The sequence below is a fragment of the Balaenoptera ricei genome, chromosome 6 (assembly GCF_028023285.1).
Source record: "Balaenoptera ricei isolate mBalRic1 chromosome 6, mBalRic1.hap2, whole genome shotgun sequence".
Lineage (NCBI taxonomy): Eukaryota > Metazoa > Chordata > Mammalia > Artiodactyla > Balaenopteridae > Balaenoptera > Balaenoptera ricei.
Window position 1 is genome coordinate 33,989,502 of NC_082644.1, and position 72,089 is coordinate 34,061,590.

Genomic DNA, 72,089 nt, shown 5'->3' on the forward strand with positions numbered 1-72,089 from the left:
AGTGTCTTTTTAACAATTCACTTAAACTTTGAAATAATATAACATCAAGGAGCTATCTGGGAAGTGAGTCTTAGGCAGTAAATACAGACATCAAGTAACAAAACTAGAATTTAACATTCACTGAAACATAATCTTTTCTCTCTAAAATTACCCTAATTTCTACCAAATATAGCCAAATTAAGACTAATTTGTTTGCAAAACAATTCTGGTTAATTGACCGCATAGGCTCTTTTAAATTGGTTGTGCTGGAACTTTTCATAAAAAAATCTCAGATTGAACTTTTTAAAAAACCTCTCAAGGCCAGGAAATCCACACCAAGGGCATGCCACAGATTCTGCCTGCCACACCTATATATATGGGTGAATTCCTCTCTTTTTGAGGTCTGTTAAATACCTTGAAATTCCTGCACCTGTTAGGAGGTGAGCTTCTTTATTTACCTGATGACGCTGCTGGGAACATAGGAGGGATCAGGTAGAGGGAAAAGACAAATGTTTCAATTCTACTTGTAAAAGTATAATTTACCAAATTTCTGTAAGTCATAACTAGCTCGAGGGAGAGAATTTCCTTATATCTGGAAAACACTGATTAAAAACCAGTAATATTTCAGACAAAAATAAAAAATTATAACCATACCCATCAGTTCACTCAGTCCTATGTGAGTAATCCTTGGTCTTAATCCTCAGGTAACTGTTTTATGAAGCCATCAAGTTTTTCATTAGAATTCTTTAATTTATTACCCAGTTCAATGGTGTGCTCTGAAAGTTATCAGAAATCTATGCTTGTCAAAAAGTTCTTTCTATGAATCTTTTTAAAGGTGAAGCATTTTTTGCAAAAGCATCAGAGTAAGACAATAACAGTCTATAAATGACTAAAGACATTAAAATGCAATGTTAAAGATCTGATTGCAATGCAACTGACAAAGACACTCGGTTACTGCTGTGACATAAAACAATTTAAGATAATTACTAGAATTATGCCTGAAAACATTGTACTAGGACAATGGATTTTTTGGAATTCCATATAATTTCTAGAATATCTATATTAATAACTTTTACCCATATAATGTAACCAATTTGTCACCACTCATCACCACTCATCACCACTCATCACCACAATGCTTCCCATGTGATTTAACATACCAAATAAACCTAATTAGCTTAATATTTCTCTCTCTCTGAGATGCTTCAGGGGTCCTCTGTGAAGCATCCCAAAGTTAGAGGTCAAAAGAATTTTGATTAGAATTCAATATTGGGAAGTTTGTCAAAAATATCAAAAGGTTTCAAAAGACTTGGTCAAACAGGATCATAGGTCACTGTGGAACAATGCTTATTCATTTAACCAAAGTGACAATAAAAGATTTTGAAGGAAAATACAGAAACTTACAATAGATTACCAGTTAAAGGTAGAGAAATTTACAATCTGTTATCAAAAGCAGATCAGTATTTTAAGAAAACTTTATCCTCTTGAAAGAGAGAAAAACAGATTCAGGTTTTGTATCATTTTACTTTTAATATTAAAATTTATTTACTTAATCAAATTCAGTCTAATATTAGCCAGTATTTACAATGCATAAAATTTTTCCTTCAGGGTTTCCTTTCCCTTAACAAAATGAATTTCCATTTCTCACACCTTGTTTTACTGAAAACATGCCTCCTACTTTCCTTACATTCTGAAATGTTTCCCTTATTATTATAGTAGTTTTTGTTACACATATTTTAATTCTTAGCCTTAAAACCTAGTTTCTACCAAAAACCAACAAGTAGGCAATTATGAACTGTCTTTTTCATTAGCATTAAATAGATTTTAGCCAACTTATAAATATTACTTATGGTTTCTAGAAAATATGTGCTTTTTTAAAAATAGAAAATGTCTTAATGTGACACCAAACATATTTACTAATTGTCCTAAATATCTTTAGTTCCTCTGTAAAAAGAAGTCTATGTTCAGTAATTAATGTTCCAGTATCTTATTTGGAAATGATCTGGGTTTTTAATGGATTCCCATCACTTAAGTTAAACAAAACTCAAGTTACCAAAATCTGGAAAGACTATTTTAAACAGACATTCCCAAAATGTAATTATTCCTGAAGAGTTTACCTGAAAGATTTTATCTTATTTAATTCTATGTTATACTTTAAAATTTCACCATACCAAGTTATTTTTCTTGCTGGCAAACTTTGTAACAGGAGTAATATCTTACTTGATTTCTAATAAACCTAGGTATAATAAAAGTATTATACTTAATGTTGATAACTCTAAAGTCATGTCTTAATAATTAAGCCAACAAGACAATATCTTTAATACCAGATATTAATTCAATACTGAATATTTCCCACAACATGTGAATCTGAAATTCATTCTGACCAGTTTCTTTTCTATTTCTGAGTATTTATATGAGCGCCTAATTTCCTGTAAGGCAATTAAATTGAGCTCTTTTACAAATTAACTTTGGGAATACCAGACATCTAAAACACACATATAAAAAGACACAGACACCCCATAGTTCCCATCCCAAAATTTCATCCATGAATCAGTTATAAAAATATAAAACCCATCAGTTACAAAAAGGGGTGGATTCAAATTGGGTTTCTGGCAGATGGAATAAAGGTCACCAGTCCAAATGCCTAAATCCTTTTTACTAATATTTATGGAGAAGACACTTAAGATCTCTATTTGTCCTTGACAAGTCAAGTCCCAAATTACCTATCTTCCTTTGTTTTACCTTTCTGAAATTTTAAAGAGATGGGCAAGATAAGAGTTTCTGGAGAAGACTAGGTAGAACATTGCATGTCAAAGGCACAGGAGGAGAAAGGTAAGCTCCTCCTAGGAAGTCTTAGTTCCCTTAAGGCCAGGACATTTTTTTTCAATTCTTATGAACCTCTTAAGATAAATAGAGGAGGTTTTGGGAGTGGTGAAAGGATTGATGGGCTTTGGATTGTTTCTGGAGACACACACCTCTGGCCCTATAAAGACTAGATTTGCAAAATAAGGACAGTCATTTTTAATTTCTCAAAGAATTGGCTGGCCACCCCAATGATATCAAAAGACTGACATACCCATTCACCTATGTTAGAATGTTTTACTTTCCCTCATTTAGCTTAGGGGTGAAGGCCCCCTCCAAAAATTCCTATCAGGCTCTGAATATTAGCTATAGTCAGTTTAGTCAGACTGGTGGCCTCTCATCTTGGTAATCCATCTACAAACACTTTTGAGGATCCTCCCTGGGTTTAAAAAAATTCTTTAACTATGGCACTTAGCTTGTTTTTGATCTGAAGACGTTCACCTACAGCCTCAGGTGGTCCCATTTCTAAAGGTAAGCATTTAATAGTGTCTTCATTGTGGAAAGTCAATTCAGACAGAGTATTACTAGAATGACTACTCATATAAAGGATAGTTAAAGTTTTAGGTCCTTTTACATGATTAATCTTTAATTAGCCTTCTTAAACAAATCTTTCAGTGAGGTTATTTTGGAATTTTGAAGCCTTTTGAAGATTCTGCATACCAATGAAAAGAGATAGTTTAAGATGCGAGCTCTCTAAAATTTTAACAATTTAGAAGTTTTTCCAAGTCAGAGGATCCAAGGAGCTAGCCCTAAAAATATTTTTCCCTGCTAATCTAATTTTAGAAAGAGAAAAACTCTTACCACTGTTGTTTTCAGTAGACCCTATAGGCAGAGACCCAAGAGACTGCTGGCTTCAACTGTTCACGAAAAATCAGTTTTGGAATGCTTAAAAAGGAAGCCCATCTTGGCCATTTCAGAGTGGGATTTCCTTTATTTCCCAATTACATACTTGCAAGCATACATAAACGCAGCTGGCATTCCCATAGGTGGTTGTCTGCATGGGAGCTGTTTGGCCTTTGAGGCAAAATTTCCCATTATTAATTTGGTAGCCTAATTCACATATGAGATATGATCTGAACAACTTTCTGAGGACACTGTGGTAGACTGAATATGTGCTGCTTCTCAGTCTGGCTCCTCAAGGAGTTACCCTTGAGTCAGTTCGACTCTTTTACATGTCTCAGTTTCTCCTTCCAACAGTTTAAAACCACTCTGAGTGCTTGAAGCACTAGGTAATCAGCTTCTGTCATGCAGTATTTACTTACTGGTTGTACTGGGTCTCCCTTATTTTTTGAAGCTGCATAATTTGGTCTCGCATTTCACTAGCAAAAGTTTTGTTCAGACCATATATCAACTTGTTTTTTTTGTTTGTTTTATTGAAGTATAGTTGATTTACAATGTTGTATTAATTTCTGCTGTACAGCAAAAGTGATTCCAATATATACATATATATTCTTTTTTATATTCTTTTCCATTATGTTTTATCTCAGGATACTGAATATTGTTCCCTGTGCTATACAGTAAGACCTTGTTGTTTATTCATTCTATATGTAATTGTTTGCATCTGCTAACTGCAAACTCCCTGTCCATCCCTCCCCCAACCACAAGTCTGTTCTCTATGTCTGTGAGTCTGTTTCTGTTTTGTAGATAGGTTCATTTGTATATTTTATTGATAGATTCCACATATAAGTGATATCATATGGTATTTGTCTTTCTCTTTTTGACTTACTTCACTTAGTATGATAATCTCTAGCTCCATCCATGTTGCTGTAAATGGCATGACAGCATTCTTTTTTATGGCTGAGTGTTACTCCATTTTATATATGTACCATGTCTTCTTTATCCATTCACCTGTTGATGGACATTTAGGTTTCAACTTGTTTATTGTTTTTTGGTTTTTTTTTTCAATTTAAGCCAAATTTAACAAAAACCCAGCCACCTATGTTTTCCTAAGCCTTCTGCCCAGATCCTCCTAGGACCATGCCTGGGAAATGTACCAGTGCCCCTTAAGACTCCAAGTCTTAAGTAAAAACAGCTTGAATAAAACTCAGGATCATCACTCAAACAATGAAATCTGGATGTCAGAAGAACGCACCAGGACACCTGAGGAGTACTGAGAAGCCAGTGGAGCTCAATGGGTCCATGCTTGGTACCAAGCACCAGTTTGGGGTGGACTCTAGGTGTCCTCTGGTGGGTATCTCTGATATCCTTCTGGCTACACCATGCATGTTTGAAGAAAAAATTAATCAGTTGACCTAAGAAAGAAGTCGAAAATTTTATTTGAACCACCCTAAAGTTTACAACCCAGGAAACAGGCTTTCAGAAAGATCTGAGGACTGTTCCCACCCATTAGAGGTCAAAGCACAGTTAAATAAGTATTTGAGATAAAGGGTTATATGTCAAAACAATATGTATTGTTAACAGTTTACACAATCCAGATGTACACATACAAAGCAAGTACCAATAGTAGGTCATGGGTCATCATAGCCCCTTACAAGATAAAGATGAAAGGTTATCTCCTAAGGAGTTATGATCCTTGATGAGATTAAGAAGGAATGTTATCTCCTAAGAAGGTCTGGTTAATGCAGATGCACAACACACACTAAAGGGGTGGGGGGAGGCCCAAATGGTCAAAGAAAAATTTTATGTTTAAATTTTTCTTATCTTGTCATAAAATATGAATTTTATTTCATCAGGAGGGAGAGACAGAAACTGTCATCGGGTAATCTGTCACCTGCTTGTTATTCAGTTTCACTGTATTTTCTGCGGTTTTAATGAGCTCCTTGGAAACATTTTTTATTAAGTTTTTCTTTCTTTAAATTGTTGCTTTTGTATCGGTGGTACCCTACAAAATAGTTTCAGAATTAACTCCTCTCTCTCCTTATGTAAAAAAGTTTTCACCTGTAAAATTTGGTTCTGCTATTAAAGTAGGCATTCAGTTTAAAGTAAACAGCCTTATTACTTTCGTAGACTCAATATTAAATATTACCACTTCAATAAGATAAAATTTGAACATCAATATTAGACAAAGTTGTCACATGTAACATCAGTTATACATTTTTAACCCACTGAACCAAGTAATGGGCATGCAATTAGTAACATAGTAGAAGGATATGATGAAAACCGGAGCTATTTGTGTTATCAGATGAGTGAGTATTCTAAATGTTTATTTTAAGGACAAAATGTGCTCCTCCAAAATGGGATAAGAGCCACTCTAAAATGAGAAGTCATCTCACTTGGATAGAGTTTATTGGAAAACACTCACCAGGGGTCAATTCCTGCTTCAGCTGGTAGAGAACTAAGCAGACTGTGATATGTCATCACCAGATTCCATTCAAGGATTAATGGCTCCAAAGAACAAGATGCCTCTCTAAGTCTTCCTGTAATGTTACACCCAATAGTGACTTGTCCCTCCATTCTAGTCCCCTTTGCACACCGAGGGGCAGAGGATGGCTTTTCACAAGTCTCAGAGGAACAGGGCACATGGATAATCCAGTACATGTTCTAAATCATCTCTTTTGGTTCAGGCCAAGTCATAGCACTTGTGGGATCTGCCAAAACAGAAGCTCTCCTGCCCTGGGGTGGGTGGGATAGCAAGAGATGGAATTTGTTTAGAGCCATCTCTCACCACAAGGGAAGGCTACAATGTCCCTGGAAAGATAATTGTCTGATTCTGCTACTAATTTGGTTCAAATGACCTTGAAATGCTGCGGGATTTCTGTAACTCCTCCACTCCATATATAAAGGACTGTAACAATGAGATTTCAGGACAGCACCTGTGGTCTCCACAAATCAGAGCTGAGGAACCAGGAGTGGGACTGTGAGACTTGCCCACCTTTGCATCCCAGCAGGATATCAGTTCACCTGTAAATTCATCTTTAAGGTACAGTGTGTTCATCTTTGTGTTGTCAGGTGTGGGAATAGCTTACATCTGGGGCTGGAAGTTGAGTCCTAATTTTTATACATGTGTCCTTTTTGGTCATTTGGACTCATTTTTTCCCCTCACTTTGAACACCCCACCCTGTACCAGTTTAGAAATAGAGTTAGACAGGCCAATAGAATTTTTCCATCTCTTGATTTCTACATGTCAGTTATGCATGAATTTCAAGTTAAAGAGTGTGGAAAATAAAAACAGAAATCAGTTTTTTTATCTCACTGAACAAGGCTCTCTTAAGATTAAATAAAATACAGAATACATCTCATGTTGATTAATGGATAACTTAGTCCCAGGGAAACATTATTATGGGTGCCAGAATCATGGAGCCTTCTCAGAAAGCTGAAGGTCAGGAGACTTAATCTTTAATTTGGTTTTTTTTACTTGACTGAATTACCTGGGACTTGGGAAATTAAACTGTAGAATTTTCTTTTGTTTTAGCTTATATAATTGACCATTACCTAGCCCCTCATTAGATGATATAAGTGCTTGAGCCTCACACAAAATCAAGGTTCAATAAATGTTATTTGATTAAACTGATATTTATTTAAAGGGAGTTCTAGTACTCTTTCACTGTAAGTTAATTTACCAATTACCAAAGGAATTATGATTTTTCCGAGTTGGTAATGAGTTGCTGCAAATAAAACTAATTCTTTTGATAGATATAAACTTTAGTGAAAAGTACTTCACTGTGGAAATGCAGAGAAACAGAACTGCTCCTTTATCAAAGAACAGTCCCCTTTTGCTAAAGTCCACTTTTGTCTAATCATTGATATTTGCCCTTCACATATGTGCAAGGCAACCAGATATCCTCATTTGGAAGATATAAACTGAAATACAAAGCTCCTGTAATGCTGAAGGTACAGATCTTGAACTTGATACTCATGGATTTCCCTGACTATTAGAGCCAGAAGGAACCTTGGTAAACCTCTAAGCCAAACAGCTTAGAGGCCTCACAAATGAGGAGACTGAAGTGAAGTGTCTTTGCCAGAATCTAAAAAGAAACTCTGTAAACAAAGTGAATGAAACTCATAAAATTAAAAACATTTAAACATGTATTTAAGAAATAAATATATTAATCATAATATGGTTGAGATAACTATAGGCCACGTATCATCCAAAGAAAATAGCAGAAATAGAAATTAATAATTGGCCATTTGGAATATCTATCTACTGTGAGAACTTTGAACATTTCTTTTTAATTACCACAAACTATGTATCTTTCATTTTAGCACAGGAATGCAATAAAACTTGTTAAAATTTACATTTATTTGTTTAAATAAGTTTTTTTTTATGTTTGAACACAATTGATTTAAAACACATACTAACTCTATATTGGCACTGCCATGGTTTGTTTATCCATTAATTCAACAAATATTTTTTGAGTGCCAACTACTTTCCAAGGTCTATCTTGGGGTGGCACATTCACATATATTCTCCTGAGTACAAGACTAGAAGCTGTGCTTTTGTCTTTTCACTAAGAGCTGAATACATTGACTGTCTGGTATTTTCTGCCCTAGCGGAGACTAAAAGCACCTCTATAGAAGAGGATTTTCTAAGTCCATAAACATTACAACATTTCCATAACTGCAGAGTGCAATATGGAATTATACATTCAACGTTTAATAATACATAGTCTTTGACCTGCAATTATACTTCTAGGAGTTTATGCTCCATATATACTTGTGAACAAAATGTATGATTCACTCTGTAATTTTTTTGTAATAGATCCAAATAAGAATTAATTTAATGTCCATAATACAAGAATGCTTAAATAAATTACGGCATATCCATTAAAAGTGGCAACCATGAAAAACAATATGGGCTGGTAAGGAGATATTTTTTGAAGTGAAAAAAGAAAAATGCGGAACAGTGTATATAGTATGGTTCTACTTGCAAAAAACATGCACACGTGGTTTCATTAAAATGGAAATATAAATAAGACATCATTAACAGTGGATAACTTTGGGAAGTGTATCTGGCAACAGCAAGAAAAGAGAAGCTTTTGAGTTTTATATCCTTCAGTACTTTTTGAAATGTTTTGCTGTGTACTACTGTACTTTAACATTCTTTAAGGAGCATCTTTGCTAATAGTGTAAAACTTCAAAACTGGTTGACCAAATTATTTGGGGGATTTTCTGACAAGAAAGATTGAATAAATTGTGGCATGTAATAATTTTCATATGTATCCCCAATATATGGGCCATCACAACAAAAGGGGAAATAATTTAAAAGTGACCTACAATACTCAGAGAGAAAAAGGAAGGTGAATGCTGCTCTAAGTCTCCATATTTTGGTCTCAAGTGTCTTATCTCCTTCAATACCACCACCAAGTGTGCCAACTGTGTTTGTCCTCCTTGTCAGCCATGCTCACTGTTTTCTCCTCACACTCCAGTCTTCCAGAATTTGTCTGTTTGGACACAGCTGCCTCTCTCACATCTCTTGATTTTCTAAATAATTATGCTTTATTGATCACAATGATCCAGCTTATTTAGAACCTGCCCTCTGTGGGGCAGAAATGTGAGATAACAACCACCATGATTTTATTCTCACTCAGCCAAGCAATAAAGATGATTAAGGAGGTTTGTTCCATATATTCCACTTTCTAAAAGAAAAGGAAATGTTTCTGGACATGCAACTATTTGGGAAATCAGACTCTGGCTAAAACCCACTTTTTTTTAAAGAAGATACACAGTTCATTTTCTGTCCAGGAAAAAGTAACATTGATTAATGACAGTCAAGTAGCCACTGGGCTGGAATTGGGGATGGGGGGAGAAACAATATTTTAGCCAAATTTTATATCTTAGCCATCTTATCACTTACTTTTAAAGATTTTTTTAATGGGAGTAGAATATAAAATTTGCTAGAGTAGTTATCACTTTTAGCTCAAAATTCTTTGGAGAATTTTGACTTACCAGATGAGTGATGTCATCATGAGGAAATCATAGACATTTTGTCCATTGGACCAGAAAGTTTATGATGCACTGGGTGAAGGGTGCTATATTAAACAAGGTCCTTGGCCCACAGTGTTTAGAGTTTAGTTAATGGGAAAAGGGGATGGAGACCTGGCTCTTGGTCCCAACTCAGCCAGACACAGAGGATCTCTGTGCTTCGATGGAGTTGGGCAAATGCAGACCCAGGGGCTTCTCAGTGATTGGTAGGATGGGCTTTATGGCCTCCCAGTTCACTTCCAACCCCAGTAAGATGGCTAGACATCAAATGGAGCAGCCTAGATGTGACCAGTATAAACCTACAGTGGTTAGCAGTGACCAGGGAGGTGGTGGAGGCTAAACTCTGTTTGCTTTTGCTTTGCAGTGTTTTATTTTAACTCTACACGTGCCCAGTGTATATTTTTCCTGGAGTCTAAGGCATAGCTACATGGTTCACGGAGAACTCCGTGGTTTTTCCCATTAGACCATGTAGGACTCAGAAACTGGTGAGCGAAAGGCCAAATCTAGCCAACAGACATTTTCTGATATTCATACAATGCTTTACAATGTCTTAAATTCATTATCAACATTTTAAAAATAAGAAGATAACACATTTTTAGAAATCAGAATTTTTAGCTTCTGTTGAAAAACTTTTGGCAACTCTGGGACCAAGCTCTGCTGGCAACAGTCAGTTCGAGCTGAGTGACAGTGCCTCCTTTAAATGGGCCATGCATTCCAGAATTTGTTACAGAGCCATCTAAATGCACCTGGACCCTGCAGGCTTCTGAGTCTGTGGCCTGTGACTTGTAGGCAATCAATGTTATGGATATGAATTAGACAACCCAGGATTTTATTAAGCAATTACTCTGTCAGGTGCTAAATACTTATCACAGCAGCTTTTTCAGTTGAAAATTCATTTAATCTTGTGAAAGTATGTATTGTTCCATTTTACAGATGAGAAAACAGACTTGGTTCAAGTAACTTGCCCATGTGGAACGTAGAGGTCTCCAAACTCCTAGTTCAGGGCTGTTTCCATGACTCAGGTAGGGCTGTGCTCCTGGAGGGGTTAATTCTGAGCTCATTGAAAATGTTCCTCTGCTAGAGAATGCTCCATAATTCATAACTGTCAATAGTGTCAGGAAGATGCATGTACTTGATATAAACTTTTTTTAACTTTTTATTTTGAAATCATTTTATATTTAGACAAAGTTGCAAATCTGTCACCCAGTTTTCTCTGATATTAACATCTTACATAACCAGGTACTTTTTTTTTAAAATATCTTCCTTTTTTTTTTCTTTTTGAATTTTAATTTTATTTATTTATTTTATTTTTTGACTGTGTTAAGTCTTCGTTTCTGTGCGAGGGTTTTCTCTAGCTGCGGCAAGCGGGGGCCACTCTTCAGTGCGGTGCACGGGCCCCACACTGTCGCGGCCTCTCTTGTTGCGGAGCACAGGCTCCAGACGCACAGGCTCAGCAGCTGTGGCTCACGGACCTAGTTGCTCCGCGGCATATGGGATCTTCCCAGACCAGGGCTCGAATCCATGTCCCCTGCATTGGCAGGCAGATTGCCAACCACTGCACCACCAGGGAAGCTCTAACCAGGTACATTTATCAAAACTATGAAATAAACATTGGTACAATAAGATTAACTGCAGACTTTGTTCTGATTCCTCCAGTTTTTCCACTGATGTCTTTTTCCCTGTTTCAGGATCCAATCCAGAATACTACATTGTATTTATGGTAACTAGATCAATTCCAGTCTGTGACAGTTTTTCAGTCTTTCCTTGTCTTTTGTGACCTTGACACTTCTAACGAGTAGTGATCAGGTATTTTGTAGAGTGTTCCAGAATTTGATTTTGTCTGCAGTTTTCTCATGAATAGACAGACTTAACTTTCTGGTGTTAAGGAAAGTATACCACAGATGTGATGTGTCCCTCTGTCTTATATCAGAGGACATGTGATATCAATATTGCTTATTACTAAGGATGTGAACCTTGGTCATGTGGTTAAGGGTGCTATTTGTTTCTCTACTGTAAAGTTACTATTTTCCCTTCAGTCACCAAGTCATCCCCAACTCAAGGGGAGGGGAATTCAGCTCCATTCTCAGGATGGGGGGTGGGTAATCAAGAATTTGTGGTCGTATGTTAAAATTGCCACAGTGGTTACTAAATTTTTGGAGAGATTTTTTTGAGGCTATACAAATACCCTGTTTCTCCTTAAAGTTTCATCCACTAATTTTATCATTCATCAAAGGATCCTACCTGCAGCAACTATTGTGGTATTTTCATGATGATATTTCTATTCCCCTCATTCCTTCTACATTTATTCATTGGAATTCTTCTGAAAGGAATAATTGTTCCTTCTCCCCCATTTATTTATTTCACTAATTTATATTGGATCCATTCTTTGGTCATAACTAATATCATATCATTTGTTGCTCAAATTGTTCCCAGTTTTGGATATTGGGTGCTCTTTCAAGTTGGCTTCCCATCTTTCTTCAATGCCCCTCACTTTTTTAAGCCCTTTCTTACTTTTTGGCATTACAAAATGCTCCTCAGTACCAAGGATTTTAAATGGTAATGTGTGTCCAGGGTTTATTCAGTGCTCTGCATAAGAAGTTGGTGGGGGGTGGGAGGGGGCAGTAAATATGAGAGAAAAAGGTAAATAACAATTTGTCTCTTGAAAGAAAAGTAATTTTTATTTTTTTAACTTTTTATTTGGAAAAAAATGTCAAGATTGTGAAATGTTACAAGAATAGTTCTGATCTAGTTACCAAGGCTCCCAGTCTAACCCCACAGAGATACGAAGACTCTCAGGATTGAAAGTGTAGGTTGGACCTGGGTGAGTCCAACAAATGCCCTTGCAGAGAATAATTATATTCTCTGATGACAGAAACTAAGCAGTTTTTATTTTTTCTAGGGTAAGTGAACTTTCCCCTAAATGAGTGGGGAAAGTGGTTCAAACTGTGGAAGGTGATGACAGGACCTTTGGAATCAGACAGCATAGGTTCAGAGCTCAGCACCAGCGTTAACTTGTTCTGTGGGGTGAACAAAAATTTAAACCTTCTAAGCCTGACTTTTTGTCTGGTAACAGGAAATAATAAGACCTACTTCCCAGAGCCATTTATATCATTAAATAAGATAATTTTCAAGATCTCAGTAGCAACTGCAAAGCATGATTCATCACCCACTGTTACTTCTGTGTGATGTCAACACCCGATGAGTGAACAGACCAGGGACCGTGAAATCCACAGGTCTGGGCTAGATTTGTGGATTTCCCCATTATTAGCTCTGTGACTGTGGGTAAGTCTCTAAGCCCCTCAGACTCACTTTTTCATTCACAGATACAGAAATAATAAAACCTACCACAATATTCTGAGAATTAAATGAGATAACATTTAGTACTATACTCGATGCAAGTCGATAATTTGAATATAGAATGACGAGGACGATGATGAGTGTTTTCCCACAGGCCACATATTATGTTAAGTGTTTTAGATGCTAATCTCATTTACTTCTCACAACAATCTTTTTTTTTGTAGAGAAACTTAAGCTTTAGAAAGGTTATTTAAGTTCCCCAAGGTCACATAGACTCAAGGCCACTTCCTTACTTAATTGTTAGCTATTTGCCTAGTAATTATTGGCATCCCTCCTTCATGACTTAGTGTCATTTCAATTAATTCAGATAAATCCCAGAGGAAAAAACAGGGCTGAGTTATTATGGGCACATTCAATATAAGCATTTTTTTCTTATTAGTCTTCTTTTACTTAAAATGCTCAGCTATCTCAGAACTCACTCGTACTGCCACAGGCAGTCTTTTATTTCACCTGAACCTTTTCTTAAGACCCAAATATCATACAGTGGGCAAAAATCTGAGGTGGCTTTGAAGTATATTAATTGCAGGGAAAACTATGGAGAGGGACTCAAGACAAATTTAAATAGCCTTTAAGAGGAGAGGGGAGGTTAAAGAGAAAATGTTTTCTGAAAAAGTGTTAAACTGAGAAGTGCTTTCACATAATCCTCCAACTTCCAACTGCAAAGGAGGAGATGGTAAAAAAACTCACTTTACTATCATCCAGGGGGGCCCAAAGGTGGGATGGGAGGAGAAACCCATCAAAATATCTCAGAGGCACCATCAGTTGCAGTCATCTTAGCAACTGGTACTAGGAACATCACTCCTAAAGTTATTTTCACTATGGGTGAAAAAGACAACCTGAGAGGAGATGAAGTGATAGCTGTGTCCCCTGACACTTGTAGAGGCAGAATTTCCAGGTGATGGGATCAGCATTTGTGTGGAATGGGGGGAGGGTGCCTCTAGTTTGTGTATGTGTGTTTTGGTTCTTATCATGATGCACATAAAACTGATAATGGTGGGCACCTTTCATAAAGGTACTGGAGAGAAGAAGGGAAGTTTGTCTTAATTCAATAATCATAAAATAATCTTGGAAAAAAGTTAATCTAGTTCTGTTTTGAGAAAGAACTAATGATTTGCATATCACTCAGAACAAATTTAACCAGGGCGTATGCTTCTCACATTACCCAGCTCTTCCCATGAGTTGCCATCTTTCTGATGGGCTGACTGGGAAGTGTGACTGTGATGAGCACAGGCTTTGGAGTTGGGTAGGGTTTGAATCCCAGTTCCATCACTATAGATTAGGTGACTTTGGGCAATGGCTTGCCTCTTTGCACGTCTTCTGTCAAATGTGGATAAGAATAGCGTTGTAAGAAATGAATGCAAGATATAAAGCATTTTGAAAAATGAAGGTATTCAGTAAATACTCAATAAAGAGCATAAAAATAAGCCAGAGATCACAGACTAGCAGCTCACCAGTCAGTAGCAGAAGGCATGGCAGCAGGTTTTCTCTGGTCCCTTCATGGGGGCATGAATTCACTTCATACCTGAACTCGCTTATTTCTTATTTCTGTGACTTATTTCTTATTTCTATGACTATAAAAGCACCACTGATCTGTCCCACAGGAGATTACAGTGGTTTTGCCTTCTTCCTGACTCTACTCAGAAAACAACTTGGGAAAGTAATGCCTTTTCACTCTCATTGGAGCCCCTACAGTGGCAGCACCACATACATAGTTGAAGGACAAGGTGAAGATGCAGAGAAAGTAACTATCAGTGCTTAGGTTTCTCATCAGTACCCTTAAGGAAAACTGGACACCTTTTATTTTCTGTTCCCTGTCTCATTTTGATATTTTCCTGAAAAAATACTTTTCTAAAGTTACTGCCAATTCTGTTTCTTAAGGGTACAAAGGAGAGGATACCAGCTCCTACATGCTGCTCACAGCACAGTATACAATGCAACAGATGTAAAACAACTAAAAAAAGAAGTTGGGGTGGCATAGCTCATGCAAAATAAAATGCATTTCCTCTTATAGAAGTTCTTACAACTTGTCATGATCCTAAATGCTGAAGTTCAATTTCCCAGCAGTTTCCAGCAAAACAAGCACTTAGGTTATGAATTAACATGGGAGGATTGAGTCCAAACTTTAGCAGAGTGGCAACTGTCAACTTTAGTAAGGCAATCACTTCTTAAACATATTGGGCATCACTTAGTGAATGTAATTATAAGCTCTGACAACAAAGGTCCCCAAATATAGCATCCTAAGTGATATAAGGGTGAAACATCACCAAGAGCTTTTGCTAAAGTGTTCTCTGTCCACAGTCCAACCCTAGGCCTTGGACAAGAAGGGAAGCCTCTTATCCTTGAGGTGTAAGGGTTTCTAGTTCTGCAATAGAGATAAATAAACCTTAAATATGGTCTGAGTCAAGAAGGAGCAAAGCATTTAATATCATTTATAAAATAGAGACAATGAGAGCTTATTTAGGTGATGGTTCAAATTCAGTTAACATTTTTGATCTCTTATCAGGGATGGGACAATAGACTGTGAGCTCCCTGAGGGCAAGCATGTATTGTATTGGTAGATGAACATTTGGAGAATGAATGGCAGTGTATTAGGTGCTTTCCTCTATATTGCCATGTTTAAACTCTAGTTCATGGATAATGAAACTGGGGTTCAGAGCACCTGAAGGGGTTATTGCCTAAAGTCACAGTAGTGACAACAGTCCTCTGTCCTCCTTCTTAGCTCCCTGGCCATCCTGGCTGTCAGAGCACAGCCTCCAGGTCTGGTGAGTGAGACCAAAACCGAAGTTGTGTTTGGTAGGTAGCTGTGTCCACATGTCCTCTAGTGAGTGAGGTGAGGCTTGGTAGAAAGTTTCAATCCCAGTTGCTGCTGGGATGACAGCAAGAACCAGTCTGGACAGTGAGGATGCTATTTGCACATTCAGGTTTGGAGGCAGGAATGTGTAGGAAGAAGGGAGGCAGAGAGAAAGTGAAATAGTTCAGAATGCCCTTCAGGGAGAGCCAGGGGAGGAGGTTTTGAGAAAAGCTAAGGAAGAAAGACATAAAGCTAAAGCTGCAGATAGAGAATGCATCCCTTACGAGGAGCAACTAGGGAGCCGTCAGACTGCATGTAGCCAAAAACCCTCTTTTCTTCAGCAAGCACAGTGTTCGCCTCCTTGAATGGGATGTCTTGAAGCAGAGCATGTGCTCTGCAGATGACCACAGTGCCCACTGCTCCCTGTTGCTCAGGTCTAGTAGCTTCACTTCCTTATGAGTAAAGGGAGCCTGGCCTGACCCCTGAGAACGTCTGAGTTCAACCCCTCCTCAAGTCCTCCCAAAGGTCACAGCCTCAGAAGTGCTTCCTGACCCAAAGGGAACAGGAAGCAGAGCCAGCATGCATCAGATTCTTCAGAGACTGCTGCCTGATTTCCCAAAGGCTTACGCTGATTTAATTTATTCCTTGGATGTATAGATACCACCCTGCTTTCAGCTGTTTCTCTTAACCTAGCTCAAAATTACACAACTACAATGTTTTTTAGAATAAATCCTCCTTCCATATCTAAACTACACCTTTTATCCAAATGGAATGTGTGTGAAATGACATGATGAAATGATGATGTGAGCAGTCTGTGTTCCTGAATAGACCTCTTTTTAAAAAAATGAAAATCTCTTTAGAAAAAAATATTAATTCAAAATTTCAAGAAAAAAAAATTTAATGAATTCCTATTAGACCAAATTATCCTTTTTTGAATACCAGATACCTAATATAAATTTTAAATTTTTAGGGACATTTTGTAATAAAAGAATGTGTGAATGAATCTTGCATTGCCTTTTGTCTACTTAAATTGCAAGTCTGCATTAACATCTTCCTCCCAGTTCAAAGCAAGTGCTACTTTCTTATCTAGCATTTATAGAGGCAGAGGTCACATCAGGAAAATGAAAGGCTTAGACACTCCTGCAGCTTGAAATTCACAGGAAACCTAATTGCACACATCTTAGACTCTAGTTCTATGAAATAAAATTTAAAATATGATACATACTTTTTAAAGTCTGACATATGCTCTTGTTAACAACTCTTTTTTTTAATTGGAGTATAATTGCATTACAATATTGTGTTAGTTTCTGCTGTACAATGAAGTGAATCAGCTATATGTATACCTATATCCCCTCCCTCTTGAATCTCCCTCCCACCCCACAGCCCATCCCACCCATCTAGGTCATCAGAGAGCACCGAGCTGAGCTTCCTGTGCTTTATAGCATGTTCCCGCTAGCTATCTATTTCACACATGGTAGTGTATATGTCAATCCCAATCTCCCAATTCGTCCCACCCTCCCCTTCCCACCTTTTGTCCACATGTCCATTCTCTATGTCTGCATCTCTATTCCTGCCCTGCAAATAGGTTCATCTGTATCATTTTTCTAGATTCCACATATATGCCTTAATATACGATATTTGTTTTTCTCTTTCTGGCTTACTTCACTCTGTGTGGCAGACTCGAGGTCCATCCACATCTCTACAAATGACCCAAGTTTTTTCCTTTTTATGGCTGAGTTATATTCCATTGTATGTATGTATCACATCTTCTTTATCCATTCATCTGTTGTTGGACATTTAGGTTGTTTACATGTCCTGGCTATTGTAAAGACTGCTGCAGTGAATATTGGGGTACGTGCATCTTTTTGAATTATGGTTTTCTCAGGGTATATGCCCAGTAGTGGGATTGCTGGGTCATATGGTAGTTCTATTTGTAGTTTTTTAAGGAACCTCCAAACTGTTCTCCACAGTGGCTGTATCAATTTACATTCCCACCAACAGTGCAAAAGGGTTCCCTTTTCTCCACAACCTCTCCAGCATTAATTTTTTGTAGATTTTTTGATGATGGCCATTCTGACTGGTGTGAGATGATACCTCATTGTAGTTTTGATTTGCATTTCTCTAATAATTAGTGATGTTGAACATCTTTTCATGTGCCTCTTGGCCATCTGTATGTCTTCTTTGGTGAAATGTCTATTTAGGTCTTCCAGCCATTTTTTATTTGCATTGCTTGTTTTTTTGATATTGAGCACCATGAACTGTTTGTATATTTTGGAGATTAACCCTTTGTCTGTTGCTTCTTTTGCAAATATATTCTCCCATTCTGAAGGTTGCCTTTTCATCTTGTTTATGGTTTCCTTTGCTGTACAAAAGCTTTGAAGTTTCATTAGGTCCCATTTGTTTATTTTTGTTTTTGTTTTCATTACTCTAGGAGGTGGGTCAAAAAGGATCTTGCTGTGGTTTATGTCAAAGAGTGTTTTTCCTATGTTTTCCTCTAAGAGTTTTATAGTGTCCAGTCTTATATTTAGGTCTTTAATCCATTTTGAGTTTACTTTCGTTTATTGTGTTAGGTAGTGTTCTAATTTCATTCTTTACATGTAGTTGTCTGGTTTTCCCAGCACCACTTATGAAGAGGCTGTCTTTTCTCCATTGTATATTCTTGCCTCCTTTGTCATAGATTAGGTGAACATATGTGTGTGGGTTATCTCTGGGCTTTCTATCCTACACCATCGATCTATATTTCTGTTTTTGTGCCTTTACCATACTGTCTTGATTACTGTGGCTTTGTAGTATAGTTTGACTTGAGGGAGCCTGATTCCTCCAACACCGTTCTTCTTTCTCAGGATTGCTTTGGCTATTTGGAGTCTTTTGTGTTTCCATACAAATTGTAAAATTTTTTGTTCTAATTCTGTGAAGAATGCCATTGGTAATTTTATAGGGATTGCATTGAATCCACTCTTGCCACTCTTATTCAACATAGTTTTGGAAGTCCTAGCCATGGCAATCAAAGAAGGAAAAGAAATAAAAGGAATCCAAATTGGAAAAGAAGAAGTAAAACTGTCACTGTTTGCAGATGACATGATACTATACCTAGAGAATCCTAAAGAAGCTACCAGAAAACTACAAGAACTAATCAGTGAATTTAGTAAGGTTGCAGGATACAAAATTAATGCACAGAAATCTCTTGCATTCCTATACACTAACAACAAAAAATCGTAAAGAGAAATTAAGGAAACAATCCCATTTACCATTGCAACAAAAAGAATAAAATACCTACTTTTACCTACCTAAAGAGGCAAAAGACTTGTACTCAGAAAACTATAAAACACTGATGAAAGAAATCAAAGATAACATAAATGGATGGAGAAATATACCATGTTCTTTGATTGGAAGAATCAATATTGTGAAAATGACTATAGATTCAATGTTAACAACTCTTTCAATGTCAAGTGACTAGGAATTTATTAGAAATCTGTGCACTGAATCCATTAGCCAAGGACAGAAAATAAATGGGAAATATGTGCTTACAGGAGAGAACATGTGCTCCCATCAGGCTGCAGGACGGGCCCTGCTCCACTCTTCAGAGCTCAGGCTCAGAGAGAACCTGGAGAGCCCCAGGGTACAGTGCCCTCCCACACACTTCTGGCACAGTTTTGCCCAAGTCAGTTGTGGCTACAGAAATGACCAGATGAATAGAAGGTGGATCTAGGAGGAAAAATAGGAGTGGATTTTAAAAAAATCTTTACAGAATACTCAAAGTGACCTTCAGTTCCAGAAAACAAAGTTTATTCCTACTTTAGGACATTTATACATCTCTACAAGTGGGAAGGTATTGCCACCTCTGGCACAGGTGTCAGTCTGTTATTATAAATGTAATATAAATAAAATATTCTATGTTATTCTGTATTATAAATAATTCTATATTATAAATTGCATATTCTATAGCATAAAATATTATAATTCTATAATATAGAATTACCGTTCTATATTATAAATATGAAATAATAAATGGGTTATTTATTCCCTGAAAGCTTTTCTAAACTTCTCTCTCACCCCCAATCCTCTGGGCTGCTCCCCCCAGGCAATCCAGCTTGAATGGGATCACTGGGACTCTGTAGTGAGGGAGTGAAGGTCCAGCTCCTTTCCAATCTCCAGCCAGGGACAAAGCTCTTCTCTGAGCAGGCACTCACCAGCAGGCAGAAAAGGATTTGTTTTGCAGTCCTTTTTGTCTACCTGTCCACCAGAGCCACTAAGATCTGGAAAATGGGCAATGTTCAGGCAAAAAGTAAATGTTTTTTAGTAGTAAACATGTATACTTCCAAATACAGTCACCATTTCTTGTGATGAGGATTGATAGAATAGAGGGCATCCACTTTGAAGATGGACAGACCTAGATCCAAATTTCTGCTCTTTCATGTTCAGTTATGAGGCTATATGCAAATTCTGCCTCTCAGTTTCCTCATCTGAACCATGAGTTCAGAACCACCCATCTCACAGAGTTGTAGTGAGGATCAAATGGGACAGTGTGTAAGAAAAGCCTATTGCACATTATATGCTCAATAAATGGTAGATGTTATTACGTGAGGAAGGATGGAAAGAACATAACATTTTCTGGGTGCCTGTTTTTTGCCTTGCATTGTGTTTAGAGCTTTGCATACACCATCTTGTTCTACACACACACACACACACAAAGCTATGAAGTAATTGTTAAAGGATAATTTTTTAAGTTAAAACCATGACTCTTATACAAATATAAAATGAACTTGTAACAAATATTTTACTTAACTTATGATAATTAATGAGAAAACTAGTAAGATACTACAACTGATTCAAGGAGAATTAAAAAAACACATATATAGACAATCAAGAATATTAAAATGAATTTATAAGTAGATGAAAATTGGTTGATATTCACAGGGATATCAATCGCATTCCACTGGACAAAATATATTTGAATCTCTATGTTCAAAAATCATTTGCATTACTATACTTTTTCTATAATTTACAGAGTTGTTAAAATAGCTCAAAGTCATGAAAGGGACAGGCCCTTGTAGAATCAGATAATCTGGAAGGGTTATCAGACGTCCTTTGTATTTTTGTTCATTTCAGAATGTTTCACAGTATATTCTGGCATTAACCATTATTATCCCCATTTGCAGTTGACAAACAAAATCATAGTGACTGTGTGATTTATCTACAGGCACAAGAAGTGTAATTGGCAGTGTATGGATTCAAACTCATCTTTCATCACTCCAAAATTAGAGTGGCTTTATTTGAAGTACTTGGATTTGTTTTTTCTTTTATTTTCAGAGGATGAACAATCAATACATACGCCGAGAAGTCTTCTGTTGTGAAACTTGTCATGAGCTCAAAAGCTTCTGGGAGAAAGAAATTAGCAAACAGACTGGTTACCGGGAACTGGAGGAAGATCGCCAGGGAAGGAGTGCCCTGAGAAAGTATGTGGATTGTTTCTTCACTATTTTTTAAGGTAGATTTCCCCAGAAATATACCAGATGTGAAGATGGGGAAACTGAATTGTTTTCATTACCCACTGTTCTAATAATGCAAATATTGGAGGTGGTATGGTCAAGTCGGTGTAGCCACAAGACAAAAGGAGAATGAGGTTTAGAAGGAAGACATTTATTATACACACAGCTTTCAGAGAGAGTGTCACTGCATACCATGCAGGCCCACAGGATAAGCACCAGGTTTTGGCCAGGTGGCAGAAGATGAAAGCAGAGGGAAAGTCTAAGCCAGAGCCTTTATCAGGGTTTCCAAGGAAAAGGAAAGAAAAGGCAGAGTAAACAGTTTAGGATTGGCTAGTTTGAATAATTCCTGAGAGTTGTGGGATTTAGGGATTGTCTCTAGTTGTCTGGTGCCTGGCCTGGTCCTGGGATGATATAGGGCAGGGGAAATATGGCTTTATCTATGAGAGTTAGATAAGGAGGTGGTTAGGGCCACAGACTCAGGATTGGTTGACACGCAGAAGAAAGGGCTAGCCCTGTCAAGGGCAGCCAGAAAGCTTTCTAAGATGTCAAAATATCATAAAATATAGAAAATTAAAGACATGATTAATTCATCTACTCATTTAGTCTTGCTACCATCTATATCAGAGTTTCCCAACCTCAGCACTACTGACATTTAGGGTCTTATAATTCTTTGTTACTGAGGCAGCTGCCCTATGCTTTGTAAGATGTTTAGCAGCATCCCTCAAAACATTAGATGCTGGTAGGACTCCCCTGCCACATTGTGACAACCAAAAATATCTCCTGACATTGCCAAATGTCCCCTGGAGGGCAAAGTTGCCCCTGATTGAGAATCAATGACTTATAGATATGAACAAGCTTTTCTTGGTGTAAACAAAAATTAGTTTCTGTTATTTATATCTTAATGAACTGAAAAAATCTCTTCCTCACCCTGCCTCTGTTGCAATCCTCAGCACACGAGGATACACTAAATTTCAGAGTCAGGTCAACAGATGTGTATAAGTGTGAAAGATCCCACATCTGATATGATACATATTAAGATTCTTGGGGGAAGAATAATGTGATCTTCCTCTTACTGGCAGTTGAACTTGTTCTAGTCAAAGAAGTCTGCTGAGAGGGGAACATTTATTTATGTGAGAAGATGTGTCACAAGTGTCAACATCGCTCTGACTAAAAGGGCAAGCACCTGCCCTCACACATGTAGTGCCCTGGAGCAGATGGATCAGCTCAACTTTTCAGGGACTCTCTGGGTTCTCTGTCCCTAAAATGGGAACAGCCAGCCAGGCTGTCTATTTGCTGAGATGCCCACTTACAAGTGGAATCGCACCTGTGTGTTCTGCTTGACAGCAAGGCATGTGCTTCCATGTTTCTGAGTATGCTGAGCTACAAACATGTGTAATTCACATATGTTGCACCAACATTAACTTCTAAAAACTTTTCTTCAGCTCCTGAGGGGAGGGGAAATAGCCTCTCTCTATATCCAGAGAAGAGCTCTACCATTATTCCAGTTACATTCCTGGTTGTCCAGCAACAAAACCCAGGTTTTTCTAAATGCTAAAAGAGTTACATGTTAGAGCATACAGTCCTGAAGAGTCCAGGGGAGCAAAAAGAATCAGTTGTATGGTCCCTGCCATCTTCCTCCCCTAGTCCTGGTGCACAAGCCCACTGGGAGCCAGATCCCCACATGAGCCCTGTACTGCATCTTCCTTTCCAGAAGCCCTGGGGTGTGGGAATAAGAGCAAAATTTGCAATATGATCTGATTTTTTTAATATATAGATGCAGTTTATCCATATGTATAGGGAAAGACTAGAAGAAAATACTCAAAAATATTAAGAGGGTTATTTTTGACTGGTGGAATGGCAAATTTTGTGTGCGTGTGTTCTTCTATTTTTTCCAAAGTTTCTAAAATGACACTGTACCATATTATAATTAGGAAAAAAGTTATTAAAAAAAGCAGCCATTTGTAAATGGTCCATAGAACAAATGAATTAATTATCCAGGCTCTAATGTGCCCCCTAAAAAGACTCCCTTCAGAGTTTGGAGCAGTTTTCTCTTCCTTCTATAGCCAAGAGAATAAATCTTCAAAATGTGCTCATCATGAAATGTTTTAGCATTGTCTCCCCCAAATAAATGTTTGAAGATGGAGACAGAGCTGCTGCCTTGCTCAGAGAAGAGGAAAATCAGCAGAGGCTGGGGGAGGAGAGGCACCTTCTATGGTCTCCTCCTCTGTTCTTGAGTCTCACTTACCAGAGCTGTTGCCCCCTATCAACTATGAATATAAAACTCAAAAAGCCTTCTTAATTTAGTAAACAATGAATGACAACATAGTGGTTTTGTTATTATTTTTGTTAAAAAACAAAAACAAAACAAAAAATACAGCCACATATATCCCAGATGAACCAAGTTGCACAGAAAGAATATAAATATTTTTAAACCAAAACCAGCCTGTCAGAATATTTGCTTAAATATTGCTTATGTAAGCAAACAGTTTGAAATATTGTCCTAGAATAATTATCTTCCAGGATACACTTGACCAGACCAATGAATGGCATAAAACCTCGGGTCCCTATTTCACCTAAGGCTATGGCTTTCCAAAATGCTTATATGTAAGCATTTTGTGTAAGCATTATATGTGTGTAACCTGAGACACACACATAACACTGACACCTTTTGTTATTTTACCCTCCATTTATAAAAGTGGCGATTTCAAGCCACTGTGCAATCAAGAAATGTTCTAAATGAACAGTAGAAGACAAAAACCTCAAAAAAAAAAAAACCTCAAAATTTTCCACCAATGCCTTTGCTGATAGTAGAACAGAGCCAATAATGCCTTATGTTCCTCAGCTGGGTTAACCTGCAAGGCCTTGTGCCAAAGCTGAGTAGAGTGGAAACAGGTGTTTCACCATGGACATGCTCATTAGCACATGCCTACGGGTTCACTGACTGAGAGGAATGCAACCAGAGCTGCAGAGAATCCATTTACCCTAGGAACACATGTGTGTGGAAGAAACCCTGGAGGTAAGATCACAAGGCAAAGTGGGTGGCCTCAGAACTAGAAACCCTCTTACTCTCTCTGAGTCTGGCTAGAAAGAAGCAACACAGCAGGCGTCAGTCCCCTGGAGAAGTTGAAATCTGTGTGCAAATAACTGATTGAGGCAATTTGAGAGAAGTCAAGTGTACTGTAGGTACAACGAACAAATCTCCTGGTGTGTTGGGACAGTCCAGGTGTACGTATATCAATTTGTTATAATTATGAATTGTGCTCCCTTTTATTTCCAAAGTATCTCAATTTAGATGATAAATTATATGAACACCTAAGCCTAAATAACCAGCCTGTAACTATAACTGAGTAAATGTACAATGCTTATATGAAAATAATAATGTTTTAATGCAAGAAGTATGATCTTCAAAATACCTCTTCAGAATTTAGCAGAGCTCAGAGTGTCTAAGTGAGGAGAGGGGTTTATCAGACCTCACCCCAAGACCACTCACCTCCTTCTGCTTTGATTCCTACTTACCAGCTATGTCAATCAGGATGCTTTCAGAAGCAGGTAACAAAATATCCAACTCATAATCTCCAAGCCAGATGAAATTATCATTTCAAACTTTTTATAAGATTTTGTCTACGAAAAATAACCAGTGAGAAAAATTTTAGTTAGTTTTTCTCATTCAAACTGAAGGGGTGAGGTATATGGCTGGTAAACTGAGTTGTTCAGAGCAGTATGCTGAGCTGCCCTGTGACCAGATCCAGCTGGTGAGCTGAAGGTCAAAGGGAACCAGGATCAGGCCCATCTTTCCCTACTATGGAAAAACCACTGTAAAGGCATGTTCCTTATTACACAGGAATAGGAGCAGCAAAAGCATCATCTGACCTTTCATATTAAAACAAAAGCACAGAGATTATGATTATAGTGTGAAATCTGAATTGGGAGATCAAGGACTCAGTAAATTACAAATTCCTTGATGACAAGGATTATTATTTTACTGCTCTTCTTTACATATTGGGGTAGCCACAGAGGTGCTCTAAACTTGCAATGGGGAGAAAGTTGACTAAGAGCCCTAGGTGCTGCCTTTCTGGATCTGCCATTTTATTTGAGCTGAGGCCACATTTACCCCTGACTGCTCTAGCCAATGACTGAGCGTGGCAGGGGTAGCTAGTCCTGGGAAATTCCTGTGTGACAGAACTCCTCTACTGGGAAACTTTTTTTTTTTTTTTTTGACAGCACTTCCAACTTTATTTATTTATTTATTTTTTTTCACACACACACACTGTATTTTATTTTTACAAGAGATAAATCGACTGACACCAAGCATTGTACATGGATGACCACAACAAAAGCAACAATGATTGCAATTACCAAACATGAAACACACTCATACTATGTCATAGTATTGACATTCAGTCCAGTAATCCTCCACTGTAACAGCTCCTTTACTTTGCAGTGAAAATTGATTTGTATATTCTTTGCCTCTGAGTCCTTGTGGAATTTTTTTTTTTTTTTTAAATTCAGACAGAAAGTCACAAAAATTATACTCATCCTCATCAGTTCACTCAGTCCCATGTAATTAATTTTTTTTTTTCATCTTGATCTTTTGTTAGCACTTTTATGAGTTCATCAGTTTTTCATTAGAGTTCTGAAAATGCTTATTCATTCAGTTCAGCAGTACAGTCCGTTACCAGAAACCTGTACTTGTCAGAGTCTTTTCCATGTATTTCTTGAAGATGAAACCCTTTTATAGGAACATATTTGCAAAATCATCAGAGTACACCCAGAACTGTCTGTAAATGACAAAAGACTTAAAAATGACCACGGTTAAAGATTTGATGACAGTTCATAATAATGCAGTTGACAAGAAAATTAGTTATTTCTGAGATATACATTTTAAAGTAATAACTAGGATTATTACTTATAACATTATACCAGAACATATAAGATTTTTAGAAATTTCATGTAATGTCTGAAACATTTATATTAACATATTTCCATACATATTTCCATACAAGTACAAATATAAGATTTTTAGAAATTTCATGTAATGTCTGAAACATTTATATTAACATATTTCCATACATATTTCCATACAAATACAAATATGATTTTTAGAAATTTCATGTAATGTCTGAAACATTTATATTAACATATTTCCATACATATTTCCATACAAATACAAATATAAGATTTTTAGAAATTTCATGTAATGTCTGAAACATTTATATTAACATGTTTCCATACAAATAACCCAATGAAAGTTTAGTATTAGTTGTTTTGTTTGTTTTTTTATACTGCAGGTTCTTATTAGGCATCAGTTTTATACACATCAGTGTATACATGTCAATCCCAATCGCCCAATTCAGCACACCACCATCCCCACCCCACTGCAGTTTTCCCCCCTTGGTGTCCATATGTCCATTCTCTACATCTGTGTCTCAACTTCTGCCCTGCAAACTGGCTCATCTGTACCATTTTTCTAGGTTCCGCATACATGCATTAATATACGATATTTGTTTTTCTCTTTCTGACTTACTTCACTCTGTATGACAGTCTCTAGATCCATCCACGTCTCAACAAATGACTCAATTTCGTTCCTTTTTATGGCTGAGTAATATTCCATTGTATATATGTACCACAACTTCTTTATCCATTCGTCTGTTGATGGGCATTTAGGTTGCTTCCATGACCTGGCTATTGTAAATAGTGCTGCAATGAACATTCGGGTGCATGTGTCTTTTTGAATTACGGTTTTCTCTGGGTATATGCCCAGTAGTGGGATTGCTGGGTCATATGGTAATTCTATTTTTAGTTTTTTAAGGAACCTCCATATTGTTCTCCATAGTGGCTGTATCATTTTACATTCCCACCAACAGTGCAAGAGGGTTCCCTTTTCACCACACCCTCTCCAGCATTTGTTGTTTGTAGATTTTCTGATGATGCCCATTCTAACAGGAGTGAGGTGATACCTCATTGTAGTTTTGATTTGCATTTCTCTAATAATTAGTGATGTTGAGCATCTTTTCATGTGCTTCGTGGCCATCTGTATGTCTTCTTTGGAGAAATGTCTATTTAGGTCTTCTGCCCATTTTTGGATTGGGGTGTTTGTTTCTTTGATATTGAGCTGAATGAGCTGTTTATATATTTTGGAGATTAATCCTTTGTCCGTTGATTCATTTGCGAATATTTTCTCCCATTCTGAGGGTTGTCTTTTTGTCTTGTTTATGGTTTCCTTTGCTGTGCAAAAGCTTTGAAGTTTCATTAGGTCCCACTTGTTTATTTTTGTTTTTATTTCCATTACTCTAGGAGGTGGATCCAAAAAGATCTTGCTGTGATTTATGTCAAAGAGTGTTCTTCCTATGTTTTCCTCTAAGAGTTTTATAGTGTCCAGTCTTATATTTAGGTCTCTAATCCATTTTGAGTTTATTTTTGTGTATGGTGTTAGGGAGTATTCTAATTTCATTCTTTTACATGTAGCTGTCCAGTTTTCCCAGCACCACTTATTGAAGAGACTGTCTTTTCTCCATTGTATATCTTTGCCTCCTTTGTCATAGATTAGTTGACCATAGGTGCGTGGGTTAATCTCTGGGCTTTCTATCTTGTTCCATTGATCTATGTTTCTGAGTTTGTGCCAGTACCATATTGTCTTGATTACTGTAGCTTTGTAGTATAGTCTGAAGTCAGGGAGTCTGATTCCTCCAGCTCCATTTTTTTGCCTCAAGACTGCTTTGCCTATTCGGGGTCTTTTGTGTCTCCATACAAATTTTAAGATGATTTGTTCTAGCTCCGTAAAAAATGCCATTGGTAATTTGATAGGGATTGCATTGAATCTGTAGATTGCTTTGGGTAGTATACTCATTTTCACAATATTGATTCTTCCAATCCAAGAACATGGTATATCTCTCCATCTGTTGGTATCATCTTTAATTTCTTTCATCAGTGTCTTATAGTTTTCTGCATACAGGTCTTTTGTCTCCCTAGGTAGGTTTATTCCTAGGTATTTTATTCTTTTTGTTGCAATGGTAAATGGGAGTGTTTCCATAATTTCTCTTTCAGATTTTTCATCATTAGTGTATAGGAATGCAAGAGATTTCTGTGCATTAATTTTGTATCCTGCAACTTTACCATATTCATTAATTAGCTCTAGCAGTTTTCTGGTGGCAGTTTTAGGATTCTCTATGTATAGTATCATGTCATCTGCAAACAGTGACAGTTTTACTTCTTCTTTTCCAATTTGTATTCCTTTTATTTCTTTTTCTTCTCTGATTGCCGTGGCTAGGACTTCCAAAGCTATGTTGAATAATAGTGGTGAGAGTGGACATCCTTGTCTCGTTCCTGATCTTAGAGGAAATGCTTTCAGTTTTTCACCATTGAGAATGATGTTTGCTGTGGGTTTGTCATATATGGCCTTTATTATGTTGAGGTAGGTTCCCTCTATGCCCACTTTCTGGAGAGTTTTTATCAGAAATGGGTGTTGAATTTTGTCAAAAGCTTTTTCTGCATCTATTGAGATGATCATATGGTTTTTATTCTTCAATTTGTTAATATGGTGTATCACATTGATTGATTTGCGTATATTGAAGAATCCTTGCATCCCTGGGAGAAATCCCACTTGATCGTGGTGTATGATCCTTTTAATGTGTTGTTGGATTCTGTTTGCTAGTATTTTGTTGAGGATTTTTGCATCTATATTCATCAGTGATATTGGTCTGTAATTTTCTTTTTTTGTAGTGTCTTTGTCTGGTTTTGGTATCAGGGTGATGGTGGCCTCATAGAATGAGTTTGGGAGTGTTCCTTCCTCTGCAATGTTTTGGAAGAGCTTGAGAAGGATGGGTGTTAGCTCTTCTCTAAATGTTTGATAGAATTCACCTGTGAAGCCATCTGGTCCTGGACTTTTGTTTGTTGGAAGATTTTTAATCACAGTTTCAATTTCATTACTTGTGATTGGTCTGTTCATATTTTCTATTTCTTCCTGGTTCAGTCTTGGAAGGTTATACCTTTCTAAGAATTTGTCCATTTCTTCCAGGTTGTCCATTTTATTGGCATAAAGTTGCTTGTAGTAGTCTCTTAGGATGCTTTGTATTTCTGCAGTGTCTGTTGTAACTTCTCCTTTTTCATTTCTGATTTTATTGATTTGAGTCCTCTCCCTCTTTTTCTTGATGAGTCTGGCTAATGGCTTATCAATTTTGTTTATCTTCTCAAAGAACCAACTTTTAGTTTTATTGATCTTTGCTATTGTTTTCTTTGTTTCTATTTCATTTATTTCTGCTCTGATCTTTATGATTTCTTTCCTTCTGCTAACTTTGGGTTTTGTTTGTTCTTCTTTCTCTAGTTTCTTTAAGTGTAAGGTTAGATTGTTTACTTGAGCTTTTTCTTGTTTCTTTAGGTAGGCTTGTATAGCTATAAACTTCCCTCTTAGAACTGCTTTTGCTGCATCCCATAGGTTTTGGGTCGTCGTGTTTTCATTGTCATTTGTCTCTAGGTATTTTTTGATTTCCTCTTTGATTTCTTCAGTGATCTCTTGGTTATTTAGTAACGTATTGTTTAGCCTCCATGTGTTTGTCCTTTTTACGTTTTTTTCCCTGTAATTCATTTCTAATCTCATAGCGTTGTGGTCAGAAAAGATGCTTGATATGATTTCAATTTTCTTAAATTTACTGAGGCTTGATTTGTGACCCAAGATGTGATCTATCTTGGAGAATGTTCCGTGCGCACTTGAGAAGAATGTGTAATCTGCTGTTTTTGGATGGAATGTCCGATATATATCAATTAAATCTATCTGGTCTATTGTGTCATTTAAAGCTTCTGTTTCCTTATTTATTTTCATTTTGGATGATCTGTCCATTGGTGTAAGTGAGGTGTTAAAGTCCCCCACTATTATTGTGTTACTGTCGATTTCCTCTTTTATAGCTGTTAGCAGTTGCCTTATGTATTGAGGTGCTCCTATGTTGGGTGCATATATATTTATAATTGTTATATCTTCTTCTTGGATTGATCCCTGGATCATTATGTAGTGTCCTTCCTTGTCTCTTGTAACATTTTTTAATTTAAAGTCTATTTTATCTGATATGAGTATAGCTACTCCAGCTTTCTTTTGATTTCCATTTGCATGGAATATCTTTTTCCATCCCCTCACTTTCAGTCTGTATGTGTCCCTAGGTCTAAAGTGGGTCTCTTGTAGACAGCATATATATGGGTCTTGTTTTTGTATCCATTCAGCCAGTCTATGTCTTTTGGTTGGGGCATTTAATCCATTCACGTTTAAGGTAATTATCGATATGTATGTTCCTATGACCATTTTCTTAATTGTTTTGGGTTTGTTTTTGTAGGTCCTTTTCTTCTCTTGTGTTTCCCACTTAGAGAAGTTCCTTTAGCATTTGTTGTAGAGCTGGTTTGGTGGTGCTGAATTCTCTTAGCTTTTGCTTGTCTGTAAAGCTTTTGATTTCTCCATCAAATCTAAATGAGATCCTTGCCGGGTAGAGTAATCTTGGTTGTAGGTTCTTCCCTTTCATCACTTTAAGTATATCATGCCACTCCCTTCTGGCTTGCAGAGTTTCTGCTGAGAAATCAGCTGTTAACCTTATGGGAGTTCCCTTGTATGTTATTTGTCGTTTTTCCCTTGCTGCTTTCAATTATTTTTCTTTGTCTTTAATTTTTGCCACTTTGATTACTATGTGTCTCGGCGTGTTTCTCCTTGGGTTTATCCTGTATGGGACTCTCTGTGCTTCCTGGACTTGGGTGGCTATTTCCTTTCCCATGTTAGGGAAGTTTTCGACTATAATCTCTTCAAATATTTTCTCTGTTCCTTTCTCTCTCTCTTCTCCTTCTGGGTCCCCTATAATGCGAATGTTGTTGCGTTTAATGTTGTCCCAGAGGTCTCTTAGGCTGTCTTCATTTCTTTTCATTCTTTTTTCTTTAGTCTGTTCCGCAGCAGTGAATTCCATCATTCTGTCTTCCAGGTCACTTATCCGTTCTTCTGCCTCAGTTATTCTGCTATTGATTCCTTCTAGTGTAGTTTTCATTTCAGTTATTGTATTGGTCATCTCTGTTTGTTTGTTCTTTAATTCTTCTAGGTCTTTGTTAATCATTTCTTGCATCTTCTCAATCTTTGCCTCCATTCTTATTCCAAGGTCCTGGATCATCTTCACTATCATTATTCTGAATTCTTTTTCTGGAAGGTTGCCTATCTCCACTTCATTTAGTTGTTTTTCTGGGGTTTTTTCTTGTTCCTTCATCTGGTACATAGCCCTCTGCCTTTTCATCTTCTCTATCTTTCTGTAACTGTGGTTTTTGGTCCACAGGCTGCAGGATTATAGTTTTTCTTGCTTCTGTTGTCTGCCCTCTGGTGGTTGAGGCTATCTAAGAGGCTTGATGGGAGGCTCTGGTGGTGGGTAGAGCTGACTGTTGCTGTGGCGGTCAGAGCTCAGTAAAACCTTAATCCACTTGACTGTTGATGGGTGGGGCTGGGTTCCCTCCCTGTTGCTGTGGCGGTCAGAGCTCAGTAAAACCTTAATCCACTTGACTGTTGATGGGTGGGGCTGGGTTCCCTCCCTGTTGGCTGTTTTGCCTGAGGCAACCCAACACTGGAGCCTACCCGTGCTCTTTGGTGGGGTTAATGGCAGACTCTGGGACGGCTCACGCCAAGGAGAACTTCCCAGAACCTCTGCTGCCAGTGTCCTTATCCCCACGGTGAAACAGAGCCACCACTCGCCTCTGCAGGAGACCCCCCAACACCAGCAGGTAGGTCTGGTTCAGTCTCCCCCAGGCTCACTGCTCCTTCCCCTGGGTCCTGATGCACACATTACTTTGTGTGTGCCCTCCAAGAGTGGGGTCTCTGTTTCCCCCAGTCCCGTCAAAGTCCTGCAATCCAATTCCCACTAGGCTTCAAAGTCTGATTCTCTAGGAATTCCTCCTCCTGTTGCCTGACCCCCAGGTTGGGAAGCCTGACGTGGGGCTCAGAACCTTTACTCCAGTGGGTGGACTTCTGTGGTATAAGTGTTCGCCAGTCTGTGAGTCACCCACCCAGCAGTTACGGGGTTTGATTTTACTCTGCTTGCGCCCCTCCTACCGTCTCACTGTGGCTTCTCCTCTGTCCTTGGAAGTGGGGTATCCTCCTTGGTGAAGTCCAGGGTCTTCCTGTCAATGATGGTCCAGCAGTCAGTTGTGATTCTGGTGCTCTCGCAAGAGGGAGTGACAGCACGTCCTTCTACTCCGCCATCTTGGTTAATCTCCTCTACTGGGAAACTTTTACCCAGGGACTCCTCATCAGCTCAGCTAAGCTTTCTCAGAACTATGCTGTGGTTCGGGCCTTTTCCTACCCAATCATTCCTTCCTTCTCACTCTCCTTTCACAGGTGTTAGACCAGCATGCTAATCTGAAGGCTATCCCTTACCATTTCTGTTTCTTCCCCCCAACCCCTGATTTATTTTTCTTGGTTGATTCCTTCAAATCTGCTTCTTGGAGGACCCAAACTGACACATATCTTTAGGGCCTAGCAAGCACATGATAGAAAAAAAAAAAAAAAAAACTAATTATGTGCCCAATTGATCTTCTGTGGTTCTTAGTAAGGACATTGTGATTCTGGTTTGTGATTCTGGCTTATGGTTCTTAAAAAAAGTCCTTCTTTCTAGTCACATCCCATACTTATCAAGCAGAATCTGTGTTCCTAGATATTAATTACAACTCCTCCACAAATCAGATGAATCTAGAACAATAAATAGTAAATATCATTTGGTCTCCATTTGAAAAGTGAGGTCAATATTTCTAGGCTTAAGGAAAAAAATGTTCTCTTCAAGTTTAATGTCAGCTTTATTGCTCCTCTACTGTATCTGACTCTGCATACCAATTTTTAAGCATTATTTTTCTCATATTGACCTTCCTTACTACAAAAGAAAAGAACCATATATACACTTATATTCACCAGCTTACTGAGAGCACAAAGATAAAGAGAAGCAACACGGTGATGAAAGATATTGACCAGAAAGGGGCAGGAAACAGTCTAAATACTCATAAAATAGGATTTAATGGGAACTAGGTAGATAGTGGCATCTATGATCCATCTGGCAATAAATGGTGATATAGCTAATACAAAAAGTGAATAAATGTGTCATAAACCCCAGATTCCTAAATTCTGTTCCTAGAATAAATTCATCATTCCAAATGTGTTGATTTGGTTCCTCCAAGAAGCAGAGGGCAAGATGAAATTAGATGGGTGTGAGATTTATTGCAGGAAGCACCTGTGAGAGAAAAATGGGAAGCAAGTTATGGTGTGTTGGTAAACATTTAACGACTGGCTCTCTGTGGAAAAAATGTATACACATATATATGTACATAAGTTTATTATAAATTTTACTTGTACAAAGATGTGTGACATATACTTTACAAATAATAAGAAAACATGCAATGCTCTTTATTACACATTTCATATATCCAACTGATTCTCACAGCATCCTTCTATTGGTTTTTGCCAACCTTTTGTCTCTATAGCCAACCTGTGGTTGCAGTTCAGCTATGATGGGACAAAACCAGACAACGAATAAATGCTTAATTACTATACAATTCAGCAAAGTCAGATTGTTAAGGATGATAGTTTTCTAGTGCTGGAAGAGCTTTTCCACATTCTTTTTTTGCCATTCACAACATAATAGTTACAGAAGACAGGGCACACTTCTAAGTTTAATTTGCATTATTAAGATTTTCTCCTTCACTTTCTTAAATCTAGATGAGGGGTCAGCAAATATTTCCTATAAAGGACAAAGTAGTAAATATTTTGGGCTTTGTGGGTCATGTGCTCTATGTTGCAACTACTCAATCCTGCCGTTGTATGAAAGCAGTCACAGAAAATATGTCACAAATGGGCAGGGCTGTGTTCTGATAAAACTTCATTTACAAAAACAGGCAACTGGCCAGCAGGATCTCTGAGTAACACATTTTCATGCCCACCACACCAAGGAAAAGTTAAAGCCCCTTTAATTAATGATGAATTCTCATTATATTATGTCCCTACAATTCAATGAAACATACAGGCAGCAACCTTTATTACTGAGCTTTAAAAGACCCCAGGTGACAAAAGCCATGTACATTTGGAGGCAGATTTATTTACAGAGCCTTTCAGAGATGCTTAACAACGGGAGCTTGTGAGCTTGTCTATTTCCCAGGTTGGAGAGGTTGATTGCAAATAAAATAACAAGATGATTACTTAATACCCATAATGAAGGAATATAATTATTAAAATTACTAATAGGTGGATCTCAATACAAGGTCATATAAAGAAAAATGTGCATGGACCTATGTCCACTAATGGGAGAGCAGCCGTTACATGTTTTATCTTCCCTTTCAAACCGGCAAACTATATTTCTATGTCATCCATTCTATTTAAAGTTGAGGTAGAATGAGGATGATATCCCCCCATGTCCCTATTCTCTCAATATTTCAACTTTCAATCCTTGGTTGCTAATGTGCTTAAGCAACATCACCACCAAACAACAGGCCAACATTCCAAATTCTTTCCATTCTTTCTTGGGACCATAATTGAGCAGAGTTTTATGTAAGAAGTTTCTTGGAGTCAGTTTGATAATAGGTGTCTACAGCTTTCAAAATATTTATACCCTCTAGTTATTCACCTCTGGGGATCTCTTCAAGGAAAGTAGACTGGTATATGGAAAGAGTATTAATTATTATCATACTCATTTTAGGGTTATTTACAAGAGTAAAAAATTAGGTTGAATCTAATTTTTCTTTATTCATTATTGTATATTCTAATTTATCCATAATAATCATGCATTGCTTTAGCATTGTTATGAATTGTGTCCCCCCAGATTCATATGTGGAAGTCCTAACTGCCAGCACCTTAGAATGTGACTGTATTTGAAGATAGGGCCTTTAAAACAAGTGACAGTTAAAGTGAGAGCTTTTAGGGTGGGACCTGATCCAAGTAACTGTTGTCCTTATAAGAAGAAGAGGTTATGATACACAAAGAGACACCAGGGATGCACAAACACAGAGGAAAGGCCACATGAGGATGGAGCAAGAAGGACATCTGCATGTAAAAGAGAGAGGCCTTGGGAGAAATCAAACCTGCTAACACCTTGATCTTGAACTTTCACCCTCCAAAACAGTGAGACAATAATTGTCTGTTGTTTAAGCTAACCAGCCTGGTATTTTGTTATGGTAGCCCTATTAAATGAATAAAATGATTTATCCAACTTAAGAAACTAACCAAGCATATACATTTTTTAAAACATCTTTATTGGAGTATAATTGCTTTACAATGGTGTGTTAGTTTCTGCTTTATAACAAAGTGAATCAGCTATACAGAAACATATGTCCCCGTATCTCCTCCCTCTTGCGTCTCCCTCCCACCCTCCCTATCCCACCTCTCTAGGTCTTCGCAAAGCACCAAGCTGATCTCCCTGTGCTATGCGGCTGCTTCCCACTAGCTATCTATTTTACATATGGGAGTATATATAAGTCCATGCCACTCTCTCTTCATCCCAACTTACCCTTCCCCTTCCCCGTGTCCTAAGGCCATTCTCTAGGTATGCATCTTTATTCCTGTCCTGCCCCTAGAACCTTCAGAACCATTTTTCTTTAGATTCCATATATAAGTGTTAGCATACGGTATTTATTATTCTCTTTCTGACTTACTTCACTCTGTATGACAGACTCTAGGTCCATCTACCTCACTACAAATAACTCAGTTTTGTTTCTTTTTATGGCTGAGTAATATTCCATTGCATATATGTGCCACATCTTCTTTATTCATTCATCTGTCAGTGGACACTTAGGTTGCTTCCATGTCCTGGCTATTGTAAACAGAGCTGCAATGAACATTGTGGTACATGACTCTTCTTGAATTATGGTTTTCTCAGGGTATATGCAGAGTAGTGGGATTGCTGGGTCGTATGGTAGTTTTATTTTTAGTTTTTTAAGGAAACTCCATACTGTTCTCCATAGTGGCTGTATCAATTTATGTTCCCACTAACAGTGCAAGAGGGTTCACTTTTCTCCACACCCTATCCAGCATTTATTGCTTTCAGATTTTTTGATGATGGCCATTCTGACCAGTGTGAGGTGATACATCATTGTAGTTTTGTTTTGAATTTCTCTATGATTAGTGATGTTGAGCCTCCTTTCATGTGTTTGTTGGCAATCTGTATATCTTCTTTGGAGAAATGTCTATTTAGGTCTTCTGCCCGTCTTTGGATTGTGTTGTTTGTTTTTTTGGTATTGAGCTGCATGAGCTGCTTGCAAATTTTGGAGATTAATCTTTTGTCAGTTGCTTCATTTGCAAATATCTTCTCCCATTCTGAGGGTTGTCTTTTCATCTTGTTTATGGTTTCCTTTACTGTGCAAAAGCTATTAAGTTTCATTAGGTCCCATTTGTTTATTTTTGTTTTTATTTCCATTTCTCTAGGAGCTGGGTCAAAAAGGATCTTGCTGTGATTTATGTCATAGAGTGTTTTTCCTGTGTTTTCCTCTAAGAGTTTTATAGTGTCTGGCCTTACATTTAGGTCTTTAATCCATTTTGAGTTTATTTTTGGGTATGCTGTTAGGGAGTGTGCTAATTTCATTCTTTTACATGTAGCTGCCCAGTTTTCCCAGCACCATTTATTGAAGAGGCTGTCTTTTCTCCATTGTATATTCTTGCCTCCTGTATCAAAAATGAGGTGACCATATGGGCGTGGGTTTATCTCAGGGCTTTCTATCCTATTCCATTGATCTATATTTCTGTTTTTGTGCTGGTACCATACTGTCTTGATTACGGTAACTTTGTAGTATAGTCTGAAGTCTGGGAGCCTGATTCCTCCAGCTCCGTTTTTCTTTCTCAAGATTGCTTTGGCTATTTGAGGTCTTTTGTGTTTCCATACAAATTGTGAAATTTTTTGTTCTAGTTCTGTGAAAAATGCCAGTCGTAGTTTGATAGGGATTGCATTGAATCTGCAGATTGCTTTGGGTAGTATAGTCATTTTCACAATGTTGATTCTTCCGATCCAAGAACATGGTATATCTCTCCATCTGCTTGTATCATCTTTAATTTCTTTCATCAGTGTCTTATAGTTTTCTGCATATAGGTCTTTTGTCTCCTTAGGTAGGTTTATTCCTAGTTATTTTATTCTTTTGGTTGCAATGGTAAATCGGAGAGTTTCCTTAATTTCTCTTTCAGATTTTTCATCATTAGTGTATAGGAATGCAAGAGATTTCTGTGCATTAATTTTGTATCCTGCTACTTTACCAAATTCATTGATTAACTCTAGTAGTTTTCTGGTTGCAACTTTCGGATTCTCTATGTATAGTATCATGTCATCTGCAAACAGTGACAGCTTTACTTCTTCTTTTCTGATTTGAATTCCTTTTATTTCTTTTGCTTCTCTGATTGCTGTGGCTAAAACTTCCAAAACTATGTTGAATAATAGTGGTGAGAGTGGACAACCTTGCCTCTTTCTTATCTTAGAGGAAATGGTTTCAGTTTTTCACCATTGAGAATGATGTTGATGGTAGATTTGTCATATATGGCCTTTATTATGTTGAGGTAAGTTCCCTCTATGCCTATATTCTGGAGGGTTTTTATCATAGATGGGTGTTTAATTTTCTCAAAAGCTTTTTCTGCATCTATTGAGATGATCATATGATTTTTCTCCTTCACTTTGTTAATATGGTGTATCACATTGATTGATTTGCATATATTGAAGAATCCTTGCATCCCTGGGATAAATCCCACTTGATCATGGTGTACAATCATTTTAATGTGCTGTTGGATTCTGTTTGCTACTATTTTGTTGAGGATTTTTTCATCTATGTTCATCAGTGATATTGGCCTGTAGTTTTCTTTCTTTGTGACATCTTTGTCTGGTTTTGGTATCAGGGTGATGGTGACTTCGTAGAATGAGTTTGGGAGTGTTCCTCCCTCTGCTATACTTTGGAAGAATTTGAGAAGGATGGGTGTTAGCTCTTCTCTAAATGTTTGATAGAATTCGCCTGTGAAGCCATCTGGTTCTGGGCATCTGTTTGTTGGAAGATTTTTAATCACAGTCCCAATATCAGTGCTTGTGATTGGTCTGTTTATGTTTTCTATTTCTTCCTGGTTCAGTCTCAGAAGGTTGTGCTTTTCTAAGAATTTGTCCATTTCTTCCAGGTTGTCCATTTTATTGGCATATAGTTGCTTGTAGTAATCTCTCATGATCCTTTGTATTTCTGCAGAGTGTGTTGTAACTTCTCCCTTTTCATTTCTAATTCTATTGATTTGAGTCTTCTCCCTTTTTTTCTTGATGAGTCTGGCTAATGGTTTATCAATTTTATCTTCTCAAAGAATCAGCTTTTAGTTTTATTGACCTTTGCTATTGTTTCCTTCATTTCTTTTTCATTTATTTCTGATCTGATCTTTATGATTTCTTTCCTTCTGCTAATTTTGGTTTTTTTTTTTTTTCTTCTTTCTCTAATTGATTAGGTGTAAGGTTAGGTTGTTTACTTGAGATGTTTCTTGTTTCTTGAGGTAGGATTATATTGCTATAAACTTCCCTCTTAAAACTGTTTTTGCTGCATCCCATAGGATTTGGGTCATTCTGTTTTCATTGTCATTTGTTTCTAGGTATTTTTTTGATTTCCTCTTTTATTTCTTCAGCGATCTCCTGGTTATTTAGTATTGTATTGTTTAGCCTCCATGTGTTTGTATATTTTACAGATTTTTTTCCTGTAATTGATATCTAGTCTCAGGGTGTTGTGATCAGAAAAGATACTTGATACGATTTCAATTTTCTTAAATTTACCAAGGCTTGATTTGTGACCTACGATATGTATCCTGGAGAATGTTCCATGAGCACTTGAGGAGAAAGTGTATTCTGTTGTTTTTGGATGGAATGTCCTATAAATATCAATTAAGTTCATCTTGTTTAATGCATCATTTAAAGCTTGGGTTTTCTTATTTATTTTCATTTTGGATGATCTGTCCATTGGTGAAAGTGGGGTGTTAAAGTCCCTTACTCTGATTGTGTTACTATCCATTTCCCATTTTATGGCTCTTAGCATTTGCCTTATGTATTGAGGTGCTCCTATGTTGGGTGCACAAATATTTACAATTGTTATATCTTCATCTTGGATTGATCCCTTGATCATTATGTAGTGTCCTTCTTTGTCTCTTATAATAGTCTTTATTTTACAGTCTATTTTACCTGATATGAGAATTTCTACTCCAGCTTTCTTTTGATTTCCATTTGCATGGAATATCTTTTTCCATACCCTCACTTTCAGTCTGTATGTGTCCCTAGGTCTGAAGTGTTTCTCTTGTAGACAGCATATATATGAGTCTTGTTTTTGTATCCATTCAGCCAGCCTATGTCTTTTGGTGAGAGCATTTAATCCATTTACATTTAAGGTAATTATCAATATGTATGTTCCTATTACCGTTTCTTAATTTTTTTGGGTTTGTTATTGTAGGTCTTTCCCTTCTCTTGTGTTTCCTGCCTAGAGAAGTTCCTTTAGCATTTGTTGTAAAGCTGGTTTGGTGGTGCTGAATTCTCTTAGCTTTTGCTTGTCTGTAAAGGTTTTAATTTCTCTGTCGAATCAGAATGAGATCCTTGCTGGGTAATCTTGGTTCTCAGTTTTTCCCTTTCGTCATTTTAAATATGTCTTGCCACTTCCTTTTGGCTTTCAGAGTTTCTGCTGAAAGATCAGCTGTTAACCTTATGGGGATTTCCTTGTATGTTATTTGTTGTTTTTACCTTGCTGCTTTTAATATTTTTTCTTTGTATTTAATTTTTGATAGTTCGATTTATATGCATTCTGGCATGTTTCTCCTTGGATTTATCCTGTATGGGAATCTCTGCCCTTCCTGGATTTTATTGACTATTTCCTTTCCCATATTATGGATGTTTTCAACTATAATCTCTTCAAATATTTTCTCAGTCCCTCTTTTTTTATCTTCTTCTTCTGGGATCCCTATAATTAGAATGCTGGTGAGTTTAATGTTGTCCCAGAGGTCTCTGAGACTGTCCTCAATTTTCATTCTTTTTTCTTTATTTTGCTCTGCAGTAGTTATTTCCACTATTGTATCTTCCAGGTCACTTATCCATTCTTTTGACTCAGTTATTCTGCTATTGATTCCTTCTAGAGAAGTTTTAATTTCATTTATTGTGTTGTTCATCAATGTTTGTTTACCCTTTAGTTCTTCTAGGTCCTTATTAAACGTTTCTTGTATTTTCTCCATTCTATTTGCAAGATTTTAGATCATCTTTACTATTGTTACTCTGAATTCTTTTTCAGGTAGACTGCCTATTTCCTCTTCATTTGTTTGGTCTTGTGGGTTTTTACCTTGCTCCTTTATCTGCTGTGTGTTTCTCTGTCTTCTCATTTTGCTTAACTTACTGTGTTTGGGGTCTCCTTTTCGCAGGCTGCAGGTTCGTAGTTCCCGTTGTTTCTGGTGTCTGTCCCCAGTGGCTAAGGTTGGTTCAGTGGGTTGTGTAGGTTTCCTAGTGGAGGGGACTGGTGCCTGTGTTCTGGTGGATGAGGCTGGATCTTGTCTTTCTGGTGAGCAGGACCACGTCCAGTGGTGTGTTTTGGGGTGTCTGTAACCTTATTATGATTTTAGGCAGCCTCTCTCCTAATGGGTGGGGTTGTGTTCCTGTCTTGCTATTTGTTGGGCATAGGGTGTCCAGCACTGTAGCTTGCTGGTTGTTCAGTGGTGCTGGGTCTTAACATTGAGATGGGGATCTCTGGGAGAGCTTTCACCATTTGATATTACATGGAGCTGGGAGGTCTCTTCTGGACCAATGTCCTGAACTCGGCTCTCCCACCTCAGAGGCACAGGTCTGACACCTGGCCAGAATACTAAGACCCTGTCAGCCACACGGCTCAGAAGAAATGGGAGAAAGAAAGAAAAAAGAAATAAAAAGAAAAAAAAATTATTAAAGTAAAAAATTTAAAAAGTATTAAAATTTAAAAAATTAGGTGATTTAAAAAGAAAGAAAGAAAGAAGAGAGCAATCAAACCAAAAAACAAATCCACCATTGATAACAAGCGTTAAAAACTATATTTAAAAAAAAACACAGTAAAGCAGACAGACAGAACCCTAGGAGAAATGGTAAAAGCAAAGCTATACAGACGAAATCACACAAAGAAGCATACCCATACACACTCACAAAAAGAGAAAAAGGAAAAAAATATATATGTATATATTTTTAAAAAAGGAAGAGAGCAACCAAATCAGTAAACAAATCTAGCAATGATAATAAACTCTAAATACTAAACTAAGGTAAACATAAAACCAGAAACCAGTCAGTCGCATACAGCAAACCTCAAGTCTGCTGTTGCTCCCAAAGTCCACCGCCTCAATTTTGGCATGATTCGTTGTCTATTCAGGTATTCCACAGATGCAGGGTTCATCAAGTTGATTGTTGAGATTTAATCTGCTGCTCCTGAGGCTGCTGGGAGAGATTTCCCTTTCTCTTCTTTGTTCGAACAGCTCCTGGGGTTCAGCTTTGGATTTGGCCCCACCTGTGCGTGTAGGTCTCCTGAGGACATCTGTTCCTTCCCAGAGAGGATGGGTTTAAAGGAGCAGCTGATTAGTGGGTTCTGGCTCACTCAGGCAGGGGGGAGGTCTGGGTACAGAATGTGGGGTGAGCCTGTGGCAGCAGAGGCCGGCGTAACGTTGCAACAGCATGAGGTGCACCGTGTGTTGTCCTGGGGAAGTTGTCCCTGGATCACAGGACCCTGGCAGTGGTGGGCTGAACAGTCTCCTGTGAGGGGAGATGTGGATAGTGACCTGTACTTGCACACAGGTTTCTTGGTGGCTGCAGCAGTAGCCTTAATGTTTCATGCCCATCTCTGGTGTCTGTGCTGATAGCCGTGGCTCACACCTGTCTCTGGAGCTCGTTTAGGCGGTGCTTTGAATCCCCTCTCCTTGCGCACCCTGAAACAATCTCTTGCCTCTTAGGCAGGTCCAGACATTTTCCTGGACTCCCTCTCGGCTAGCTGTGGTGCACTAGCCCCCTTCAGGTTGTGTTCACACAGCCAACCCCAGTCCTCTTCCTGGGGTCTGCCTCCGAAGCCCGAGCCTCAGCTACCAGCCCCCATCTGCCCTGGCGGGTGAGCAGACAAGCCTCTCAGGCTGGTGAGTCCTGGTTGGCAACGATCCTCTGTGTGGGAATCTCTCCACTTTGCCCTCTGCAACCCTGTTGCTGCGCTCTGCTCTGTGGCTCCGAAGTTTCCTCCGCCCCCTGCCACACCCCATCTCCGCCTGTGAAGGGGCTTCCTAGTGTGTGGAAACTTTTCCTCCTTCACCGTTTCCTCCCAGAGGTGCAGGTCCCATCCCTATTCTTTTGTCTCTGTTTTTTCTTTTTTCTTTTGCCCTACCCAGGTACGTGGGAGGTTTCTTGCCTTTTGGGTAGTCTGAGGTCTTCTGCCAGCATTCAGTAGGCGTTCTGTAGGAGTTGTTCCACATGTAGATGTATTTCTGATGCATCTGTGGGGAGGAAGGTGATCTCCACATCTTACTACTCTGCCATCTTGAAGGTCTCCTCAAGTGTATACTTTTTAATACTAGTGTCCTTCACACTTAGGCTCCTAGACCTGCTCTCCAGAGAAAACTGACATCAATAGTTTCTCATATATCTCTCTCCAAAACTTTAGTTTTTATAAGCAAATAAATAAGTGTGCTGTATTTTTATGCAAAATGGGACCTACACAATCTTCAGTATTCTGCACCTTCCTTTTTTAATTTTTTAAAAAAATTTTATTGGAGTATAGTTGCTTTACAATATTGTTATTTTATACTGTACAGCAGAGTGAATCAGCTATACATATACACATATCCCCTCATTTTTGGATTTCCTTCTCATTTATGTCACCACAGAGCACTGAGTAGAGTTCCCTGTGCTATAAAGTAGGTTCTCATTAGTTATCTATTTTATACATAGTATTAATATGCACCTTCCTTTTTTAACTTATGTTATCTTGGAAGTTTTTCTATATCGGCACTTTCAGTACTTCTTTAATGTTTTCCACAATAATGATGTGACAATTAATTTAAACAATCACACTGAAGGACATTTAGGTTGTTTTTCATTTTTTAGCTTTACAAACAATATTGTAATAAGAATACTTGTACATACATTTTTCATACATGGATAAGCATTATGGGATAAGTTCACAGAAATGAAGATGTTATGTCAAAAGATGAGTGTTTTAAATTTTGATAGCTATTGCCTCCTTGTCTTGCAAAGAGATTGTTTTAATTTAAACTTCCACTCTAAGTATGGGAATGCCAATTCCCACAGTCACTCACACTGTGTGTTGTCAAACTCTTAACCATTGTTAATCTGACAGGTGAAAATGGCATCTCACTGTTTTAAACTGAATTTAATTAATTACAGGTTTTGTTGAGATCTTTTCATATGCATAGGAACTAGCTGGATTTCTTCTTCAGAAACTGCCTTTGTATAGCCTCTGCCTGTTTGATTATAGACTTTCTTTTTCTTAATTGATTTATAAGCACCATGCATTTCTTTTCTTTCTGTGTACAGATCTATGAGTTTGACGAATGCTCAGAGTCATGTAATCACCACAGTCAAGATATAGAATAGTTCCATCATTCTGAAAAATTTCCTTATGCTTCTCCTTTGTGGTCAACTCCTTTCCCAATTTCCAGTCCATAGCAACCACTGATCTGTACTTCATCCCTATAGTTTTGCCTTTTCCAGAATGTCATAAATGAATTATACAGTATGTAGTCTTTTGTGTCTGGCTCTTTTCATTTAGCACAGTGTACTTGGGATTTATTCTTCTTGTTGTGTGTATCAGTTGTGTATATCCATTCCTTCTCATTGCTGAGTACTTTTCTGTGGTAGGGATGTATCACAATTTGGTGATCCACTCTCCATTGAAGGACATTTAAGTTGTTTCCAGTTTTTGGTGACTATAAATAAAAGTGCTATAAACATTCACATATAGATTTCTGTGTGAACATAAATTTCTATTTCTCTTGAGCAAATAGGATTGAAATTACTGGGTCATATGGTAAGTGTATGGTTAACTGTATAAGAAACTGCCAAACTGTTTTACAAACTGACTGCACCGTTTTGCATTTTAATAACAATGTAAAAGAGTTCCAGTTACTCAGCATCCCAGCCAACACTTGGTTTGAGTTTTGTTGTGAGGGATTTTTGGTTTGGGGGGTGGGGGTTCGTTTTTGGTTTTGCCAGGGGAGGTAGGGGAAAAGAGTTGGTTTTTTTTTGTTTGTTTGTTTTGGTTATTCTATGAGGTAAGTGGTACCTCATTGTGGTTTTAATTTGCATTTTCCTAATTATGTTGAGCATCTTTTACGTGTTTATTTGCCACCTATATAACTTCTTTAGGAAAATGTCTGTTCAAATATTTTCCCCATTATGTTATTTTCTTATCATTGAGTTTGAAACTATATATATTCTGGAAATAAGTCCCTTATCAGATATGTGACTTGCAAATATTTTCTCCCTGTTTGTGGCTTGTCTTTTATTCTCTTTACAGTATCTTTTACAGAACAAATTGTTTTAATTTTGCTGAAGTCCCAAGTTTTTTATTCTTTTATGAATCATGCTTTTTGTAATGTATATAAGAATTTTTTCCTTATCCCAAGGTCATGAAGATATTATTTTGTGGCTTTTTTCTTGAAGCCTTGGTCTTACAGTTTACATTTATGTCTATGATCCATTTTTAGTTAATTTTTTATAAGATGTGGAGTGTGGATCAAAGTCCATTTTTTAATATGGATATATAATGTTCCAGCATCATTTATTTAAAAAAAAATACTATCCTTCCTCCATTGAGTTGCCTTTGTACCTTGTCAAAAATCAATTGGCTATATTTGTGTATGTTTATTTCCAGACTATTCTGTTCCATTGATCTATTTCTTCCTTCGCCAATGCTACACTGTCTTGATGATGGTAGCTTTATATTAAGCCTCAAAATCATGTAGTATGAGTCTCCCAACCTTCTTCTACTTTAAAATTGTTTTGGCTAATTGACTTCTTTTGCCTTTCCATATAAAATTTAGAATCAGCTTGTTGATAGCTACAGAAAAGTCCTGCTGGGATTTTGATTGATATTACACTGAATCCACATACCAATGTAGGAAGGAATAAATTTTGGAGAAAACTACATATTCATAGACTGCTCATTACTCTATTGATTTTTTTCTTCATTAATTTGTAAAAGCCATTTATTTCTTCAGAAGGAGAAATATTCTAATATTCTTCAGAAGGAAAATAAACCAAAAAACAAAAAACTTCTCTGGACCAGCAGATGTGTAGACAAATGCACTAACCACGTATATTGTTTCCCCTCCTCAGGCTCAGAGAAGAATGGAAGCAGAGACTGGAGAAAAGGCTGGGGATGCTGGACAATCCTGATGGGAAGGAAAAGCAGGCAAACACTGTGGGCTGAGAGCTTCCTGCCTCATCCGCTTCAAAGATAACAAGCCACCAAGGGCACTTTTCTAAGAGAAAAAACTAGCACCCAAATTATGTTGACTTACTAAGCAGGATACTCTCTATTTGCTCTCCCATTTGTGAGGCGATTTACATGTGAAACCTCCCCCAGTGCTAATGGGAGTCTTTATCCAACTCAATCCTCCCTGCCGCAGAGGACAGGATGACCTCCAAAGGGATAAGAAGCTCGGGTTATCTAATATAAAAATCTCTTTGAGTTAACATGAAATGTAATTTATTTCCACATTTTCTTCTCATTTAAAAAATCTTATTTTATCCAAGCTTACCAGGGGCAATGACCTTGTTGGGAAACTGGCTTACCTAGGTCTTCTGGAAAAACATAGTCATACAATCTGTTTTCCTGTTCTCCCTTTTTTGTGAAGACAGAAATGCTACTGCTTACAGAAAGAAAGCTGTTATTATGAAAAGAGTAATTTTTTAGCATTATGGTTTGAAAATGAACTGAACTAAATTATTTTCTCTTCATATAAATTGGGTTTTTTTTAAAATAAACATTTAATTAGAAACATGCAGTGAAAGCAAAGTAATGCTTAATAAACTTGGTTGTCGTGCCCTCACTGGTGTGTGCCCTGTGTTAACTCCCTCATGCCTGTCGTGGTTAGTTCTCTGCTACTATAGCAAGTGTCAGCTCCAAGCTGTCTTTAGAATGTTTTGGAATTTAAAGTCACTTTCACTGCAGCCTCCTCTCAGGCCCAGAGCATGATCATGGTCACAGATCAGGAGGGATTCTGTCAATCACAGGAACTAGGGCTCCTCTGCTCCTCTACCCAGGGATTCCTCACAGGGGACAGGAGCAGAGTGGGAAGCCTGAGGCAGCCAAGGAGCACAGATGGCCAGAGGGACCCAGAGAATGACACAGACAATGCTGGGGAGGGTATCAGAGCACTCACAGATGCTATGTGGTGGCATAAACTGCTGTCCCTATAAAACTAAAAGAGATCCTTATGGCTGAGAGGTCCACAGGGTGGCAGGAGGGTTGGAGAGGTGATTCCACATCCCCACAGTTATGAGATCCAGGGTACAATGTTCAGGTCTTTGCTATAGGCTCTTATCCAATTCAGATATAACAACTAAGCAGTAAATTACAGCTGGGAAAATCTGAGCAAAGTTTGGGAAAAGAAGCTAATAATAAAACAGAATTTTGGTAAGGACAGAGAACCATGGGAATAGATATCAGGATACATAACCACATCTGAGAGTCAGAGAAAGCCCCCTGAGAAACTGATATTTAAGCTGAGACTTATAAAAATGAGTTAGAGTCATGCGGAAGAAAAGAAACAGCATGTGTGAAGAACTGAAGAAGAGCAGGAGGGCTGCAGGGTGGAGGGGGCCTGGGGGTCCTGGGAGGTGAAGAACCAGGAAACATGTGTCTGTGACACAGAATGAGGAGGGCAGTTGTTTTATAGGAGGGTGGAGACATGAGCAGGGGCCTCTGGAGCCCAAGCTAAAGATCCTGCATTGATCCACAGGGGATTAGGAAGCCATTGACAGATTTTAGGTAGAGAAATGAACAGATTAGGTTTGCATTTTTAATTTTTTCAGATTTTGTCTATACATACATATGTATATAATTTTATATAAGTGCATAAATATGATCATATCATATATGCTGATATGATTTTATTAGTTTTTATTAACCTTTTATCCCTTGTCTTTATTGTCTTGGCTTGCTCCCTCCCTTCTTTCTGCACTGTTTACCATCAACAACCCTTGTACCCCCCTTACCCATGTTAATTACCTAGTCTGAGTCCTCCTGTAGTTTTCTCTGTGTTCACATAGACATGTACAGACACACACTCACTCACACACTCACATACACACACAAACACACACTCACACTCACTCTACATCTAAAGGACTTTGTGTGAATGTGTTTGTGTGGTAACAATTTATAAAATAAGATCATATCACATTTTTCTGCATCTTGCTTTCCTCACTCAACTATTCCTGATACAAATGCTTTGAAGTCAGTTTGGCTCCAATATATATTTTTAATGGGATCATATTATACCATGATGTGGATGTTCCATAATAAAGTCAACAATTCTTTTAAGGATGGACAATCGTGCTACATCCAGGTTTTTGCCGTTTGAACAATGCAGCAGTAAATACTCTTGTTCACAGGTCCTTTATTCTAATGGTTTTGAGCTGGAAAGTAAACTGATTTCCAGGAACGGGAAATTAGAACAAACAGTATTGCAAATTCTTTTAAAATGTTACTAGAACACTTCCCAAAAAGGCTGATGAATCTTCCCTATGAACCAGCAGTTTACAAGAATACGCTTCTCCCACATTGCTGCCAGCAATATATATCATAGCTGTTTTTTTTTTAATAGATCCTTATTGGAGTATAATTGCTTCACAACACTGTGTTAGTTTCTGTTGTACAACAAGGTGAATCAACCATATGCATACATATATCCACACATACCCTCCCTCTTGAGCCTCCCTCCCACCGTCCCTATCCCTCCTCTCTAGGTCATCGCAAAGCACCGAGCTGATCTCCCTGTGCTATGCTGCTGCTTCCCACTAGCTAACTATTTTACATTCGGTAGTGTATATATGTCCATGCTACTCTCACTTCGCCCCAGCTTCCCCCTCCCCCCACCCCATGTCCTCAAGTCCATTCTCTATGTCTATGTCTTTATTCCTGCCCTGTCACTAGGCTCATCAGTACCTTTTTTTTTTTTTTAGATTCCATATATACGTGTTAGCATATGGTATTTGTTTTTCTCTTTCTGACTTACTTCACTCTATGACAGACTCTAAGTCCATCCACATCACTACAAATAACTCAATTTCATTTCTTTTTATGGCTAAGTAATGTTCCATTGTATATATGTGCCACATCTTTTTTATCCATTCATTTGTTGATGGACATTTAGGTTGGTTCCATGTCCTGGTCATAGCTGTTTTTAATTTTTTCTAATCCAAGGGGAGTTGAGTGACATCACTTTGTTTCTTTGACCATTAGTGATTGGGGTTTCTTTTCATTTATTTGTTTATTAGTTTAATTTCCTCATCTGTGAATTACCTACTCATACCTATTGCCCATTCTTCTGAGGTTTGCCTTCCTATGTCAATATGTACAAACTCTTTATTCATTGTAAAACTTAACCCCTATATTGTCATTTGCATTAGAAGTCTAAAGGGCAGGTAAGGCTCACTTAAACACCCATTATCAAGTCTGAAAACCTCAAAGCTATAAAGGTAAAAATAGGCATATTTTTATATGTAAAAATGAAAAGCTTATATGTGGTAAAATGTACCACGAGCAGTGGCTTTGGCAGATTTGCAAGTTTAAATGATTACTCAGCTACAGTTAGGAAAACAGATTAGAGGTGAAATGGTAGGAGACAAATTAGAAGGCTGTTTCCGAGGTCTACATGGCAGAGAATGAAGATGAGCAGATAGAGTGGGTAGGTCTTGCAGGTTGATTGAATGTAAGGGAGCAAGGCACAGAGATTCTAAAAAATATAGATGTTAACTTATTTTAACTAACATTTAATTAACATGAGTTAAGTAAAAAGAATGAGCCTAAAAAGACAGCAGAGCTGGCTTTGTTACCAGTGGGAATCTTGGACAAGGGCCTAACCCCTTTAACTGTGGTTTTCTTGTCTATAGTAATAGGCTTGGGCTTGCTATAATCTATTTCTTGAGGTGGTTGAGATTAAATGCACAGATGTAAAATCTCCTAGAGAGGAGCTGGTACAGAGTGAGTCCTCCATGTACTTCAGCTCTCTGCCTCATTCCATTCCTTGCTCTCACTGGGCTGGGTCCATGGAAAATGCAATGGGGCAGTGGTTACCAAGCCTGCCTGCTGGTCAGAATCACCTAGAAAACTGATTAAAATTTATGGATATCTGGACTCCACCCCCAGAGATTCTGATTCTGTTGGTCTGGTATGGAGCTCAGGGATTTTTGTATTTTTATCAAGCTACCCAGGAGACTCTGATGCTTAGCCAGATTTGGGAATGTCTTCTCCAGAGGGCACAGGATTGAGTGGAGAAAGACAAACAATTAAAACCGAGTTAGTCACCAGGGTGTACACTAGATCTCCAAAACTTAGTCATCCTGCACAACTGAAACTTTGTACCATCTTCCCATTTCCCCCAAGCCCCAGCCCCTGGCAACCACTGTAGTTTAACAGTACTATATTGTATATTTGAAATTTGTTAAGAGAGTAGACTTGTTTTCTCAGCACACATACACATACAGATAAAGGTAACTATGTGAGGTGATGGAAATGTTAATTAGCTTGACTGTGGTAATCATTTCACAAAGTATATATGTATCAAAACATCACGTTGTATATCTTAAATATATACAATTTGTCAATTATACTTCAGTGAAGAGGGGTGGAAACTGAGTCAGCATGGAAGGTCATAAGAAGCGCACATGAGATGCTGTGGAGGGTCCAGCCTGGGAGAGGCATGGAGGTCTCACAGAGAGGGTGAGATTAGGCCTTGAAGGAGAGGGAACAGCATTCTTCCTCAGGAATGAGCTTTTTTTAACTGGAGAGATGGTTTGGGGTTAAACGGGAGGCACTTGAAACGCTGGCTAAGGAGTTGATGAGTCTCCAAAGGCAATGGAGACTCATTAGAGGCTTTTAGGCAGGACAGTAACTTGCTAAGAATTTCTTAAGTGACTGAGTGAAACACCCTTGGCAGCAGTGTGGAGAATGCACTCTACAGATGCTAGGGATAGTCTCTGTTAAAACTAAGTTTATCCAAACAGCTTGATTTGGAAAATATACCCCTTATGTGATCTCCACTCCATTCAAGGTGAGTGAAAATACAAATAAGAATGTGGTCTAAAATGATTAAATATAGAGACCAAAACAGGACTAATTTGCCTTATGCTGTGACTCAAAAAAAAAACCTTAAGTTTACAACTTTTTATTTCAAAATTAATTAGCACATTTCCTTTAATAACCCTGTGTGAAACAAACTGAAAATGGCAAAATCTTGAATTGCACTAAATTAGAGATGAGCTCAGCCACTCAAAAAGGCTTTACTGAATTTAAACCACAGCTTTATTTATGATTGATAATAAGTAGCTATAAAAGGTCTTTTGTCTTTTGGACAAATGATTTAGTATCAGTGACAGAAGAAATGAAAGCAGAAAATATCTCTTTTCACAAAAGCAATTAAATAGTAAAATTGTGAAGAGCTCTCAACATCCAGATCAGCGCCCAAGCCCTCAGGCTGTTTTTGGTGCAGACAAGCAGAAACACATGTGCCCAGCCAGGAGACAGCATGGCACTTGAAGGCTTTGCTACCAGAGACATGGTGGATGGGCATAGAGTGAGGGGTGGACACTGGTTAGAAAAGATTTACTGTCCTACGCTTTCAGACGAGATGGGCAACACCCAAAGACCTAATAATCCTTAGATAAATCAAAGGATTATTTGCAACTCTGGGCCACCTCCCCCAAACACCATGAGCACTGAAACACTGCTGAAATGCAGGTGAAGAACAAAGCCAGGCTTCCCCAGAGGACCACAACAGGACAGGAATGAGGAGCCCCAGGCAACCCCCTCAGCTTCTGCTTGCCAATGTGCCTCTTCAGAACATAGATGCTAAAGGGGGAAGATAGGATTCCCCCACGCCAGGAACCTTAGATTAATTATCTTAGAAAATAATAGTTTTCTTTGAAGAGAGTAAATAATTGCACTTGTAATAAATAATTTTTGATTGTAAAAATAGACAAGTTTGTGGTAAAATTTCAGGAAAGTAAAAAGCTTATAAAAATCACCCAAAGTTCACCAACCAGCAATAAACACTGCTAATATCTTTTAAACTTTCAAGCATCCCTCTATTTATATATATTATCTTTCAAAAAGATAAATAATTTTTCAAAAGTGTAACCTTACCACAAATTAATTTTTACCGGTTTTTCCATTCAACAATATATTCTGGACATTATAAAATTGATTAAAAAATCTTTTGTACACCATATTTTTGTTGGCTGTGTATTATTTGGATGTAAATAATTAATGTAAACAATTCCCTTTTTTTTTAAAATGGTACAACTTTTTTCTTTTTTAAACTTTGGATTTATTTATTTATTTATTTATGGCTGCGTTGGGTCTTCGTTTCTGTGCGAGGGCTTTCTCTAGTTGCGGCAAGTGGGGGCCACTCTTCATCGCGGTGCGGGGGCCTCTCATTATCGCGGCCTCTCTTGTTGCGGAGCACAGGCTCCAGACGCGCAGGCTCAGTAATTGTGGCTCACGGGCCTAGTTGCTCCGCGGCATGTGGGATCTTACCATACCAGGGCTTGAACCCGTGTCCCCTGCATTGGCAGGCAGATTCTCAACCACTGCGCCACCAGGGAAGCCCCAACAATTCCCTTTTGACAGACTTTTTAGTTTTTCACTACAAAGGACATTTCAATGAATGTTATTTTCTTTAATTTTTTTTTATATATCTGTCCAATTATCTACTTAGAATAAACTCTAAGAGGTGGAACTGCTCTGTCAAACAGTGACTATGCAAGAGAAGACAACTACTGGCTCATACTAGACCCCTTCGTACTGGTGCTGTTGGTTTTGCCTGACCAGTGTCAATTCCCCCTTTCCCTTACAACAGACTGTAATGGGGTGGGGGATGGGGTAGAGGCCCATCTCCAACTCACTTTGCATGTGGTAAAGAGAGGTATCCCCACCCCCAGGCCTGTGACACAAGCCTGGCTGATCAAAGAAGTGCTAAAGATTGGTGCAGGGAAGGCCCAGGACCCAAATAGGTCCAGGGCCTGGGCTGGAACTATAGGATCTGCCAGCAATAAAGCTGATGGAGCCTGAAGCTGCTGTCAGTCACCACGGGGACAGTGCTGTCCATGAATGAAGTCAAAGCACAAGAAGGCAAAGCTGAGAGATGGGGAGGTGGGGGGACTTTATTTTAGTCCTTGGATTCAGACAGATCTGGAGCCAACTTCACCCCTAGACCATTTGATTTCTTCACCCTTTTTTTTTTCTTAAAACATTGTAGTTGTCTTTCTCTCTCTTGTAAACAACAAACAGTAAAGAGTAAGGAAATAATGGCTAAAGAAAAAAAAGTCCTTCTCTGGACCTAGCCCCCAGTACACAGGCACAAGCCCCAGGGCCCTGACTAGGTTGCACCTAATGATACTGCCTGGATGTCTGGCTACAATGACTGATCCCAGGCTAGACACTGGCCCAGAGCCTGGCCAGAGACAAGTACATCAGCATTAGTGGCTGCCCTGGGAACGGAAGCTCCTCCCGTGCCTGCACAAAGATGCTCACAGAGGCCTGGCTCACTTCCTTCTATGTTCTGGGGAATAAGAATCCCATTTAAAGGTGGGGGTGGGGTAGGGGGGTGCTCAACTAAGTGTGAGACACTTTAGACTGAAGAAATATAATCAGCTTCATTTTTAAGTGTTTACTGCTGAACTTCTCAGATGCATTAGCATACTAATATGCATCAGGCTCTCCAAAGGCTCCATGTGGTCTGGATCTTCAGAGTATGGGGGGAAGTTGGGGAGAGGGAGGCCTCTGGCCAGCTAGCCCACAGGCTACCAGTTAAGAGTCCTGGGCTGCACCTTCCAAGCTGAAGACCATAGGCAAGTCACTTAACCTCTCCGAAACTCAGTTCCCTCATCTCTGAAGTATCTACCTTATAGGGTTATTGTCAAGATTAGATAAGCAGAGTGCTTGAACAATACTTGAAACACCAAAAGACTGCAATAAATATTAGCTATTAACATTTTAGCATTAAAGTCCACAATGTACTTTTCCCATTATTACCTCATCTGAGGACTCTCGTACCCAAGTCCAAGTCCAAGAGGGCAGTGAGCAGATCATACTCTACATCTGCTGACCTGGCAGGAGGCTGGTGGAGAGGAGGTGACAGTGGAAGAATATGATTTAAGCAATTAGATCAAAGGAGTCAGCTGGGAGCCAAGGTCACCTTGACTTCTGGCCTCCACATTGGCTTTAGTGCCCACTGAGTTTCTTCATTGTGTAAGCTGTGGTCACAGTGCATCTGCTGGAAGGCAATGGAGGTGCTCCTCCTGCCAAGGCTGCTCTTCTCAGCTGAGGTTTGTGCAGGGCTGTGGTTTGAGATTTTTTTCTTTTAGATCCCACACATTCTGTTTTCTTGGGCTGGGAGAGGAAGAGGCAGGTGGACAAGGCTGTTCATAATTGCATTGCATTTCAGGACATTTCCAGTGGTGGTGGTCTTAACCACAAGTCCCTATCAGACACCCCTGCCTGTGAACTTCTGTCAAGAGGTCAATATTTTAAACATTGTTTGTTTGGGGCTGGTACCAAAATATGTTATAGTTCCTCTCAGGAAGAACATTCTTTTCTCTTCAGATACCTCTTTGATTCCCAGGGTGTCACCCCAGTGCAATAAATACAGGCTGGCTCCTTAAAAGCCCCATCCATCCCCAGGGAGGTGGTACAGCTCCTCAGAAGCCTTGGGTGGAAGAGGCCTCCTTTACTGGATCCTAACTGGTAATGAGTCTTTTCAGTCTTCTCTCACCACCAGTACCTCCCACTATGTGACAGTCAGACCAATGGTAGTAAAAGGCTTTTAAAAAAATGCTTAACTGATGTGTGTAAGTATTCATATATTGGTAAAAAACTGATTGAGACTTATAAAGGATATATATATATATATATTTATTTACTTAAGTAAAAGAAAGTGAGCACATTTTTTAAAATATTAAGCAAATAACAAGACAGATGCTACATAAATATGTTGGAACTTGTGTCCGTGGTGTTGGAGCAGTGGAGGTTTGGGGCTCCTTCCCCAGAGTAAGGACAGCACAGGAGCCCCCACTGTCCTGATCTGATCGGTGTGTGAGAAGTCCTGGTCACTCCAGAGCACTAAACAGGTATTGACAGTTGCACATTTATTTCAGTGTAGAGTTGTCTCGAACAACACAGGTTTGAACTGTACAGATCTACTTATACTGATTTTTTCTATAAATGTGTACTACAGCACTACACAATCTACAGTTGGTTGACTCCCTACCTGCAGAACCACAGATACAGAGGGCCAAATGTAAAGTTATATGTGGATTTTCAACTGCAGGGAGTCAGGCTTCTATCCCCCACATTGTTCAGATATCAACTGTATTAACAATTCAACCACTGTGCCACCAGGGAAGCCCAGGCTGAACTTTTTAAGACCAAGTGATCAGCTTTTTCTTTTCTGCAGTATCCATTTGTTCGCCAGCACCTGGTGTCTCCTGGAGGGTCCAGATGAGCGAGGTCCCACAGTACCACCTGGATCCCTGTCCCAGGCAGTCTTCCCCTAGTCAGTGGGTGAGCCTTCAGGTTGATCCATCTCTGTTTACAGGTCAACTGACAAGTGCCCCTCCTCCTTCCAGAAGTTAATTTAAAACATAAGATCTGACTCTGAGGATTTGATCATAAACACAGCTGAGAACAGAGGCAGGTCTCAAGAGAAACCAGTCTTGGTGCAAAACCTCAGAATCAATGGCAATGCCTCAAGGTCAGGTCAGAGCTGAACCTTCTCTTGTCAGCCTCGCACTAAGATAGTGTCCGGGTTGTGACCAAGAAGAACCTTAAGCTTTCTTTTAAGACCATTTGAAAATAAATAGAATGCAAGGATTCATCCTCTGGGTGAGTACAGAAGACTGAGCAATGTGGCTGGCAAGTGGGGTTGGAAATGTGCAACAAAGAAATCACAGAGTTTAGACTTAATATAACATTAATATTGCTACCCCAGTTTTCTTTGGTTGGCATTTTTTGGGTATTCTTTTTCCATTTCTCTATTTTCAACCGTCTTGGTCTGACACACATTGAACATATGGTGAAACATTATGAATCTGACATCATTCTTGTCCTATCTACCTGCCAACTAAGCCACATGAAGTGAACTAAGTGCCTCCAAATGCAGCACAGGGTGGGGACCCTGTGATGATGAGCGGACATGAGGGGGTCCCAGAAGACGCCGCTTGAATAATCATGTTTGATCTTTTCCCTATCAGGTCTTATGAGTGGGAGGATGATGCCAAGTGATACAGTTTGGGTGTTAAAACTTGATTTAAAAAATAAGAGTATTTAACTGGAGCTAACTTTTTACCAAGTGTGGCCTAAAGATACTTATATTCCAAGACTCTTCCCAGGATTAAATTCTCAGTATTTTAAAGTAACTATTTAATAATTAACTGTCAAAAGTTAATGGGCAACTCTCATGGTTGGGAGAGTGATTAACAAAGGGAACAGAAACCTACAAGTCTGGTTTTCAAGTGTTGCTTGCTGGGACTGTGACAAAGTTGTTATTAGTAGAGCCAAGGGGTCAAGTGTATGGGCTTTGGAGTCAGATAGACATGGGAGCTAATCTCAGGTCTACCAATTACTAAGCATGTTAGTGAACCTCCATAAGCATTAGTTTCCTCACCCTCAAGGTGGGGGAAATAATTCTACTTCATAGAAATTTTGGAAGGATCACATGAGAAAATGTACATGGCCTACTTTAAAATTGAAACCTCCATTCATCTGGGTATATCATTTGGGAGAATGAGAAGTCAGGCTTTGAAGTGAAGGGGGTGTTTTGTCATTTATAACAGAGAAGGCTTGCATCCAGAATGTTCTGAGAATCATAAGAGATGAGCAGATAACCCAGTGGAAGAATGAGCAAAGGAGCTAACAGCCACTTTTCAGGGGAAGATGTCTAGGTGGTCAATGAAGATATAGGAGGATGGGTGTTCAACCTCACTGTATTGGGAAATGCAAAGCAAAACAATGGTGGGCTGTCATACACACTCATCAGGACAGCTAACATGAGGACAACTAATATGTGTGCACCAGAAGGCGCATGCAAGAATATTCATAGCAGCATTGTTAAAATGACCATAATCTGGAATTGCTTCAGATGCTAACAATAGAGTGGATAAGAGGATTTTTTAATGTAATGAAATGTTATATAGCAATGAAAATGAATGAATTACAGCTACATACAGCAAGATGGATGAATTTCGAAAGTGATAACTGAGCAAAAGAAGCTAGACACAGACGAACACATATGTGAGATTCCATGTGTGTGAAATTGACAAACTGCAGAATAAAACCCAACTTTGGAGATGCGTATTTGGTGATGGACAATCAAAAAGAACAGGGAAGTTATTACCTTAAGTGTCAGGGTGGAGGCTACTTTTGATGGGGAATGAGGGTGTAATGAGAAGGAGTGATGGCTACATGAGTGTTGGCTTAGTGATAATTCTCTTGGATGTATATTTATGTTTGATAAACTTTTTCTGTATATGTCATATTTCACAATAAAAAGGCTAAGAAAAAGAAAATGCATGTAAAGCCCTTAGCACAGTGTAAGTTCTCATTAAATAATGAAGTTGTTGGTTTTGTTGATATTAATTTAGAGATGTATAATTGGAACTGAAAAACTAGATGAAGCATTTCAAGCTGACAACTTTCTTTCTAGGTATAAAAACTAAGAGTGAGACAGAATGTACCTGGTCCAAGAGTGAATTGGGAGACACAGCTAGGGAGAGGCCTTTTCTCTCTGGTGTTAACCAAGCCAGAAGGCTGCAGGCAAGTGCTATGCCTTGAGAGGCCATGATGAGCAGAGCTTAGGAGAACTACCTCACCTCAGTAGTCAAGAATTTCTGAAGATAAGGACAGCTGTGGCATTTTATCAAACCTCTCCTGGTAATTCCAACCTGTAGCCAGGGATGAGGAACCTGCACTAGTGTTGAAGTGGATGATGGCAGCTGCTACCAGAGGAGGATCTGTGGTTACCAAGAGAACAGAAGATACCCCAGAGGTGGAGCAGAAGGTCCTTCAGCAGACCCCATGATCCAGGGATTTTGTGTAGCAGACTGAGATGAATAATGGTGGGAGTGGTTGGTCTCCAACTCTGTCTCCTCTGGGTGAGTTTTTCTTAAGGCAGCAGAGCTTCCATGTTCATGAGTAGTTCCTTTTGTCCCCTTCAATGCTTAATCCTGGAATTAGTTTTCAATTGGCTCAACATCATTTTGGATAAAGCCCATATACTGGATGCGCTACCACCAGTTGTTGAAAATATGATTTTCAGACCTCCTGAGAAATTTTGACTTTTTAACTATGTAAGAAAGAAAAGTTATAAGCTGTTTCACTGGTATAACAATAACCAAAAATGCCAGCTTATACATTGATGATTCTTTACAAAGACACATGTGCCTCTAGAGATAAAAGACACAGAATAAATGAATTAAGAGAAACTAATCTTACCTGGGGAATGTGGCCCAGCAAGAATTCCAAGGACACCAGGGCAGGGCAGATATATCTCTCCTTGTGCCATGAGTACAGCCTTTGTGTAAGGCAATACAATTCAATTCTGATGCAAACACCCAGAGTTAGCATCAGACTCCACAGGTCCCCAACAAGACTGTCCCCCTTTGGGATGCCAGCCACAAGTTCAGGGATTCCCAGGCCATCTGTACTTTTGACCAAATGGCTACAAGTCCAGGAGGTCCCCATGAGTCCCCTTAGTTTCAATAATTCACTGGAATGACTCACAGAACTTTGGAAAATACTATCCTTATAAATACAGTTTTATTACAAAGGATTCAAATCAGGACCAGACAAAAGAAGACATACATAGGGCAAGATCTGGAAGTGTTATGAACACAAAGCTTCCATGCCCTTTCCCCATGGAATCAGGGTTCATCACCCTCCCAGCACGTTAATGTGTTCACCAACCAGGAAGCTTCACCAAGCTTCAATGACCAGAGTATTTACTGGGATTTTATTATGTAGCCATGATTGGTGGAGTCATTGGCCACAGGATTGAACTCAATCTCCAGCTCTTCTCCCCTCCCTGGAGGTCAGACTGGCTCAAAACCTCAACCCTCTAATTACATGGCTGGTCTTTCTGGTGACCAGCCTCCATTCTGAGTTATCTTCTTAGGATAAACTCTGGTGTGATCCCAGAGCCTCATGAATAACAAAGACACTCTTATTACTCAGGAAATTCCTAGGATTTAGTCTCCTTCCCAGAAACCAAAGACAAAGGCCAGGCAAACTCTTTATTATAAATAACAAACTTCATACTCTGGGACACCATGCTGTAGAAGGGGAAAAACAGGTTGGTGACATCCCAAAGACTGAGCTTTTGTCTAAGAGCCATACAAAACAGAATATTTAAACCAGTGCTGATAGCCAATGGGATTTTAAACAGACCAAATGCTCAAATTCAAAATGTTCCATTTAAACCAAAATACTGTTAACTGGCAAGTCTAAAGTGTCTCACCACCCCACAGATTGTGGGCTCCTGAGGAGGATCAAAGCAGTTTGGAGGCTATGGAACAGATTAGCACCAACCAAACTTATCCAAAAGATGATATAAATTTGAATAACAGTATAGTAATTTGAAACTAGGAATATTTTGATTAGGTGATTCAAAATCATTGAACCAACTTTTGGGTGAATGCTTCCACCTGCAAAGCAAAACCAACATTCAGGGCCAAATTAACAAGAGAGTGGTGCTTAGTGACTATGGAATCAGAACAGTGGCGAAACCCCATAACCTCATACATTCTCATTTTTGCCCATTTTTCTTGCACTCCAGCTGTACTATCACCCTTCTATTTTCATAATAGAATGCTTTCCTTAAATGTATTGTACTTGTAATATTTGTTTATATGTAACCTTACTCACATCATACTGTAATTTCTTGAGGATACATCAAAGGTCATCTAGGTTGACCTTTGTAGATTAACAAGTTTCCCTCAGTACATCTTTACCATCAGACCTGGGGGTTTGTCTCATACTTGTATCCACTTTTAAACTGACTATGACTAGCCAATTCCAGAGCAGTAAATTTCTAAACTTACCCAAGAATTTGACCTGTACACCTTTATACACTGTGAGAGAACTCAGTCCATGATCATGATTAAAAGTTGCCATTCAATCTAGCCAGAGTTTACTTCTTGAGGCATGTGTAACAAATTGCAGGCATTTATTACATGCTTAGTTGCCTAGATGGTATGTCCTAAAGCTAGAGTCTTTTAAAATGTTGTTTTCTTGACATTTGATTGTTCACTTGAAGCCTTTACACATCTTTCATTGGTGGGGTATGAATAAAGATTGAGGTTACCTCAGATGGGACTGGAACAGTGGTAGGCATTTCAGAGAAGCTCAAGGCAGAGAGGAGAGAAGCTCAAAAATACAATGCTACCTCTGCCTTGGGTGGATGTTTTTGATTTTCCAAAATTATCAAATGAAAAGGCAGCTGTTCCAGAGACTATCAAGCTCTGTGACTGAACATGATATTTAGCTTCAATTAGTCAGCACACATTACCTGCCTTTTATGCCTGATGTTTCAGAAGCACTCTGAGGACTGCTCATCCTTGGGTCTAAAAGACTGGAGGTGGACACATAGATGCCATCCCAGATGCATATATCCAACCGCATTTTATCTACCATCCACACCATGTATAGTTTAGTCAAGATTCTCTCATAGAGCAGCCTTTCAGAACAAGAAAAAATTGTTTTTGTCAGCTGCCCAGTGGAGCAGACTGGGTGTTCCTTCTGTTTTCTCTCTTGGGAGTGGTCCTGAGTCCTCACATGTCCCATGACAAACATGCTTCAGAGAACAAGTTGTGCTGTGAGCCAGGTAGCATCACTGGAAACTCTACCAGAAATCAGTGTAGGCCTCAGTTAACCCAGCACCAATGCCCCATGCATAGGTTCCCCTGCACTGGCAGCTGCAAACTTCCTGAGGCTCACAAACTCAGCATGTCCAAAACAAGAATCATGATCCATCTCTCCAAACTCCTTCTCTCTGTGCTTCCTGTCCCAGTCACTGGAACCACCATCCATCTGGAAACATGGAGATCTTTCTTGACTGGTTCCTCCCCTCACCCCCAAAGCAAACTTTCAACAAGTTCAGCCATTGGCCCTCTGACTTTTCTCAAATCTATCCACTTCTCTCCATCTCAACCTCAACACCCTAGTCCAAGCAACACCCATCTCTCTTCTGAAGGACTCTGACACCTTCCCAACTGGTCAGCCACATCCACTGCCCTTCTACCCACTGTCTACCCTAGTCCATGGTAATTTTTTAAAACACAATTTTATTGCTGTCCTTATGAAAGCTCTTCAACAATTTCCCACTGATCTCAGGACAGAGATCAGTATCGAGGTTTGTGGTGGTCTGGCCTCTGCCTGTGACTCCTCATCTCAGGCCATAAAACATCCTCCAAATCTTGACAAACCAGCCCTGCTCCCTCTTCCCACAAGACATTTGTACCTGCTGTTCCCTCTGTCTGCAATGGAACCATCCCAACACCATTCCCCTTTTTTATTGTGGTAAAATATACATAACATAAAACTTACCATTTTAACTAATTTAAATATACACTTCAGTAGCATTAAGCACTTTCACATTGTTATGCAAAAATATGGAACACTTCACAAATTTGTGTGTCATCCTTGCACAGGGGCCATGCTAATTGTATTTTTCCAATTTTAGTCTATGTGCTGCTGAAGTGAGCACCTTCTACCTTTTGACTATAAAGTCTGACTCATCTTGCATTTATTCAGGGAAGCCTTTCAAGACCAGGTCCATCACAAGTCATACATTCCCCTTGAATGCACAGCACCCAGTATGAGTTATATCAGCCGTCCCCAACCTTTTTGGCACTAGGGACCGATTTCATGGAAGACAATTTTTCCACAGGCTTGGGTGAGGGATGGTTCAGGTGGTAATGCGAGCGATGGGGAGTGATGGGGAGCGACAGATAAAGCTTCACTCGCTCGCCTGCTGCTCACCTCCTGCTGTGCGGCCAGGTTCCTAACAGGCCAAGGACTGGGGATTGGGGACCCCTGAGTTATATTCTTGTTTCACTGGTGTCTGTTCTGTCTTACTAGACTATGAGCTCCTTGAGGGCAGCACTCATGGCATAGAGGAATGTTAGGTACACAGTGGGAGCTCAGTGGATCCTAGTTAAATGAATAAACAAAGAAATGCAATTCTACCTTCAGTGGAAACCATCTTTGACTTTATTATAGAAAACTATGTAGTTCTGCATTGCCTTGAACTCCATTCCAGAGCAGGATCTTGACTTCACCTTTGAAAAACTAAAATCAATAATGAGGGTTTTTTTTTTATCCTTTTCTCAAATAGAAGAATTATTAATGCAGACTTTCTCATAAAAGAGGAAACACCTGATAGTCTTTATTTCTTATATTCATTGAATATATATATTTATTTTTCTGTTAAAAATTTCTATTCATTTTTCTATGAGATATTTGTTTTTTTAATTTTTATTGGAGTATAGTTGATTTACAATGTTGTGTTAGTTTCTGCTGTATAGCAAAGTGAATCAGTTATACATATACATATATCCACTCCTTTGTAGATTTTTTTCCCCATATAGGTCATTACAGAGTACTGAGTAGAGCTCCCTGCACTGTACTGTAGGTCCTTATTAGTTACCTATTTTATATATAGTAGTGTGTATATGTCAATCCCAATCTCCCAGTTTATCCCTCCCCCATTCTCCCCTGGTAAACATAAGTTTGTTTTTTTACATCTGTGACTCTATTTCTGTTTTGTAAATAAGTTCATTTGTACCATTTTTTTTAGATTCCACATACAAGCGATATCATGTGATAGTCTTTAAATAGTAGGTTTTCCTTCAATTCTATGCATCAAGGTTTCATAACTATTGACACTCAGACCTCTGAAGCAGTTTGTAATTTCCAAAAACTAATGTAAAGTAGAGCCTATTTTGCCTAAGCCTGCAAGATACCCAGCAAGATGCTGCCCCACCACATCTGCAAAGAAGTCCCCACCTCTCATTGGGGCTGATAGTGGGTTCTGAAGATGGCTTTCCCTGGAAACTGAGGGAAAGTCTGCAGCCACCAAGTTCATGGAGAACTTGTCACACCCAACTCCAAGAAGGCCTGCTATGGGCCAGACTGGGTAGATCTGAGATTTCATGAGACCAAGGATGCCAACACTGAGTTATAGCAAGAACAGCTGACATTCACATGACCCTTCACACTTTATGGGCTATTTATAACACCAAGAGCTCTTAGGAAGCAACATCAGCATCAACAACAGCATTCTTATTTTACAGATGAGGGGAAAACACTTGAGGTCAAGCAGCTGGTCCGACATCCCTTAGCCAGGAGCCAGGCCAGATTTAGCACATGGTTTTGATGCCTAAACCCTCACTTTTGTTACTCCACTTTGTGCAATATGTCATTAACTACTGCATTTTTTAAAGGCAACTTCTATTCCCACAACACCCTAGAAATGGTATAAATAAAGTTCTTCTGGTCACTTTGCACCATGGGTGAAGCCATGGAAAGTAGAAAGAAATGTGACCTGTGATTATAAGGTCCTTTAATGTGCTTGAACACTTACCTTACCACTTGATTGCATACTCTGTGGTTATTCATTAAGTGTGTTCTGACCCCCTGACTGATCAAAAGTCTGGAGGTATCACACGATGATCAAGACTGCTTGGTAACACACAAAACCTTAAAAGCCCTGGGTCCATGAGCTATCCCCAGGCTCTGTCTCCACTGTAGAGTGTGTCTTCATGCAGACACAGTCTTGAAGCTTGTTCCTGTCCTGGCATTCTGCAAAGTTTCCCTTAATCTTTGGGATAAACTAGGATGCCCTCTGCCTCTAAGCATAGCTTCTGGTAAGCTGGGTCCATTAGGTTTCCTCTAAATCCTGCTTGTTCCCACCCTCTTCACAGAGAACATGGTGAAAAACACACTAATCTCTTGGATCAAAGTGAGAACAAAATGCATAATGCTCCCACTGCAGGATCAGAGCGTGCTTAGATAACCCTGTGGGCTCTTGGCTGAGGAGGTGATGAAAGGGAGAGAGGTGCCTGTCATGAGATCATGGACCAAAACCTTCTGACTCCTGTCCCCTTGCCACCATACTTGGCCCTGCTGAGCCAAAGATTCCAGTGACCAAAAATATCCCTCAGTCTGCATGTCCCACCTCCCCATTAGGTTTTCCTTTTTCATATCTATGAATTTGCCTTTCATCACCTCTGCCACATGTTTCCCTGAGCTCCGTATGACCCTTACCTCCTCTCCCCTTGGCCACAGCTCATTTCTTTTCATGTTAACCATCAAAAATCCAACTGGAGCAGAATGTAGGTAACTTAGCTTTATTCACTCAGCAGTGCATGCACACATCCCCCAAACTTTTATTATCTACCTCCATCTTAGGTTTTCCAAAGCTCCTTTGTTTAAAAAAGAAATCTTCCCAGGCTTCCTTCATCTCTTACTTCAGTGGTCTCACCTTCCAACTAAAAGACTTCAAACAGTTCGGGGACAGAGAGAAAGGGTTTTATGTTGTTTTCATGATTTTTTAAAATCAACATCATCTTCATCATTGTCATCGTCATCATCATTATTATTGTTACCATTTAGTATTGATTTTCACTCTGATCCTTACTTACAAAATCCTCTCTCCTAACATAAAAACATTCTGCTTTTGTATTACTTGAAATTAATGGTTTTGTTGTTGAATTTTAACTGTCAGCTTAAGAATAGTTTCCACTGGTGTCTGCATTTTACCATCCATACATGCTCATTTTTCCCCTCAGGTGTGTGGTATTTTTTTTAACATAAGGGCTTCACACAAGGAAACTGTGTATAAATGGCATCAAGAACATGCCTGTGGTCAGAGATAACAACTCAGAGGCACAGGAAGACCCTGGTTATTCAGGTAGCTATTCCTGTCCTTTAACTTTTCTTACTTTTTCAGAGAAAATTGATGCCCTGAGAAAACCACTAGTGGTTTTGGAGAAATACTGATTTTTTTGAGGGGAAAATCTTGCATTTCCATAACCAGGTGCTTACTTACCAGCACTCATAGTTTAAATAAACCATTTTACTCTTAAAATTATTCATGACAATGTATCTTGAAGAGCTCATTTAACAAACTTACTATGGAAACCATGGACTGAATGGAAAGGCTACAAAGCAGAATTGGAGAAGAACAGCACGCTGATTTGAAAGCACATTAGCAGCTTTCTCTCTGCTAATACTGAAAGGGCTGATCTGAAAAAGAAACCTTTGGGTTGCAAAGCATGGCATTGTTGGGAATTAAATTTCTCTTAGTGCACTGAGTATTAAGCAAAACGGATTGCTGTAAGTATCTATGTATGGTCATTCAGTGCGTGTAGGAGGATTTGTGTCTGGTAGCAACAACAACAGTCGTTCCAAAAGTTGAAGGTGCCCGGTGAGCACAGGCAGCCAGCTGGGGAGGCAGCCGTGGTGATGGGGACACCATCCTAACCAGACATTCATCCTTGGGTGAGTACCAACCTGACTTCTTGGTGCTTCAAAAGCATAAACAGGAATCACTATATTGTACATCAACTATACTTCAATTTTAAAATACGATATTTAAAAAGAGCATAAACAAGAAGATGATTTATAGGGACCTGAAATCTAGTTTAGAAAAACAAAATTAGTGGAATGAGACCAACATGGAACTGGTTAGACGCTAAGAGCTGTTCCTGGAGTAGGGGAAGTTTCCTTCTTATCCTTCTGTCCCTTTGTTCACTGCCACTTTGACAAAAGACATCCTCAGTCTTTGTGCCTTGGATTGCTACTATGGAAAAATTCCCCAGAGAGTAACTTTATTATGATTCTCTCATTCTTACTCAGTAGTGTGTTCCAACATCACCCACCATAGTTATAGAAAACCTCTTCTGAATGTGCAGAGACTATATTCATTTTGGGTCCAAAAGTAGAAGGGACAACTCTCTAGCTAATTAATTTTACTTGCATTTTTGTTTTCAGGCCTACATATTTATTTTAAGTAATGCCTTATACACAGCACTCAAAACTGGTTTTTCAGATTAGAATATATGATATAAAGAACCTCAGACATTACAATCACTTATAATCATGAAGTATCCTACTGAAGCATAACCACTGACCCTGAACACAGATATTATCTACTGTTGTGTAACAAATTACTCCAAAATTTAGTGACTTAAAACAGCAATAAACATTTATTATCTTTTACAGTTTTTGTGAGGCAAGAACTTAGGGTGGCTCCGGATCCTCATCTCTCACAAGGTCATAGTAGGTAAGGGCTGCCAGGATCTGATAGCTTGATGAGCTGGAAGATCTACATGCATATTGGCCTATCCACATGGCTGGCAGCTGGTACTGGTTGTTGATACCAAGCCTCAGGTCTCTACCATGTGTGCTTCTCCACAAGGCTGGTTGAATATCTCCATGACATGGCAGCAGGTTTCCCACAGAGCAAATGTGATGTGAGAGGTGGAGGCTATATCCTGTTTATGACCCAGTCTCAGTAGTCACATAACATCAGTTCTATTCATTAGAAGTGAGTCACTAAGTCCAGCCAGCATTCAAGGGGAAGGCAATTAAGCTCTACATTTTGAAGGGATGGGTGTCATAATTTGCAGATGTGTTTTAAAACCATCAGTGGTTATAGATAAATGTACATTATTTGTAAAGCTTTATAGCTTATTTTGAGATATAATTTATGTAAAGTAAAATTCATAAATCTTAAGTGTACAGCTGAGTAGTTTTACATGAGTATACACCTGTGTAACCACCACCTAGATCAAAATATATAACATTTTTGTTGTGTATAATGTATAATATTTTTCAGCTCCTTAGAAAGTTTCATCATGTGGATTACACTGAATTTTCTATGTACACAACCACCATCTACAAAGACACCTCTAGTTTTTCCTTTCTCATCTTTATAACTTTTCTTTATACTTCTCTTGATTTTTCTCTACTGTCTGGGACCTCTAGTACAATGTTGAATAGATGTGGTGTGAGTGGACATCCTTGTCTTTTTCTCAAGTTAGGGGAATATATTAGTATTTCACCATATACATCTGTAGGTTGTTTTGTAGATAACTTTTATCAGATCAAGGAAGCTCCATTCCTGATTTGGTTAAGCATTGGCAGTAGACATATAAAGAGAATCACGGTTCATGACTTTACTACCTGCTCATAAATACTAAACATTAGCCAGAGTATGGCCTTTAGCTGCAAATGTCCCTTATCTAATTTAGAGAAAAATTATGCCAGGTCTACACATAAAAAAAATATTGCCCAGAGCAGTCCTCAATTTCCAAATATACCGATCTTCAAAAATGTATTTGTTTGTCAGTCCTTTGTAAATTGCAAGACTTTTTCACATGTAAGCTTAATTATGCTTGGTGCTTAAGTATAAAAGCCAACTGCAAAAGTGTATTTAATCTACCTTGTGCCCGAAGTGACAGTCTCAGCTACTGGCAGGGGATGGCGGTGGAGCTCTGAAGAGAAATGGAAGGAGGAAGAGAGGAAGCCCAAGCAGCAGCAGCAGCCACAGCTTGTGGGGAAGGCAGTTCTTGTTGCCACAGACTCCCCAAGCAACCCCATAGCTGGGTGTGGCTGACATTTGCGAGTTAGCATCATGTGAATCAGGGCTCTCTGAACCCCACATATGTGGTGAAGAATTTTTAAATGTCTCAACATCCTATTCACATAGCTCTAAAAGCAATAAACTTTAAAATAAGAACACTGGAATAGCACTGACAAAGTGGTCTCCAAATTCATTGTCACATTTACTCCTCACAGCAGGCCTGTGAGGTTAACAGATGAGGACACAGGCTTAGAGACATTCAGTGACTTGCCCAAGATCTCCCAGCCTAGAACATTTGCACCCAGGACCTGATCTAAGACTTGGAGCATGAAGTCTTTTCACTGTATCATGTTGGCAACTGATTGCCTTTTCTTAAATGTTTTCTTTTAATCCCTGCCACGGGCGTGTTCATGCTTAATGTAACTTTTTTTGATTGTGCATCTTTTATTATTATATAGCTTAGTAGTGGAAGAAATGATTGTGGTCAGTACATGTATGAAAATTATGAAGGCCATGGTTTAGATTAACTTGCAGGACATTTTTTATAAGCTTCCCCTTTTTTCTCCTTCAGAGTGGTCCTTGAGCATCAGTCAATGTTTGGTGGTTGCTTCTAGCAAGTCTTTTGCTTCATTAATTTTGGTTGCTAAGTAAGGAGATTCACCTTTATCTGGGTGATTCAAAATCATGATTCTCCTGTGAGCTGCTCTAATCTTGGGCTTGCTGGCAGATGGGCTTACACCCAAAATAATACTCAATTCTCACCTATTCATTTTCTGTTCAAATCCTCCTTTATAGTAGGATGAAAAGCTAGGAGTTGAAATCTTCTTTGCAGTTTCTGTGATTACTTGTCTTAGAGGTTTCCAGATCTGAAATGCACAATGACCTGAAAATCCAGGAGCTGCAATACCCAGCCCCACAGCTATCAAACTTCTTGCCAGTCCCCGGTCGCTGTTGGCATCTGACCGCTTGGTGTGGGGTCGGGGGGTTAGACGGCTGGGAGTCCGCCGCCAAGGGCTTAATGTAACTTTAGATGTTACTTTGATGTAAATTGAAGCGACTATTATAAAAACGACTATTTTTAGATTCCCAGCCTTGGTCACAGTGCATTTAGCCATTTGGTTGAACAAATAGAGAAATTGTTTCTTCCTCGTCCTCCAGTGTATGTACCTTTATCACATTTTAAGACTTCTGCTCCAAAACATCTATCAATAGAAGACTTGTCAAATAAATTTTGACGTCTTAAAAAAAAAAAAAAGGAATTCTGCTTCAGGTGACAAGGTATAAAAGTGGGACGAAGCTGATAAGGAATAGTTCTATAATTTGGCAAGTACCCTAAATATTACCCACCAGAAGACTAATAATAATAATGAAAGTCATTCAGCATCATCATTTCATTATATCAGCACATCCGTTTCCCACCGCCGTGTGCAAGGCCCTGCCTTGGGCATTCTTAGAGGCATGACTAAGTAAAACTTCAGCAAGCAAGTCTCAATTTACTAATACTTTCTAATGCAGATGTTGGGATCATATTTGCTTTTCAAATGGAGAAACACAAAACACACACAGGACACTGTAGGATATACACATTTTGGACATCATATTGATTTTTACAGTAAGAAGTGCTCTGCAAGGCTGCTTTTGATACCAGATATGCAGACATTGGTGAGCAGGTGAGGGATGTCTCTGGTCTCCATCTAGAGAGAAAGTCCCATTTATCATATGACATTCACATGCACCAGAGGGGAATGGCATTAGGGCACAGAGAGGCCTGGTGATCCCACCTCTAAGTGAGGCAACTGTAGATTCATCCAAAGGGCTGATCAAAGAGCAGCTGGCTGGGCTGGATGTGTGCCAGGGTAGCTATGACATACAGATCCAACAAGGACAATGAAGGGACTCTCAATGTTTAAATAATAAATGACAGCCTCTAGGGGAGACAGACTCACTTTTCTCAAGGTTTTCTATTTGAACCAGATGACCTCAGCATCAAGTATGAAAGGGCATCTTTCCAAAGGCTGTTAATATTAGTCTCGCTTGCTATGTAAACAACAACAGAAGGCATCAAAGCCAGAATGCCATTACTCCTTGGATTGTGAACATTCAAGTAGAGCTGATTGCTCTGTTTTTATTACTGTTGTTATTAAATCATTGATTGGATCATCCCATGGAGCATGAAAGTTTATAGCAAGATTGATTTTTCCAAAAGTAAAGCTGCAACAGTATTTGAGTGTGGCTTTTACCTCCTTAATTTTCTGAAGTTCTCTTAAGTGAGAAAGCCTGTGATCTAAATAGGTGGTAGGCAGGATTTAGAAGTCTTTTTCAGGGCTCTAGTTAGCATGAAATCTTTTTTTAAATTACTGCTCCTCTAGACATTTATTTTGAAGTGCCCTGCCATGGCTTTGATGACTGCCAGTCTAGGTTTCAAACCTCTCCCCTGCCTACCACGTGATTAGGAGTACATCACTTCCTGCAGATAAAAGGATGACAAGAACCCCTGACCCCACTGGGAGAATCAGAGGACAGACGCTGGAGAGAACTTGGTCTTTTCTGGAGGTCACCCGAGAAAAGTAAGGTGTTCTGTCATCCTTCCCTGATAGGTGATTTCTTAAGCTAATTACTCTCTCCTTTAAATGTAGTCTCTACAAGATACCACAGGAAATGAATTTTTGGCTCTCTCTCACTGAGCTATTTTTCAAGTGCTTTCCAATGAAATTCACATTGTTTACCCCAATTTCATCTATTCATAGTTTGTGGCATTTTTCCAAGCTCTAGTTTATACTTTTTCATGCTCCCTTCTTGTCCTTTGATATAAAGCTTTCAGAGTTTTGCCATTCTGCTGTGAGGCTGTGTCTTACTCATATTAGAAAAATTAATGCCAAGGAAGGAAAGTTTCAGTTGTTTCTTCTGAGGTCCTGCTTTAGACAGGTTTGTCAAGTTCCTTCATGTGATTTTTTATGGCTCTCCCACCTAAGTACAAAAGTAGGCACCAGTGATCATTTTATCAAATGAACTGACTCAGAACTTTGATAAAGACTAATACAAGTATGTTAAGACCTAAATTTATTTTTTCTAATCTGTAGTTTGTTGTTTTGTTTTATTTTGTTTTTTACTAATTGCTAACTTATAGAGTAGTTAAAGGGGAGTGGACAAGATGATGCAGTAGGAAGACACTGAACTCACCTCCTCCCATGGATAAATCAAAATTACAACTATTTACAGAGAAACTATTGATGAGAAAAACCATATGAATAGCAGAAAAGATGTAAAGGTGGAACCACAACAAGACGGGTAGGAGTCAAGACCCATACCCCTGGGTAAGCAACCCACAAATGGAAGGATAATTACAATTGCAGAGGTTCTCCCCAAGGAATAAGGAGTCTGATACCCACACTGGGCTTCCTGGCCCAGGAGTCCTGCACAGGAAAAATAAGCCACTAGAATGTTTGGCCTTAAAAGCCAGTGGGGCTTACTTTCAGGAGAACCAGAGGGCTGTGGGAAGTAAAGACCCCACTCCTAAAAGATGTATACAAAATTTCACATGCTCCAGGACCTAGGGCAGAAGCAGTAATTTAAAAGGAGCCTGGGTCAGACCCACCTGCTGATCTTGGAGAGCCTTCAGGAGGCAACCAGAGCTTGCCCTGGAGACATAGACACTGCTGGCAGCCATCTGGGGGAGCTTGTTCTACCACGTGCATACTAGTGCTGGCAAGCACCATTTTGGAATCCACCTTCTAGATTATTAGTTCCAGGACCAAGCCCCACCCACCAGGCTGTCAGTACTATTCTGAGACTCCTTGGGGCAAGTAACTAGATGGGTGGATACACAGCCCACTCATGAGCAGGTAGGCTGCCATAAGACTCCCTGAGCCCACAACCACCCCAGGACCCAGTTCTGTCCACCAGAGGGCCCAGGATCCAGTGCACTGGCACTAATCCCCAAGGGCTCTGCAGGCAGAAACCCTGGGACCCACATCCGCCAGCCAGTGGAGCAGCACTATCCCCAGGACACCCTGGGCCTCAGCCCCACACACCAGTAGACAGGCGCCAGTCCTGGGACTCCAGAGGCCATGACCCCACTAATCACTGGTGGACACCAGCCCCAGGACCATCACAGCCCTGCAGCCATATCAGAACCTGGGCTATTCACCAGCAGACCAGCATCCACACCAGGACCACCTGGGCCACAGCCCTACTCACCAGCAAGCCAACAGCAGCTTTAGGACACCTTGGCCCCCTCAGCCAGTTGCCCCAGGATCCAGCCCAACCAACCAGAGAGTTAATACCAACTTCAGGACATCCAGGGCCCTGCAGCCAGGGACTGGCGAACCCAGCTCCACCCACCAATGAGCTGGCTCTAGTCCCAGGAACCCCTGGGCCCCAGCCTCACCTACCAGTAGGCCATACAATCTCTAAGACATCTTGGAGCCATCATCCAGCCATCCTCAGATCCAGCCCCTTTCACCAAGGGACTAACACCAGCTTTGAGGCACTGCAGACCACACAACCAGCTGTGTCAGGAACTGAACCCACCCATCAGAAGACCAACAGTAGATCCAAGACTTCCAGTCCTGCAACCACCCACCTGGAACTCAGCCAAACCCATGAGTGGGCTGGCAGTAGGCCTGGGACCACTCAGGGCCTACAGCCAGTAGCCTCCAGACCAGGCTGCACCCACCAGCATCTGGCAGCCTACAAACAAGGCAAGGCCTGACAATCAACTTGACCAAAGGCCAGCCACACCCACCAGACCACCCACAGTAGTCAACCTTCCACAACAGAAAGACCCACATAGCCCACATGGGGGCACCCCAGAGAATATATACTTTGGTGACCAGAGGGGAGTGTGCTGTGTGATGCATAGGACATCTCCTATGAAAGGACATTTCTCCAAGGT

The 72,089-nt window shown here is 39.1% G+C and overlaps 1 protein-coding gene and 1 pseudogene across 1 annotated transcript; one reads left to right on the forward strand and one right to left on the reverse strand.

The window, feature by feature from the left end:
- Positions 1-7,093: 7,093 nt before the first annotated feature.
- Positions 7,094-46,279, forward strand: FAM240B (family with sequence similarity 240 member B). Its single transcript, XM_059926307.1, has 3 exons — positions 7,094-7,120; positions 21,182-21,327; positions 45,666-46,279. The coding sequence occupies exons 2-3, from the start codon at positions 21,185-21,187 to the stop codon at positions 45,757-45,759; spliced, it is 237 nt and encodes a 78-aa protein (XP_059782290.1). The 5' UTR covers positions 7,094-7,120; positions 21,182-21,184; the 3' UTR covers positions 45,760-46,279.
- Positions 46,280-61,211: 14,932 nt separating this feature from the next.
- On the reverse strand, positions 61,212-61,312 carry LOC132368338 (U6 spliceosomal RNA; annotated as a pseudogene).
- Between the last annotated feature and the right edge of the window lie 10,777 nt (positions 61,313-72,089).

Coding starts and splice junctions, on each gene's coding strand:
- FAM240B (XM_059926307.1), top strand. CDS start 21,185: ATGAACAATCAATACATACGCCGAGAAGTCTTCTGTTGTGAAACTTGT. Junction 21,328..45,665: donor GGAAGGAGTGCCCTGAGAAA/GTATGTGGATTG, acceptor TCCCCTCCTCAG/GCTCAGAGAAGAATGGAAGC.